Raw genomic sequence first — 72,089 nt, 5'->3', positions numbered from 1 at the left:
AGTAGTACCTCCCTGAGTCACACATGAGCAGGTCACTACTCCAACCTACATTCCAGGAAACACCTTCTTCCCACAACTGCCACTGGCAATGCCTTGGGAGCATGTCTCTCCATGGTCTTGGCTGCTGTCCCCTTCACCTAGCAGGGGCAAAGCACTCATAATGGCACTAAACCCCATTATCTCACTTCTTTACACAGTTCAAGACCTCTGAAAGGAATGTTAGCAGAAACAAACATCCCATTCTGCTTCTACCCCCACAAAAATCCCATTCTGCTTCTACCCTTCATGTTAGTATTTCCCTTAAGTTGATAAATTTTTATGTATCAATTTTTCACCTCCTGGGTCTAATCTTTAAAAAAAAGAGGAAGAGGGGGAGAAGGAGAGAAAGAAGAGAGATAAAAAGCTAAGTTTCAGGGGCTGGGATTGTGGCTCAGTGGTACAGAGCTTGCTTAGCACATGTAAGGCCCTGGGTTTGATCCTCAGCACCACATAAAAATAAATAAATAAAGGAACTGTATCCAATTACAACTAAAAATAAATATTAAAAAAAAACAAGTTTCAGTTTGTGCAGGACAAAACAGTGTGGGTGTGGAGGCAGAAGGGTTTGCCTCCAGACTGGCAGGGTGCAGGCAGAGTAGGTATTGGCCTCTGAAGGCAAGCTTTCTGGAGAGGGACCATCCTCAGTGGTGCAGCCCCACCTGTGAGCCAGGATAGGAAGTCAGGCTGAGAAGTCCAGGCCCCTTCCTGAGCTTGTGCCCCAAGGACTGCAGTGTGAGAGGCCTGCAGGGAGGCAGGCACCTCCTGTTGACTTATAGAGTCTGAAGACCAAAGACAGGTCTTGTGCTGAGCCTCCAGGCCTCTGCCTGCACAGTGGTCTCCACCCAGAGCTTATGATGGAAACACAGGAGTAGTGTGAACAACAAGCAGGCTCCCCAAGGTTCCCAGCAGACTTCCAATCATGAACAAGAACCTCTCTGGCTGAATGCTGCCCTCAAGAAGTACATGTGAGCAAACTCCGGCCCCAGGCACCATCTGCTGAGATGGCAAAGTAGCTTGCACAGGCTGCCTCCTAGCAGAGCCACCAAATGCACACATGGCACAAGGCACATTCCACCACAGGGCAGACCAGGCTGTTCTGGCAGCTCACATTTCTGCTGGCAAGTGCCCACAGAGGGGTTCTGTCTCAGCCCAAGTAAACACAAAAGTTTGGGGGATGGTTTTGTTTTTTCTTGAAATCTTTTTGTGCCTCCCACTTTCCTTAAAGGACCATTTCCACTGTACTCATATGTGAAGTCTTGAGACAAGAAGCCAGGTTTTCTGTTGGCTCAGTACAGAAAAAGAAAATAAAACCAGTTTTCTGTTGTTTAACCAGAGGGATCCCATCATACCCATGATGATAGTAGAGGTGCTACTCCACAGAATGGGGCATGCTGCACCTACAAAGGAGTGAGAGACATCGAAGATACCCACCGCATGGCAGTGAGTAAGAGCACTTCTGCAGGTTATGGGTTTGTTCAGAAGCAGAATCCTAACTTTTCTCAACAGCAAGGCTTCCCAAAGTGGTATCCCAGCAGGGCAGGACCTCAAGCACAGATGGACTGGTCAGATGACTGCAAAAGGTGGGCAGTGGACTCCTCTGGCCAGAAGCACCTCCATTCATCAGGCTTCAAGACCTGCTCTCAATACCATGAATACAAGCTATAATGGGTTTCTGTCACCTTGGCAGTGGTGAGAATAAGCAGCACTTCATGGAGCCCACAGGAGCAGTCACAGGATGACAAGCACTATTCCAAAGTAGTGAGGATGATAACTAATTTTGGAAAAAACTAGATGGTTATGAATCAAGTCCACAGAAAAAGTTGTTAAATTCCTGAGAAATGGGCTGGGGATGTGGCTCAAGCGGTAGCGCGCTTGCCTGGCATGCATGTGGCCCGGGTTCGATCCCCAGCACCACATATAAACAAAGATGTTGTGTCCACCCATAACTAAAAATTAAATATTAAAAAAATTCTCTCTCTCTCTCTCTCTCTCTCTCTCTCTCTCTCTCTCTCTCTCTCTCCCTCTCCCTTTAAAAAAAAAATACCTAGGACTCTCCTTCCCCCTCCACCAAAAAAAAAAAAAAAAAAAATTCCTGAGAAATGAGCAGTCCATCCTTTGGTTAAAATAGGTGGCAAAGGTGCATAAGACACATTGTGTGTATGTGTTGTCCCTGCAAGTTCCCAGAGAGCATGAGCAAAGACTGTCAGGATGTTCTCCAAACCAAGCCAAAAGTGGCTATGCCAGAATCATTAGCATTTTTATACTAAAATATGATATTAAGAAAAACCATTATAGGGTTGGGGTTGTAGCTCAGTGGCAAAGTACTTGCCTGGCATGTGTGAGGCCCTGGGTTCAATTCTCGGCACCTTATACAAATATATAAAATAAAGGTCCATCAACAACTAAAAAAAATAAAAGAAAAGAAACGCCGTCTCCCTGCTTTCTTCCTAAGGAACGTGGCCAAGTGTAGAGAGAAAGATTAACGACTCTGAGGTAGAATACTTGTGAGACTTTCCTTAATTTAAAAATTTCCCTCTTACAGATTTTGGAGTCAAGTTATAAAAAATATCAGTGTTAGGCCTCTGCAGAAGGCTGATTTAGATACTAAAATAAAATACTGTTCGAAGTATGGCAGCTTAGTGTGCATTTGCAAACCCTCCATAAAATGTCATTATGTTGTAGTAGGATTTAAAATATTGAATCATGCAGTGACCTTTCCTTAGAAGGAAGAGGTTTAACCCTGAAGCAAAATTATTGAGAGTTGCCTATATCAATTTAGAGCTCTTTATACTCTAGCAAATGTAGAATTATTTTTCTCAGATTATGTGGTTCCCAAATTAATAACATCAGGGTAATTTAAAATTGCACATTCTGCCTCCATATTTATTGGTTAAGCCTGGATTTCTGCTTCAGTGTCTTCCTTTCCCACAGAGCCATTCAAGGCTCAGTACCCCCAATACAATTCTATGGCTAGGCTTTGAGCTCAGTGAAGCTAGGTACAGAGGACTCAGAACAAATGGACAAGCAAATTAATATTTAAAATACAGTAAGCTCATCTAACTGCAGGCTCCCTGTTGACTTACAAGTTGATCAGCAAGTCCCAGAAATTAGAGGCTAACTGAGCTCATGCAGAAAGGCTGTGCTTCTTTGCTTTTCTAAGCCTGTGCACAGAGCTGAGATTCAGATGTGGCTGGAGTGAAAACAAATTCAAATTTCCAAAAGGAGAAAGAGAATTAAAAACAGAGACAAGAAAAGCTCCTCAAACAATGACATTGGTGGTGACAGTGACTCTCCCTTAGCAGCCTGGAGTGTTTAATATATTAAAATGGTTCATCTTCTTGCAGTGGACTTTTAATAACTCTACAGGTGAGAATCTGTGCTTCATATTTATTCATGTTGTCACTCCCCCTCAATCTATCTACACATCCTGATGTGCTTGTCTGGTAAACTTTATGGCCTGAGTGCACACAGCCCCAAGAGCCTTGTTATTACCTTCATAAATAACCTGGTGCTCCTGCTCCCGCTAATCCCTCATGCCTTCCTGTGCCCTGCCACAGCTAATAAGTGCTTTGCCATGATCACTGATTCATATGCATGGGCACCTGTTCCCTTCATTCAACTTGCCCTGCTAAAGTAACACGACAGAGACAAATGTGATTTTGACTGGATCTTGTCAAGGAATAAGGAAACCGATCTGGAAAATTCCCCTTAGGGGCCAATTTATACAGACAACCAATTTTAACAACTGGGATTAATCTCTTCTTTCTTCCTTCCTTAGCAATAATACTTGGAAATAAATATAAATCATATTGAGTATTATGTTAACACATTATTGCTTTAAAATGGTCTAATATTCATGCAAATATCTACAATGAGTGAGTTGTGAGAAACTGCCAATATTATATATTTCCAAAAGTTTAAAAATACACATTTATCCCCAATACTAACTTTTATAGTCTAAGTTTGATTATGCAATATTAACCTTTTATATTAGGATAATAGATATTTTAATTCTGCAATTATTTTAATGCTTAGATTTCAAATGTAATTACATCATTGGTGTCATTGTGCGCACCAACATATGTACAAGTTGCATGCCTGTCCCAGAACCTAGACCTGAAGGACTGAAAAACTCTGTTGTCCTAGGTACAGGCATTGAGTGAGCCCATTAGAAACCCTTCAGTCCAAATCTTAACACTGAAAGCATGCTATTTTTAAAGGAAATGCCGTAGTGTAATATATTAGCATTTCTTCATAAAATCATTACATGGAACATGCACAAAGTGGGATGTCAGAATCAAACTTAATAACTTAGTGACTGTAGCAGTTTTAGGTTGGGACTGTATTTCAAAATTCATGAAAAACCTCTAGCAATGCTACTTCAGTACCATGGTCCCATTATCCTGAATTTGGGGCTGTTTGTGCCCATGCAATACAGAGATACCTAGGTTTCACCCTGCCACTGGCATTGTGAAAGTTTGCCCACATTCCAATGTTGAACTATTATTTGTAACTGTTGCAATATAAAATAAATTAATCAAAATGCAGGATGTATAATCTAGATATGACAACATTCCTGGTTATAACTTTTAAAATTATGTACTAAATATTTATTATTTCTCCCAACAAATTACAGCCATCTTTGCAGAAGGCATAGAAAGTAATAATTTTCTAAACTAAGTATTTTTTCTATTAGTTTCCTTTTTTGATGGAGTTTTTAGTAGCATATGGCATTTCTGGCTTTAATGAGGATTCAGCATATTTAAAATCAAATTTTATTTTTAACTATTTTACAAAACTCTCTTTACAGATCACATAGTGTTTGAAGTTTCAAGCATATCCAAATATCTATCATATATAATTTAGGCTGTTAGTTGTGTTTATTATACATGAACTCTGTCTCCAGACTTTGCATTAACTGTACCCCCTGCCTCAAATACTTTTTTTTGGTTTCTGAGACTTTCTTATCTCCTCTCCTCAAGAAACTGGGTTAAATATCCTTTATGAGAATTACACTGCTCTGTAACTATATTTCATGCTTGCTTTCTCACTATATCTAGTCTCTTTGAGGACAAGACATTAGTATGTTCATGATTATTATCTTTGCTACTTGGCGTGAAGCTTGGCACATCATAGGTATTAAATAAGTATTTGTGGAAGAAATGGATAAATTACCAGAAAAAAAATGTTACTTAGTTTCATATTTCTTCCAAATTTAAAAGCCATTATAAATCCCATATGTAAAAATATCCACTTGTTATCTTGATGAACGCTATACTTCTTTATATAAGTGAAAAGTTTCTATTATTTGGTTATATTTTGAATTTGGGACTAGAAAAATTGGTTCTTTAGTGAGAGATCTCTAGTTTCCCTTGAAGAAAAAAATTGTAGATCATCTATTCAGACAACATGTAATTAGCATCCCATGTTATTCATTAATATAAATTTCTGAAATAGCTGGACTTACTTTTTTTAAAGATTCAGAGTTCTGTGTACACTAGTTGTAGAGCTTTGAACGTGAGTGGGAAGTATGGTCCTGTGCTCCCTGCCCATGTAAGTAAACATACAATGAAAAGATTACATTAGTTAAATGTTTCTTCTGTTGTATTGCTATTTACCACCTACCAGAAACTCTGGTTATTTTGGAACCCAATAAGTAGAAGTTCAATAAATTCCTGGGAGAAGCAATACTAGAGTGCAGATCCTTAATCAGCATGTGCCCCGTGAGTGAGTGGTTAAACACATTCACAAACAATTTAATAGATGGAAGATACTATCTACATGTCATATGCTTTCTGAAAATTAGTAAAAATTTCCTAATGGGGGTTAGTTTACATAATGTGTCAATCTTTCAGTTAAAGTATATGTCTAAGATTAATCCACATACATTCAATAAATTTTTCAAATTTAATCTAGCAAAAGGAATTGAGAAAGATAGTGTTTGTGTGGCCTCTAAGAAGATCTTGATTCTAGAAGACATAAAGTAAAACCTCTAAAGGTCAATAATCATGAGGCTTAGTTCAGAGAATTATATTTTAGGATTTTACAGAAGTTCCTCTTCTACCAGACCCCAGCCCCAAACTGAGAGAACAACCTCTTTTGTTCTCTCCACAGTTCCTTCTTTTAATGCCTCTAGCAAAAACATTTTATACTAACACAAAAATATTTTCCTCCTTTAGCAAGGAGCTAAACCAAGGAACCATGTCATCCACTACTGCCACTAGATTGACAGAGTGTCAGATGGTGAGTGCAGTCTTTACCTGGCAACTGAGCTCCCAGTGGCCTTTGCACACTGGTCCTCCGTGCTGCTCCAATATCCTGAGATCATGTGGTCCACCATCTCTTGGTTGTGTTCAGGTAGCCACTGTCCTTAGGTTCTCCAGTCCCTGCTCCAAGCCACACCTCTTTTCATGGCCCATCTTCCCAGGAATGCTGCTACCACCTTTGCAAACCAATGAAGAACTCAGGATCCAGGATGGTACCAACTTGCCCCTAGGTGCACACTCCCAGCTCCCAGAGTTCTCTGACAACAGGCACTTGTGGCCCCATGTCATATGCTGCCTCTGGGCAGTGACTGCAGCATCTGCCCAAATGGAAGCACTCAGGGCTGGGAAGAGCCACTTCCTATGCCCCTGATTTCCCTGCATGCTCTGGCCATTTCTGTTCACACCTTTACCCCACACTCTGCCCTCTGCCTTTTTTTTCCATTTCTCTATTCTGTGTCCTTTATTTCATATTCCCATTTTCTTGGGCTGCCAACTCCCAAGATGCAAACATAGTTGCAACAAGGTGCCAGGCTGAGTGACGGGGTGCAACAAGGGAAGGGTAATATACACACACCACAAAAGCACACAATCATAGCCTTACTCATTCCCACAAACTTATGCATCACACAAATATAGACTCACAAAAACAGTTCATGCACACAGATAAGCAAACACACAATACCTAGGTATACAGTTGGACATCTCCAAACAGATGCACATTCATTCTCATATATGCATACTCCAGGCACATGTCCTCATGCACACACAGCCATATTTGTTTACCCGCACTCACAGTCCAGACATGCAAAGTCTCTTTTTAGTCTCCACAAGTATAAACATTCCCAACCTCTACAGGGACCTGGAACATGGCTACCTATGAATCCAGAGGCAGGCTAAGCTCCAGTCTGGCCCAAGGGAGAGTGAAAAGGCAGTGGGACAACAGAAACCTGTTATCTTCCTGTCATAGAAAGCAAGGTGTGAGGAGAACCTACATGCCAAAGAAGCAGTCCACACACTCTGACCTGGAACCCTCAGTAAGGGGCCTCCTGGCTCCTAGAGTTGTCCCCCAGGAGTAAGAATGTTGGGGTATGGAAGGAAGTCTTTATGGTCACAACTGAACCTCTCCCCTTTGTTGAAGGCTGGGCTACCTTAGGCATCCCCTTTCCATATCAACAACCCCCCACACTAGACCTATCCACAGGATCTTATCTTTCCTTTAAGATCTCCTCACTGATACCTGTACCTTCACAAAATGGGGTTTCACTCAGACACCTCAAGGTAATGTCCCCCTCTGAAGGATCCTCATGCTGCATCCGCCCCTGCAGAAAGCTTAAAGACACCAAAGGTACCCTTACCTCCAGTCCAAGACCCCCAAACTAACAGGCCACACTTCCTGCATTGCAGATGAAGATGCCCATCCTAGGTGAGCCCACCTCTAATGTGGCAACTCCTGTCGCCAAAGAGTACCTCTCCAGAAGCTGCTATCCTCAAACCCAAGGCGCTTGCACCCTCCCCGTGGGGCTCCCAGCACCTACCTCCTTTGGCTTGGGTCCCATAGATGGCGGCTCTCAACTCTGGTGGCAGCAGATCCTGTATCCCAGCTGCAACATCATTGGCTCCTACACTCCAGCAGCTCCGGGGCTCTATCGGCAGTGTTGGTGGCTCCTGAGTTCTGGAGGCCATCACCCCTGTAGCCTTAGATTCCGCGCTCTCTCGTGGCAGTGTCACTGGCTCCTGTACTCCAGCGGCTCCCACTCTCCCTGGGCGGCAGCTGCGTTGGCTCCTGCACTCCAGAGGCTCCCGTGAACCCGATGATTTCATGCTCTGGTGTGGCGTCGGCGGCGGAAGCAGTGGCTCCTCCTCCCATGATTTGGGGGCGGCTTTGGCTCCTGTGCTTTAGCTAAGTCAAGGGCTCCTGCACTCCAGCCACTCCGGTGGTCCGGCAGGGCCAGGGGCTCCCATGCTCTGGCGGCAGCATTGGCTCCCGCACTGCAGCGGTTCCTACACCTCTAGCTGGCTTCAAAGCTCTAGCTGAAGCAGCGGCTTTGTCTCCTGCGCTTTGGAGGCGCCATTAGTTCTTGCGCTCCGCAGCTTCCTGGCAGAGGCGAGGCGGTGGCAGCTCCACCTCCTCCTCTCAAGTTCTGGAGGTCTCCTGGTCTGGTGGACTTGCTAATGGACAAGTGCAAGTGCTCTGCCCTCACACAGGGGGCTGGTGGCAGGAGCAATTCCTAAATTTGGACCAATAGGGTCTCTACTTTTTCCAAATCCTTAGTAGCATAAATGTGAACCAAAGGGGTTGACCCAAGAGGTATATAAACACCTAGCTGAGCGCCCTCCCTTGGAGAGTTATGTGGGCTGCTGGGATTAGGTTGCATTGTCTGAATTCAGAAGCCCGGAACCCTGTGATAAGTGTCTGTGGTTGGCTGCAACATCGGTGTGCAGAGTCTCCCATCAAGCTACTTGGCCCAGAGGCCTGCCACTTACTAGAAACCCACCCACCAAGACAAGCAGAAAACTCAACTTTCACTACTGGGAGCTCTTAGCGAAGTATGGGTGCTTATCCATATAAATCAATATAAATGAGGATATAGTTTATTTTCGTATAATTTCACATGTTAATTTTTCAAAATAAAAAAAATGGTTTAAAAATTAGACATATTTAACTAATTCAAACAAATTTAAATTAAAAAAATAGACACAGGCAATATATGGGGACACATATCTATAATCCCAGTTATTAGGAGGCTGAGGAAGGAGTATTGCAAGTTCAAGTTCAAGGTCAGGGAATTTTAGGTAGACCCTACTTCAAAAAAAATTTTTTAGAACTTTATTTTGTTATTTATTTTTATGTGGTACTGAGCTAGTGGCTCACATGTGCAAAGCAAGAGCTTTATCTATCTAGCTGAGTCACAACCCCAGGCTGGATGTGAAGCTCAGTGGTAGAAGGCTTGCCCAGCATGTGTGAGACCCTGGATTCAATTCCCAGCCCTGGGAAAGTGAGAGGTGTGCAGGCACATGCACACACACGTATGCACAGGAATAGAAATGCAAGAAATAAATGTATGGTATGATCATAGATGTGGAAGAGTTTACGGTTTTATAAATTTGTAACCTTTAATAAGAGTAAAACTAAAAGAAAGTTATGGTCAGCATTAAAAATTGTATGGAATGACAAAACTTTTGAATCAATTCAGAAACATTGGCATTCTTGCCAACATAAAATGCCAGTTATATGGCTTTCCACATAGGGTCACACTACCCTGCTTATCTTGACATTGATATATCTCATTTTCTGTGGCTCTCCACCAATAGCCCAGCAACATTGAGAGTTCTAATATGAATATAACACAAGTTCTTATATATTTCATTTGCTTTGTGTTATATGCCAGTATAGAAACCAATTCCCAGCTCTATGTACATTACACAATATATGAGTTGTGCCCTCAGAGAATAACAGAGTCCTTGCAGAAACTAGTACCAATGCACCTAATGTCACCAATAGGAACCATGTTTTGTGGCTTTTCACATAGGTCCAAGCAATCCTGTAAATCCTGACATTGTATAATTTCAGTTTCATGTGAATTCCATGTAAACCACAAATATTTTCCCTTATCCTGTAGGAACACTCCATTCTCATCATATAATCACCCTGCTTCAACGACTTGATCAATGCATCCTGACTGGAATGCCTACTATATTCTTCATCCTCCTCAATGCCACAGTTTCCGACAGCTCTTGATTACAGGTATGCTGACTTTAATCCCTGTCACCTATCCTTATTCATCCTCTCCAGAGGCCTTTATGGTTGCTTTTCCCTTTCAGTGGAATGTCTTTCCTGACCCTCTTTTCCAAAACTTCTTCCTCATCTATGAAATCTTAATTTGATTGTGATATTTCTGATAAGTTTTTTGACTCTCTTGACATAATTTATACTTATTCTGTAATTGACACTGAGTCTTATTATAAGTATAACTTGACCATTATTTGTGTCTTTTACAATTAACATCTGTTTCCTACATTAGAATAAAACTTCACTAAGGGACTCTTTGTCTAGGCTTTAACTGTGGGTGTCAGACATTAACATCAATTTTAATATGTGGCATCATATCCAAAGCATCTGGCAGTGTCGGCCATGTACTAATAACATTCTTTATAGTCATCTGGCCAATTAAATTAATTATTATATGATTTAGGATAATAAAATATGAAGTGTGATATAGTAATTTGGGGTTATTTAAATACTATATTTATGAAGAAACTTATAACATTTAATGTCATAATTAGAATACTATATGATGTTTGAAGTACAGTCAGTCCTGAATACCTGTGTGATATGTAGGAGTAGATTCAATCAATTATGAGTTTTAAGACATCTGGAAATAAATGGAATCTTAACTATACATGTACACACATTTATTCTTGACACTAGTTCCTAAACAATATTGAAAAAATATATTTTGTTGAGATATTATGTGTGAAAATGACTGAAAGTATACAGGAAGATATGCAATAAATAATACAAACATATAACACTACTGTATATAATAGATTTGAAACCCAGCAGATTTTAGTGTGTGTGTGTGTTTGGGGTGGGGCTTAGAATCACTCTCCCATGAATACAGAGGGACAACTGTAAACTACAAGACAAGGAAAGGTGGCTGTTTTTCCATCATAAATACCATTGTTTGCATTAATTGAAAATAGAATAAACAGAATTGTATATCATTTACTTATTTAGGATGCTTATGCTAAAAGAGGGCTTTTTCAACCATGATCCTCAAATATTAATTAAGGTCACGATTTGACCCAGCAACAACTTAATTGAAAAAATGTACCATAAATGTATTCATATCTATAATCTGTTCAATACCCTGACTTTCATAATTTATGTCTTTTTGTACCTCTTTACATTTTTGCTTAAAAGCTTATTTTCTAAAATCCCTATTAGTAAACTTTATTTATATTAATATCCAAAATTTCAACAAAAATGTCTTCTCTTTGTCAATTTTCTCTTTGAATCTAGTTCCAAAATTTTAGAAGTCCACTCTCCTGCCTCTCCTCCCCCTCCTACTCCTCTTCATTTTTTTGAAATTATTGTGCTGTACTCTCTTGGTGAAGATAAATACTTAGTAAAAGATGAGGCTTTAAAAATATTTTGAACAACTAATAATAATAATAATAATAATAAAATGTAAAAAAAATAAAAATAAAATGAAAACATGACTAAAGATTTTTTAAATCATTTCAAGAACACTGAATAGTGGTAGTAGCTCTGAATACATATTTTATGCATTTTCACATATTTTAGGCTTTCACAAATATTCATGAGTTAGGATCACAATCAGAAATCAGATATTGAAGACTAGTACTGTCTTTGAAAGGAATTTGTGCAGAAACATGAATGAAGAAGAAGCTTGTCTTTGCTGGATAACAAAAAAAGCCATACTCTAGCTTTATTCCCATCTCTTGTTATTTAATATAAAGTGATTGTTTAAAAACTTCTAGGTAATATGCTTGAATGATTAGATTTAGATGTAATTCTAATTAGATTGAATTCCTTATGAAAAATAAAGAAAACTGCCATGATTCTAGAGATTGAGTTAAAGGAAAGCACAATTGGAAATTAATTAAATACTTTTTCTAATTTTTATCATTCAGTAAGGGCATCCAAAGGGATAGCTTTCAAACACTATTACAGCTCTGGATCCAATAGTCAACACATCCCTGTTATTGTTTCTCAAAAACCTCGATTTACTCATAATAAATTCATTAGTATAATATGGAGAAAACTATCAGGAACTCCAGGAGGCTTCACATCACATGCTTTTGCTTCTGTGGTGAACTCAGATGGTGTCAGCACTCAGAGCACTGTAACCCTGGCTGCATCTTCAAGAAAACCTGATGCCTTAGCCAGGCTGGAGGGAGAGTGTGAAGCTGCTTTGTCACCATTGAGGACAAGCACTCTAACCTCTAAGTCCTGCTTAACTACAGTGATGAATGTTTTTCTTTCTTTTACCAGGCACTCACAAGAATTACAGTTAAGTGTTAAGTAACTTTTATTATTCCAATTTTGTTTTGCTTTTTAAAAGCATCTTGAAATCCTGATAGAGTTGCCATAATTTTGATCCTATAAATTTGTGATTGTGTTGAATTATTTAACTTGAATCATAATTTCTAAATTCAAGCCTTTAATAAAAAAGAAAGATAACCGATAACACAATATTTAATCAATGATTTAATTATCATATTGGAAATTAAAATTACACACAGTTTAAAATACTACAAAACATAAAATTAAAAAAATGACCAAATAACACTTTATATTACTAGGAAAATATTTCACTTTCAAGGTCAACATTTAAAGTTGCCACATTTTTTTCCATTAAAATATTTTTTAAAATTTAATTAATAAGAAATGCATGATATATTTACTGTAATATATAGTATTTCTGCTCTATATATTGTAAATACATGTAATAAAAAGAAAAATAAGTGCAAAGAAAAATTTACGGGTTTAGAAAATCTAAATCGAAAGTCAAAATATTTTTCTTTAAATGGGCATATTGAAAAATACTGGTTTGCCATTGACAAAATTAGATGCTAAAATTGACATTTATCTTTAAGTAAAAGGAAATAGTGGGGATTTGATTGCTCATTGCATTTTATTAAGCAGAAAGAATTTAAGCTCTATTTCACTTTACTATATATCAAGCACTTTGTAAGAGATTATAATTAGAAATTCATTGTATCAATTAATCTTCAAATAACCTTATATTACTATTACTGCATCAATTTACATCTGAGGAAATTGTCAAATTTGCAAAATAATTTTCAAGAGTCTCATGTTAAGATATACAAATAAAAATTGAAGCAATGTTGCAATTTTAAATTAAATTCAACTACTGATTGTCAGAAGTACATTTTACCCTAATCATTGCAAAGGTGTGAGACATTTCTATAGAATTGTGACATCATTTTAATATTTCTATCATGATGCATTACACACATGAGATATCTCATCATCCATCATTATGTTCATTTAATTTGAATTATATTTTGTTTTACCCACAAATAGCTCTCTGCTCTCTCATGTCAGGGTTAGACTGTTTGGGAGACACGGAGATGGAGTGACAGAAAATAGCACCTGGAGCTTCCCCCAGCAAAGGTGGAAGAAAAGCTTTTCACATGAGACCTTCAGGCCCAGGCCCTGAAAGTAAGGAGAAAAAGCTTCACTTAGAGGTAGCCTTGGGAGGGTTTAGGCAGGAGGGGTGGAAAATACCATCTTAGTGGAAAATAAGATAGTAGGCAGGGTGTGGTCTTGAGCCAGGAAGTAGAGGGGGTGATCTAATAAGGCAGGCCTGCCATGAGGAATAAAAGGGAATGGACAGGGAGAAGGTCAGACTTTGTACAATGAATCTGTCTTTGGGGATTAGTGGAGTGGGCAGGCCAAGATTGTGGGGTTGGATGTCCAATACAAAGGATATGATATCACATAGACAGAATTAGGGGGTCCTGGATGCCCAGTGGAGTGCAGCTGTGTACAGGAGTGATGTGGAGCTGCTAGCAGGAAGTAGCCCAGGGAGTTGAAGACCCTCTTCTTGGCTGTATAGGTCCCACATATGGCAGGGAGTTGGTCAGCATTCACTGAGGTATTGACTGAAGAGCCAGAGAGCACCCCTGGGAATGAGGTAGGCTATATGAATGAGACTAAATCAACTGTTAACACCCCTGTATCCCAGATCAGCCCAGGTCCATGTATCAGAATGCTGAATGGGACTCACTGTGTGCCAGGCCCAACTGGGCTGACCTGGGAACTCTGGTTTCCATCCACTCAGCAGTTCCCCAAGGCTACTTAGGAAGGTCTACCAATAGCGCCTGCCTCCTGGCCCCACTACCTGTGTATGGCTACCCTAAGGAGGGTCATCAGGGGCCATGGGAAGCCTCCATCAGAACAAGGCATCAGACTGCCATCAAACAAGGCAGGTCAGTGCCACCATCATTTCAGTCTCTATCCTCCCACACCAGGGCAAGGATATGGACTCCACCCAGAGATAGGGAAGACTATTAGACTTAGCTGGTAAGGCTGGAAGCTATGTGGAAAGGGTAGGCAAGAAGTGGCCCTGAAACAACCTCTGCAGAGATGGCCATCCTTAGAGCTGAGAACTTGCTGGGGTATGCATATGAGAGGGGAGACACATCTCTAGAGTCCAGCTGCCTGCCTGTGGCCAGTATAAGAGGCCAATGCAGGTTTGAATAAATAAATTATAGTGCATTTTCTGGAAGGGATTCCACACACACTAGTAAAGCATGATGAATAAGAATAGTTTCAAATGTGCAAATTTTTAAAATATAGTCACAAAAGAAGAAACTTCAGCACAAAACACACAGTGTAGTGGGACCCAGCCAGACCCACATACTCCAGAGATGGTGTAGAGAGACGCAGAGGTGTGGGACTGTGTGCCCACCCTGCTGGCTGGGCTTCCAGTGCTGGCTCTGTGACTGCCTGTCCTTTAAAGCACTTAACCCAAGGTGAGGATCACTTTCCTTCATTTGTCTGGTTCAGAGTTGGTCTGAAGGCCAGAAATGAATGGAAAAATGAGTAGATGGTGGTGAGTAAATGCAAACATCTAGAATTTGGTCACAAAGAGGATGCTAGTGACCTTTATCAGGGTGTAGGTGCAGCTAGCTACAGGGCAAGGACACTAAAAGGTGCAGAGACTGGCCCCTGAGAGAATTCTCATGGGGCTGGAGAGGAGATACAATGCACAGTTCTTAGGACTTATACCATGGGTGGCTACAAAAGGTTGGGCAGACTTGCTTGAGGGTCAGAGGTCAGGGCCCACCAGGCTATGTACCTAAAAGCATGAACTTCACTGACCAGGCACAACCAAATAGCTAGGGCCCTCAGTAACCCTATGACAGGGTTGGAGTAGGTATCAATTGCTCATATACTCCCTCCACTACACACACACACACACACACACACACACACACACACACACACACTCATATTATTTCTCTCTCTCTCTCTCTCTCTCTCTCTCTCTCTCTCTCTCTCTCTCTCTCTCTCTCAGTGTCTTCCTCCTCCTGACCCTTCTTCCAGATGCACAGACTGAGAACCCCTGAGGAGAAATTCTAGACCACAGGCCCAGGACTGCACAAGGGCTCATTCTGCCTCTCTACTATTCTGGCTTTGCCCGCTGGACCCCTCTTGGTGCTGTAGTGGCTGCCATAGGCATCCATGCCACAAAACCAGACTTTCAAGCCAGGGCAGGAGCAAGGGGTGGGGGAGATTCTCAGGATTGGGAAGCAGAGGGAGGGTGAGTCCAGGGCCTGAACAGTTTGGGAAGGCTTGGTTCCACAAGCCCTGACCCTCACAGACAGTTTATCACTTGCATCAAACAAGGGCAATAAACTGTGCCCCTCTCTTCTGGGTGGACTCCTGGAATCCCCTCATCCTCTTTGCCCAACTCATCTTCTACCCACACATATTCACAACCCCTATTCCTGATAACAAGTCTGTCCACAGAATTTAGGGCACACCAATGCCATTGGCTTCCCAAACTCTTAAATTCAGAGCCCACTTCAATTCCTTATCCAAGGGTAGGTGTGGGTACAAAAGAGAAATAGGAGCAAGATAAAGAGAAAACTGCTACACAAAAGGTCTGCGAAGAACTTCAGACAGTTGCCAACAATGAGCTCCTAACTCCTAGGGAACCAGTGTGTACAGGAAATAGGTGCTCATAATTTCTAAGACATTGCTTGAGGGAAATGAGACAGAGCATCTTGTACCACAGTTAGAGGTGGAAAAATGTTTTATCAAGGCTTCAGCACTGAGGGGACTTGGGTTCTGATGTACACATAGGTGACCAATTTGTGGCCCAAGAACATAGTGATTCTTTAAAGTGTGTGGCACAGAAGGTCACCTGCCATCTTCCTTTGGTGACAGGGAAGTCATTATTTATTGGGAGTATTTCATTCAATTGTGGATATTAGCAGTAAAACTAGGTCCTGTATTGAGACTTTCTCTGTGAGGCAGTGACTAGCAGGGTTAGAGATCCAGCCACTCTGTAACCATGAATGAATGGTGAGTCTGTGGCCCAGCCCCACCCTATCGGCTCAGGCAGTCCCTGAGCTCCAGTATCTCTAATCTACCATGGAAGTTAGCAGGGTTGGGGCTCAGGGCCTATGGTCATGCCTGTGTCACCATGGGCAGGGGCTGTGGAGGGGTCTCAATGAGTGCCTCGCTCCTGTGGGAGTTTTCTGTGGCTGCTGAAATAGATGACTGCACTACAGTGGCTCAAAAAAAAAACATGCATTTATTCTGTCACAGGCCTGGAGGTCAGAAGTCCAGAATGCATCCTGGGGATCTAGAACCAAGGTGTTGGGAGGCCAGGCTCCTTCTAGGGACTCAGGAAGAGACCATTGCCTGACCTTTTCCAGCTCCCAGAGGATACCACATCCCTGGACTCCTGATCCATTCCTCTAATTTCAAAGCCAGCTGTGCAGCATCTACAAATCTATTTTTCTGGCTTTCTCTGCCCCACCCCCTCTCTCCTCTTCTCTTTCCCTCTCCCTCTCCCATCTTCTCTTCTTTCTCTTTCCCTACTCTCTCTCTCCCTCATCTCCTTCCATTCTCACATTCCTTCTCTTATACTGACCTCCCACCTCCCTCTTTCCCCTACCTTGGACCATCCAGATAATTTGGGATAATCCTCCATCTCAGGCCCTTAACATCATCCCCTGGGAAAAGTCCCTGTGATTACAAACCATAATACACTCACAGGCTCCAGGATTAGGAAGTACTATTCTTAGGGGCCCTCATTCAGTTGAGCTCAGCTTTGATCCTAATTCCCTAGGGATTAGGGCAGACTTCTCCTCAATTCCTCTCCCTTTCTATTTCTGTCCATCCCCAATCTGGTTATTTCTGGGGCTAGCCCAGGCTTATCCCTGCCCACATCCCTGGTCTTCCACAGTCCCTACTTGGTCTAGGATCACAGGTAAGGAACTATAATTTTAGTCATATCTCTGAGACATTTTGTTCCCAATTTTCCCTGGGTCTACTTCTTGTCACCAAACTGCCCTTGGAGGAAGATCTTATGAGGATCTTCAGTCTATGATGGAGACGCCATGGCCCAGAGTCTCTGGGTGATTTGTCTATCAGAATTAGATCACTGGGCTGTCATCTCCCTACTCATACCAGTATCAGCACATCTCCAAGGACTCCTGGACTCCGTGCCCTCCCTTCCCCCCTCAAGCCCAGAATCTCTGGTCACGTCCTCTCTCTACACTTCCCATGGCTCTGATGGCCTTCAAGTGGCTTCATCCAAGGATCCTCTCACTTTCCTCCTCTGTTGATCTTGGCCCTGAACACTCCATGCCACTCTCACCATCTTGAAACTCTTCACCCTCCTGGGCCCCTCTCTTTGGTCCTCTATGCTGGTGCTGCCCTGTCACAACTATTGGGAACTGGCTCCTTGTGTACTCTGGGCCTGTTGCTTCTTTGCCTGCTCAATCTCTTAGCCTTGCTGGGGATTGATGGCTGCTGGAAACTGGTAATTTGGCTCTCCTTGTGGCAGCCCTGTGCCAGGATGGGCTTACCATTCTGAATCCCCACTGGAGGCAGGCACCCAGTGACAAGGGCTGTGTCTCCAGCAGCCTGTCCTCAGAGGTTCAGTTGGGTTCTGGACTGGACCTTACTGAGCCCTCCATGTTTGCTGTTTCACTGTAAAGTTGCTCCCAGTTCTGCTGCAGGTATGATCTCACCAGCCATGACCTGTCAACATAGTGACCTTGGCTGAGGGTTGCTTTCAGGGAAACTCTGAGCTGGTATCTGACATGTTTTATATCATGTGATCCAGACCACTTGGAGGCAGATGTCATATGTCATGCAGTCAGGGAACAGACTCTGGCCACAGAGATATTTGCTCAGGACTGCAGCAGGCAGGAGAGCTGGGTTTCAAACCCAGGTTTGTGGTTTCAGAGCTTCCAAGGCTCTGCCTGGACCACTATGTGCACTTGAGCACCAGTGCTGCTCTGAGGGGGAAGGTTAGTGTCAGGTTAGGCCTTAGCCCACAGGATGTTCAAAGACTCGCTGTCTCCAGGTCACAAGGAAAGGGAACCCATGCCTGTTCCCATTCCCTTCCACTGAGGCAGGTTGCTGTTTGTGCTTTGTGAAGCTGTTGTGGAAGCCACATCTGTTTCCCTGTGACAGCCAGGTGTTATTCCTAACTGCCCCTGCTGTGGCCTCTCTACCTTGGCACCCCACTGAGGGCCTCCTACCCTGCCAACCGGCTCTAGGTGTCTCCCCAGTTTCTTCCACTGCTGTGGCATGGTTTCTTTTTCTCCTTCATCCTGGACAGTGATAGCTAGAACACTGACCCTGCCTTGGTTTATTGTAGCTGCACCTTGTGGGGCCTCCCATGCCCAGTTGTAGGTTGAGAAGGCAGATCACAGAGGCTGAAGTGAGCAGGGCATCTGGGCCTACTATTCCCTGATGTGAGGGCAGGAAGGGATATTGAGAGCAGTTCCCTTTGGGAGTCAGGCCTCCCCCCAGAAGGAACCACTTTATTGTTTATTGCTGGGATCAATCTTTATCTGGAGCCCAGCTCAGCTGCCCAGCATCCTGACCTAGGGTCTCTCTATGGCTTCCATTCTGTGCCCCTTTCCCCCTCCAGGCTCCTGCATGTACCCTGGGCTCCACTGCCTTGGGTGTGAGTCTCTTAGGAATTGAGGAGGAATATCAAGGCCAAGAGGCCAGGCTCAGTGCCCACTCCCTCCCCTTTTGGGGAAGGCTTGGGTGCACAGCCTGTAGTGTATGGAGGGTGTGGTAAGCTGCCAGACCCTCCCAAGACTCCCATCTTCTTGTGCTCTGTCCTTCTGTTGTTGCTTTGGCCTTGTAACACTGGTTGAAGCTCTGCCAGGCCCAGGCCTCAGTGCTGCATGTTGGGAAGGGTAGGTTAAGTGGCAGGGCTCTTTATAGAGGGCACCTTCTTGGCCTTCTGAAACTGGTCTTTATGGCCTCCCCGACTTTGAGGGAGGGCCAGTGCTCCTGGTCCTGCCCTATCCACTGAAGAGGCAAAGGGGGCTAGATCTCTGGAAAGCAAACAGAGTTTGGAGGGGTCTGCAGGCTTTGGGGTGTGCTGCTTTCTGGCTGTTCACCCCTTATCTTCATGGGCTTATGAGCTAAGATCTGAGCACTGGGATTGGCTGGGGTAGGTTTTCCAGCAGGTGGACTTCAACAAACGACCCAGCCGCATGAGCTCCAGGCCCATCAGCTTCTCTGTAGTCCTGAAACTATCGAATGTCAACTTGCAGGAAAAAGCATACCTGGTGAGTTGCCCTCTAAGTCTCTGTAGATGGGCCTAGGGCTGTGCTGCATTGAGGTCACAGCAGGACCTCAGAGAGCATTGAGGTGGATGGGAGGGTCCTGCCATCCTATGATGTTTGGGTGTGGACCTTCCTGGTTCCCTGGGTTGGAGACCAGTGGATTCATAGTTCCAGCCCCCATGAGCCTGAGTGTGGCTGGGAGGTGTGGACACTTCCTTGTGGCCCCCACCCTGGACCTGGAGCAGACTCATCAGCCTGAGTTGGAGGACTCTGAGCATCTGGGCCCCATCCCCTGATGAGCTTGGTCCTTCCCTGCTGCCTCAGGATGGCCTAGTGGAGCAGCTGTATGACCTCATGCTGGAGTACCTGCAGGGCCAGGCCCACAGTATTGCCTTCCCTGAATTGGCACTGCCTGCTGTCTTACAGGTGTGTACCCAATGGTTGGCTCCCTCCCCAAATCCCCGGGGCCTGCTTTATGATGGACTTCGATTATCTTTTAATGGACTCAGTGACCTTTGTACACAGGGACTGAAAGGAGGTGTCTTTGTCCCAGCTTCACAGGGCTAGTAGCAGAGCCTGATCCTTTATGGTCTCCACACAGGCACCGCCTTGTAGCTGGACCCCTTGGACCACAATGTGTGGTACTGGTCTTGGGGGTGTAGGAGATTATCAGTCACTCAGCAGGTTGGGACAGGTCTGGATGGCTCACCAAGGATCCTAGCATCATGTTGGTCCATTGAAAGGCTGTCTAAGCCTTCCAGGGACCAGATCAGCCGCCTGCAGAAGTCTTTACACTGGGGTGGGCTGGTCCCTGACTGATTTCCTATGTGGTCCTGGGGCTGGGGTGGGGGTTTCTCTCTGCTTCTCCCGTGAGAGTATGGCTCTCTGTCTGCTGTTCCCTGTCTCTGGCCTGTACCAGGGAGGGTCACTGCTGCTGCTCACAACTGAGCTGCATCTGAGGCCCATCCATACAGGTTGTGTGTGTGTGTGTGTGTGTGTGTGTGCGTGCGTGCAAGGCTGCAGTCATATAGTTGTGCACACATGCATAGTCACTTGCTGTTCTTTGGCACTTTGCAGTGGCCTGGGTCCCAGATAGGAGTGCCTGGCAGTCAGGAAGCTTCTGCTGCTGGATTCAAAGGTCTCAGGGATAGGGGACTAGAGTAGGGGTAAACAGGTATTTTCAATAAGTGTTCTTGGATTTATGGTTGCATGGTTTCTCAGTCTGGTTACTGGCCTTTGGCCACAGTACAAAAGCAGCCACAGAAAGCTCATTGCATGTGAGGGAATGAGTGCAGCTGTTGCCAGAAGAGGTTTATTTACAGAGATGGGCAGGCTGGAGAGCAGCCTGATTTCATCTGTGGCCCACTGCCCACTTGTGTGCACTTGGGCTCTGGACCTCCCTGGAGTTGCCATGAGGTTTTGATGGGCCCTGGACTTCCTGTCTGCCTGCTGGGTTGATTGCCCCCCACTTCTGCAGTTCAAGTCCTTCCTCCGGGAGTGCAAGGTGGCCAACTACTGCCAGCAGATGCGCCACTTGTTGGAAAAGGTGCAGGAGAATGCAGAGCACATCCACAGTCACCGCCAGAGGGTCTCTTTTGGTGTCTCTGACCAGCTTGCAGTGGTCAGTAGGGAACTGGTATCTGAAGTGGGGGTGGTGCTGCTTGAGGGCACTTGTCAGGGAATGGCTGGGTTTGAGGTTTTCCCATAGTGGGACATGACTCTGAACTGCCCCACCCCTAGGATGCTTGGGAGAAGCAGGCCCGAGAAGAGGGGACCCCACTCACCAGGTACTATAGCCACTGGCGGAAGCTGAGGGACCGCGAGATACAGCTGGAGATCAGTGGCAAAGAGCGGGTACATCTGGGGTGCCAAGGGAGCGGGTGGGTCAGCTAGATTCAGATCTTGCACATTGGCATGACTTTTAGGACCAGGCAGAGATTTGATGGGGTCTTGGTGGTGGTGTGGGTGGGGCATCGGAGGACTATGGCTGTTTGAGGAGGTGGTGATCCTATGGGGTGGTGTCAGGAGTTGTCACAGCCAGGCATCTCCCAAGGGTAGGGGTCTTGGAGGGAATGGAGTGGCTACACATACTTGTCACACAGGCCAGCCTGTGGACCCCAGGAAGGCAGGTAGAAGAGGCAAGAAGGGCTTTAGCTTTTGACCCTGGGCATGGCTGTGGCTATGAGTTGGGGTGACTTGAGAGACTACTACTTGGAGTAGCATGCCACCAAGGTGCTGGCTGTCCTGGGAGGGATGATACGGATGTGGGAGCAGAAAGGTTGTCAAGTAGCAAGTGGCCAAGCAGGGTGCTCCTGAGGGATGCTGGAGGCTTCTGAGGGAAATAGTGTTGGCCTCTCTGAACCCGCTGCCCATGCCTACCTACTCCTCTGGTTCTGATTATTCCAGCTAGAAAATCTGAACTTCCCAGAGATCAAACGGCAGAAGATAGAGGACAGGTAGGATGAGGACAGGAAGGAATTTAAAGACCTCTTTGACCTGGACAGTACTGAGGATGAGGAGACCACAGACTTTTGGAAGAGAGGTGGGGGCTGCCCCTGCTGAAGCATGTGCTCCTGGAGATGGGGAGGGTGTGGATGGATGTGGGACCTCACAGCCAGAGGGGTCCCCACCTCAGTGTTTTCTGTGCTGATTGCTAAGCATGCCTACTTCTAACTATTCTGTTTGGTCTTCCACCTGCAAGTGGAGAGAAGGGTGGTCCTCTAGCTTGTGGCTTACCCTCCTGTGAACCTCTGCTGGTGGTCGCTGGGTGGGGGGGCTCATCATGGACTCTTCTGGGTTCACAGAAACACATGGGTCCCTGAGAACTCGGCAGGGTCTCAGGGCGGAAGAAGATGATAAGGACCACCAGGATGAGGAGGATAGCAGACTCAGAAGGTGAGTGGTTCTTGGGGCAAGGGATCTGGTCCTTAATCCCATCTGGCAACAGAGCCATGGGAGGGCAGCCCCAAGCCTGGCCGACTCCTTCCTGGGGTGCCCAGCCAGCTGCTCTGTTCTCATGGGCTCTAGCAGCCAGCTTATAGTGCAGCAATAAATTAATTAATGCTGTGATTAATTAGTGATGATTAACCTCCAAGACTGGCTTCCTCCCGATAAGCAGAATTTATGTAGCCTTTTCTCTCCCTGCAGATGAAGGCACAGTCACAGAGGCGGAGCTGGACCCTGGTGAGCTGTGGCAGCTGGCCCAGGGGCCCCAGGATGAGCTAGAGGATCTGCAGCTCTCGGAGGAGGACTAAGGGTCTCCTGCAGTACCCCAAAGGCCCTGAGGCCAGTGTCTGTGCAGCAGGAGGGCAGTAGACAGTGGACAGGGCTTTATTGTCACAGCACGACAGACCAGATGAACCAAGAGCTGTGCTGACCTGGGCAGCAAGAGCCAGCCCTATGCAGGAGGCTGGTTCTGCTGCCAGGTCACAGCAGCCTGCTCCACAGAGGTGGCTCCCTGGTTCCTCTACTCCTTTGTCTTTGGTTTGTCTGTGGACCTCTGCATTCACCCCCAGAAAGTTTTTGAAAACTCATTCAGTCCTTTTAAGTCACATTTTTTCCTTTTAAAAATTCTTGGTGTTTCTGCATCCAAAACTGAAAGGGAGAAAGCTGTGGGGGAGGTACCACTGCATCCTGTGCTGGGACTGTGGGCAGCCTGCTGGCCAACTCAACACAGAGACTGGGTGGCATCTGGGGCCCCTGGGAGTATTGCTGCTGTTCCATTCTCTGGCTTGGGTGAGGCTTGGCTAGTGGGTGGGTGGCTCCCCCCATAGGGGGAGTTGGCTGTTGGTGGGGACAGGGGCTGCTCTCTGGAGGTAAGCTCCTATTCAGGAGCCTGCAGGGTTGGCGGCTGCAGAGGCAGAGCCACAGGGAAGCTGGCCATGTAGAAAACTCGGCCCAGGCGCTTGGCCACCTATAAAGAAAAGCCTGGATGGGTGCCTGCCAAGGACATTGGGTGATTTCAAAGAGCCTTTATGCCCTCTGCCCACTGTCCATGCTTACCTGGGCCCGGATCTTGAGGGCGGGCCCCAGCTTCAGCCCCATAGTCGTCAGCAGGTGCTCCTCTGTCAGCAGGGGCAAGGTCTCCCCATCAATTTCTTGTTCTCTGAATACCTAGAACAGGGATAGGGTCAGGCTTATCAGTCCCACACAGCAAAGGCCCAGAGAGCAGCCAGGGAGAGTAAGCAGGCTGTGTAGCTTTCAGGGAGTGGTCAAATGAAGGAATCCCCTTTTGCTTTGGGCAGGGGCTAGCATGAGGCAGGAGCAGGTGGGGCTGAGGGGTGTAGGGAAGGGAGAGGAGGGCAAGTGACAGGCCCGCTGCACACCCAGGTCAGCTCTGCCTCACCAGAGCATACTCCCCACAGCCAGACAAGCCCCCAATGAAGCTGCAGACATCATCCACAGTCCACTTGCTGACGTCCTCAGGGGATGTGGCCACCTCCCCATCAGCGAAGAGTCACCCCATGGTGCCTAGGTGTGAGTGGGTGTCACTAGGGCTTTGTTCCTCCCATCCCATACCCCACCGGTCTGCTGACCTTTGCTTGCCTTAGTTGCTTAGAGACATGCAATCCATGACTTAAGATTTTTCGACTGTGGAAGCCTTGCACCCCCTCCCTGTGCAAGACCTCCAAGGGTGGCTGGCCTGGGTCTCCACACCCACCTGTGTGGAAGTATGGGCTGACGGAGTAGGGGAAGCCCAGGGACAGAGGAGGGGGCAGGGTGGAACCTGAAAGAAGCCCCTTTCCCTCAGTGCTGGTTCCTCCTAGGGCTTGACCTGGGGTGGAGCCCCGGCCCCCTGTGGGTGCTATCTCCAGGTCCTCTCCATCTGAGTCCTTGGGGGCTCTTCTGAGACATCTTGAGCCCAGAGCCCAGATGCTGTTGTCTCCTTGGATTCGCTGGGCCGAACTGAGGCAGAACTAGGGCCCCCCCTTCCGCGGTGCTCTGCCAGCAGGCTCCCGGGGTGAGGTTGGAGGCTTCGGACCAGAGACACCCTGTGAAGGCGAAGCGGCGCGGAGCTATGTTTCAGTACCAGCATGGCCCCGAGCCTCTGCAGCTCCTCTGTACTGTCTGGGACACGCAGGGCCGCTTCAGGTGCCAGCAGCTGTGGCCGGTGTGTGTTCTCCAGCTCTTTCTGGCGAAGCAGCTCCGCGGATATCTCTAGCCTAGGCCAGGAGTAGTAGGATCAGCTTGAGGGCTAGTGCCACCCACCTCCCCTCCCGGCTTTGGCCGCACCTACCGGGCCAAGTTCTGTTTACGCAGGAGCTCCTGCTGCCGGGCGAGCATCTCCGCCTGGGCGGGGGGCAGGAAGCTGTACCCTGGGGAAAAGGGACAGACCAGGGCCAAGTGGTCAAATGGTGCTGGCCTGATGAATTGGCCCTCTGCACCACCTTGGTCCATCCTCGACATTAATGGGCGACCTTACAGGACCAGTTTCAAGGAGCGTGCCCATAGGACATAAAAGACGTGCACACCTGCCGATTCCTTACCTGGAGTCTGGCACAGAGCCTATGGAACCCCCAAGAAAGGGGGGCTGAAATGGGAGCCCAGGGCGATGTGGGGGGCATTCTGGGGCGACAGCAAAGGGGGCGGCTGCGACAGCTCCCTGCGAAAGGCAGGACTGAGGGGCGTGCGTGGCTTGCCCGGCCCCCTCCGCGCCCCGGATTCCCCTAACCGCCTCCAAGCGCATCCTGGTCGCCGCTAATTGCTGGCCCTGCGGGCGGTCGATGTGCCGCTCCTTATGGCTCTAGGTCGAGCGCTGCCCCCGCTATTGCCCCCTGGCGGCGCCAATTAATCTCGGAGGAGGCGCTAACCCGGAGGGCCATGGTGACTGCAGCGGTAATTACCGCGGGGGCCCTCCTCCCCACCCCCTCCCCGTAGCGGGCCCAGCGCTGCCGGGGGCACGAAACGTAATTAGCCGCAATCCTAAGGCAGCGGCAGCTGCAGACGCCGAGCTCCGCGGTGGAGGGCAGGGGGTGCGCCCGACTGGAGACGGCCGCTGCGGGGGGGGGGGGCATCCCTGAGAGCCTCCCTGCTCTCTACAGGTCTCCCCCTGTCCCCGCCCGCCCGGGAGGCCGTCTCCCCAGACCGCTAGTGTGTCTGAACTGGCGAAGCGGGCTTCCCTCCTCCCCCAGTTCTAGTCCTCTGGCCGACCCCTCCCGACTTACTTTGGGCTGGGTTTCCAGACTTCCAGCCGCTCTGCCTTCTGCTTCCCCAACCTCATCCCCCCTCAGTGTCCCAGGGGCACCTGGATTTTGCTGGATCCCAGTTGCTCAACAAAGAAACAAGAGTGACCCTTCACATTCCTGCCCAGGGTTCTTGGCACCCAGGTACATACTGCCCCGGAAATGTTTTCCTGGGCCTCTACCCAGCTCAGCCAGCTGCAGGAACTTTTTGCCCAACAGACCCTAAACCCAAAGCAGGCAATACCCACATGACTGTGCAGCTGCAATCAGGGAGGAGTAAGTGGGTGGAAGGTGCAGGCTATGGGGCCTGCAGAAGTCAGATACCAAGCCCCAGTACCTCTCTGAGAAGGACCGGGCAACAGCTGGAGCTGGAGCAGTGTTCTCCCGGTGCTGAGCCAGACCCTGCTTCTGGTGCTGACCTGCTGTGGATGAGGGCAGGTGAACTTCCAGGCCACTGGGACTCCTCGAAGCTGCAGCTGCTACCTCCTGCCGGACCCTCAGGAGATCTGGGGGTGGGGGGGTAGGGGATGGGCAACAGCAGCGACCCTGAGGCCCAGCCTTCCCTGGACTTCTCCCCTCATCCTAGTGAGCACAGGACACTGGCCCAGGGGAGCCCAGGAGAAAGGGAACCAGGGGCCCACTTCCACACCATCCCTGCTGTGTGTCAGGCCTGATGTCAGTCACTGGGGCCAGAGGAGCAGCCCCAGGGCAGGGGAGACAGGTTTGCAGGAGGACCTGAAAGGAATGTGAGGTGGGAGGAAAGCCCAGTGCTGGTACGCAAGGCTGTGGAACCTGAGGCTGGAGCCTTGAGGGGAGGGACTGTGCACAGATCCATGAGAGCATAGACCAGTTCCTGGAGGTCACTGTGACAAGTCTAGGAGTGGGTCTCCAGACTCCACCAGGTGACCGTCTCCTAGATGGGAGGCAGGAAACTGAACCTGTACACGTGGCCACACCGCCACACCAGCATACACCAACATCCATTCACATCGGTCATCCAGCAGTGGTTGCATACAGTCAGCATCCAGCAAGACCACACCAGGCCCATGCATACGCATCCTTGCAGGCACACCGGCCACAATCTCTGGACGGGGCGACGTGCAGTGGTTTGATGCACTGTGCTCCTGCCCAGGGCCGGGCCTTCGAGTCCCCACCACCCCCCTTTGCATACCTTTGCCACTGAGCCGCGGCCTCTGTTTATAAATTAATTACCCGAAAAGCGGAGGTGGGTCTGCCCTGGGCTGGGTGCCAGCCCGCAGAGCCTAGCCGGCTCAGCTGCCCGCGTCGATCCCAGCGGGGCCTGCACCCCCGCCCTCCAGCCCGCGGTCACAGCTATTTGCAGCCCGCTCCTAGGCTGGCGCACCGTGATTAACAGCAGCTCCCTGGCGGCCGCAACCACGCTCCCTCCCCCACATAGGCCTGCAGAGCGGGCCCCAGGCAGAGCAGGCAAAGCAATTAAAAGGGAAGATTTTTAAATTATTAACATTTGGTGAATTATTCAGACTCTTGGTGCCTTGTGCAAGGAGAGAAAATCCTGCCCCTTCACGGCACCCCATCCACCTCCTACCATAAAAGCCAAGTTCACCTAGCAGGAGACTAGCCTGTGAGGCTAGAGTGCAGCTGGACAGGTATCTGACTGCTCCCTGGGCTATGACCACAAGGGACAGAGCAGACCCAGTGAGTGGAGAGGGGCAAGAGCCTCATCCCAACCTCTAGCTGGGCCTCTCTTGGCATCCAGGAGGCCATGGTGGCCAAACACAGCTGCCTCTTAGTCCTGTCTTTCTGGAAGGCTTGCCCCCCATGCAGGACAAAGATCTGGCACTATTTGAATGTGACCACAGGTCAGCGTCCACTGACTTAAATTTGTGCACCAACTGCTGTGGGAGTCAGGAGAATGGGTACAGACCACAGGGTCTCCTGGATAGGGGGCAGGTAGGCTTACTCAAGCCCCTACCCCTTCCTCTCACCTGGGCTCACCCCTGAGTAACCTGTGTGCATGCCTGGAGGGGATCCTGAGAATGTGATGAAAAGTGGGGACTTGGAACAAGACCTGGGGCAGCCAGGCCTCATCGCCTACCCACAAAGGGCTGGGGGTCACTGACAGATCCAATCCTGGTCTTGATGTCAGCAGCCAACACCCTCTTCTGGGGTGGAGGGGCAACTGAGAGTGTACACAGGTATGGGGGCAGGTGGGGAGGTCACATACCATGGCTGGGGAGGCCCAGGTGGTAGAGACGCTGTGGTTCCTCGAAGCTGCCAGCCTCACTGAGAGCGGAAACCAGCCGGTGGTAGTGGTCCTCAGGCGCCATGCTGGGTTGCAGCTCTGGCAGCAGCAGAGTCTCTGCGTTGGGGTAGCACATAGGGAGGGGATTTTCCTTGAAATACTACCCAGGCGGAGAGGCAAGTAGGGAAGGCACACCTCACCCTAAGCCTAAGACCTTCCACCCCTGCTACGAAACCCAAGTCCCTCCTCTGTGCACACCTGCCCTTTTTGGAAGGTCTAACAACACTTCCAAGCACTCAGTTACTGCTTCCTCCTCCAGTGACCTGTCCCTCCTCCCTGGGTTGGGCTCCCACCTCGAGGGTACTCAGACTCACACTCGATTCGCTTCGGGCCTTCTTCTCTGAAGAGCAGTCACTGGTGAAGTGCGGGGAGCAGCCCAGTCTCTTGCCTTGCAAGCCACCTGCAGAGGGTGGAGTGAGCCACACCCAGTCTCAGGGACTGGAGGAGGAGGCAGGGAAGACCAGGTGGGGAAGACCCACCCCTGCCCCAGCTCAGTCTAGTGAGCCCCAGTCCCCTCCACTCAGGAGCATCCTTGGTGCTGGTGGGCAAGGCCTTGCCAGCCCTGGGTCCCAGGCTTCCACCTGGTGAGCCCAGCTGGCTGGAGGATATCATGACAGGTATGGAGCAAGGCAAGGAAACAGGGCAGCCCTGACCCTGGGCCCCAGGCTGCATTTGAATAGAAGTGATGGGTGTGACACGTGACTGTGACTGTGTCCCCACGGGCCTCTGGCTGCCCCTGACCAGCCAGTCCATTCCCATGTGTGCTCATGAGCCCACCTCAGCTTCTCCTGGAGAACAGAACTACCTTCCCTTTCTGAGCAGGGCTGGGGTGGGCTGTGCAGATGCTGGGGAAGAGAGTCAGTCAGGAAGGCACATGTCACTCCCCACACCAGGGGTGTGCTCAGGGGAGCCCTCCTCTCTGCACCAAAAGCCCAGACCCTCCTCTTTCCTGCACTCAGCCTTGGCAAGCACATACCTGCCCAGCCAGGCTCTGCGCTCCAAGGGTCACCCCTGGACAGCTGACCTGCCCTACACAGACCCTAGGTGCCTGGCTCCTGGTCTGCCTATTCCTATACTATCCCCTCTAGAGATCACATCTCCACATCAAAAGCTGCACACAGGGCTGGGGATGTAGCTCAGTTGGTAGAGTGCTTGCCTCACATGTAAGAAGCCCTGGGTTCCATCCCCAGTACCATAAAAATGAAATGAAAATAAAAGCCACACACATCTATAGGTCTGTCTCCTAACCTGTCCCTGCACCCCCAAGCTCTGCTTCCTCCTGAGGACCCTGACATCAGGGGGCCCTGCTGATAGCAGGTCATCATCCTGGCCTCCAGGTCAGACCCTATTGCCTCTGAAGACCCAGGGTGGCGGGGATGAGGGCTGCTCCTTGTGTAACTCAAGCCTTTCATGACACCTTGGTACTTGGGGGTCCCCAACCTGTGCCCCCAGGAAGCCCTGCTGTCAGCTCAGGAGCCTAATTCCTTTTTCTTATTCCTTTAATCTGTCATTTTTATCAGGCTAGGGAAGTGCGGCGGCAGCCAGAGCACTGATCAATCTCCACATTACAGCTGACAGAATGGTGCTAATAACTTATTGATCTCAGCCACCTCACTGCCACTGGTCTAGCTGGCTGGCCCCAGGCCCTGCCCCAAAGACAGGGGGCAGTCCCCACTGCCTGCATGAGGGGTCAGGTTAGACAGACCCTGTAGGACAGATGGAGGGCACTCAGGTGCACATGGGCATCACAAGCTGCGTGTCAGAGTCCAGCAAGCAGGAGGGCACCCCGAGCGCACCAGGCAGGGAGTGGGTCTTGCAGCCTCTCTCTACACCTGCTGCCCATCTCCTGCTCCCTGTACATGCTCAGGGGTCAGCAAGGGTAACCTCTGCAGTCTGTTCCCTGTTTCAACAGTGGCAACTCCCGCCTCCTTGCTGGGCTTCTCTGCTCCTGGGGAGCTTGAGAGTCACAGCTTGGGGGAGGTGATACTGGGGTTGGAGTGCCCCGCAGTGAGACCCAGTCTTGTAGCTGCCTTGAGGAGATGCATAAGCTCAGAGTCACACCTGATGTAGGCAGTGACAGGAGGCAGACACACGTACCAGGGGTGGACCTTAAAGTCACAAGACCTGCGCTGAGCTCCTCAGTCCTCTGGGATCCTTCCTGTCCAGAGCCCAGGAAGCTGTGGCTCGAAGGACACCCCCTTGGGCCACAGGAATGAAGTAGACATGGTGACAGGTAAAGACCACTTCAGGGCCCAGAGGAATCCCATGGGGAGCTGCAGACCTGGCAGGTGCACGCGCGTGCACGCGCGCACGCGCACACACACACACACACACACACAGCATCCTGGCTGCTATGCACAGCATGTGACCTGCACTCACTGTAGAGTGCGGAGGGCTACCTGGCAGGGTGAGCAAGCCCTGAAGGAGACACACAGGGCACATGCAGGTCTGTGTACCTGAGGAGGTTGTACATAGGCAGGAGAGGGCCTTCTGCCTCAGAACATCTCAATCACTGAGGGGCTCCCTCTGCTCCACCCGATCGATGGGGCAATTAGATTTTATCAGCCACCTCCAAAGCAGCTCCAGAAGCAACCCCCACCCCTATCCACAAGGGCCTTCTGGGATCATGGGGGCTCTGTTGGGAGTGTCCAGGGTGGTGGGTGATGCCCACCCTGCTTTCCCAGAGCAGTAGCCATTGTCAGAAACAACCCTGTCCAGGGTCCATGTGACAAGGCCCCTGAGGTCAAGTTGTGCCCACTCTCAGCGGTGGCATCTTGCAACCCCTCATGAACTGCTCCGTGGGAGACTGCCTGGGTCCCCAAGATGTTCTCTCCCTCTGAGTTCCTGTTGCCTCCAGGAACCAGATCTCCTTGGTGGCCCTGGAAGCTCCTGGGCCAGCACCCTCTTGGCCTACCTGAAGCGGTCCAGGCTGCAGGGGATGGGCCCTTTCCCTCCCAGGACCCCTGAGAAGCAGGACCAGGCCGACATGCCCTGTGAGTTTGGTGGGAGGTGGGCATTGGTGGGAGGTGAGCTCTGGAAGGTCTTTGCCTGTGCCTGTCTTGTGAGGAGGGGGTGGTCGGCCTCGAAACTCCAAGCCCACCCCAGCAGCAGCCACACTGGAGCCGCCCTGGGCCGCCAGTCTGCCTAACTGGCTGGGATTAACACAATTACCATCACATGGAGCCCCAGGGGACAGCTGGCCTCACACCTCCCGCCTCCTCTGCTGGCCTCCCTGGCTGCCCGCCAAGGCATCCAGAGCTGCTGAACAGACACAGGGAGGGTGGCTGTCCCTAAGCAGAGGTGCTGTGGCCCTGGCAGCCCCATCATCGCCCTCAGGACCCAGGGGCCTCCTCACCTGTGGGTCCCAAGCCAACCTCCACACTGCCTCTCTGGAATTCACAGCGGCTCTGGTGCTCGGGCATAACGAGGTGGCGGCTTCGGTGCACACTGGATATGAGTGTGGGAAGGTCACTGTCCTGGCTGCAGCAGAGCAAGACAGAGGATGGAGCCATGAGCCTTGGCAGTGCCACCTGATGAGCATGAGTACAAGGGTGCTTGGGGCTGAGGACAGCTTGCACTGAGCGTGGTGATGTGTGCGCTTACCTCTGTGGGCTTGGGATGCCACAACTACGCACACTCAGCAGGCAGGCCAAGAGAAAGCAGAGACGTGGCACCTGGACCCCACTCCATCACCCAGCTGGTCTGTGCAGAGCCAGAGCAGCCCCTCCCACCTTCCTCTCTCCAGAGAGGCAGTGCTGTGCTCAGCTCCCTGCCTCAGAGGGAGGACAGGATGGCCTGCTGTCTCACAGGACAGACATATAGAGGGCACACTGTCACCCATGTGCTGCCAGCTCTGAAGCAAGCACCTGGCACATGCCACTTTGGTTAAAACTTGCAACACCCTCTTGGGGCCCTCATTTCTCCAAATCAGGAAACTGAGGTTCAGACCAAAGTCCCGTAGATAAAAAGATCTGCCCTGGCAGGCTCAGGACACCTGTGATCCCCAGGGTGCACCCAGGGTGCACCCAGGCCTGGCCTTGGAATCACCCTGCATGTGATTCTTTGTCCCTTCTCCCTCCTGCTGAGCCCTCACCCACAGCCCCAGAGAGAAGAGGGAGGAGAAAGTGGGGCACCCTGGGGTTATGTGAGCAACCCCATCATCAACAGAGAAGGAGGGGACAGGAAGTCAAGGCCAGCCAGAGCAGGGGCAGGGAAGCCCAGTGCCCCCAGCAGTGCCCTCCCGGCCCACCTGTGGTGGAGCAGCCTCTTCAGCAGCACTGACACTAGCAGAGCCTCCTCACAGTGACCTAGGAACCGATCCTGAACCTTATTAAATAGCCCCCAGCCCCCAGCCTGGGCTGGCAGGAGCCAGGCTAATCCAGGCCAGGCCCTAAGCAGATCAGTTTCAGCACCAGATACCCCGGGGCGGCCCCAGAGCCCCTAAGAGACCCAGATGTAGGTTCTCCCCCATCCCATGAAGGCGGGAGGCAGGTGGGGAGTAAGTACTTTATGGGATTATTCTCACGAGGCTCATCCCCCATCATCCTCACTGATGTGGGATGTTGGACAGAACTGCTGTCCTCAGCATGGGGAAGGGGCCTGGGCTGGCCGGGTACAGGGCTGCAGCTGCCATGGAGCTGCTCCCCACAGTGCACCGGACACTTCCTGCTTCCAGGGACTGGAGAGGTGAGCACAGTAATTTCCTGTGAGCCCTGGCCTGGACCCCCAGCAGCACCTGCATCTGGGACCAGCCTCAATGACAGCGATCGGCTCAGTCTCACTTGGGGGTTACCCGGGCTCTCAAGGTGCAGGCCGATGGGGGCCACCCTTGGCTAGACAGGACCTGCCCTTGCATTCCACACCCAAGTCCCTGCCTTGGGGGTTCATTCCTTAGGTCCCAAGATGGGCCAGTCCTGAAAACCTGTTCTGGTCACTCAGTTATTCACTGAACAAATTATGCTGGGTTCATTTAAAAAAAAATGCCAAGAGACTCACACACAGGCTGGAGAGTTGAGAGCTCTGCACCTGTCTTCACAGTGTGGGGCCACTACACACAGGCAAGGCCTCAGCAGGCTGCTGTGGCACGTGGGGAGGAGACTGGGGCAGGGTCAGGAAGGCTGCAGGGAGGGTTGTGAGGAGGCCAGGAGAAGGGTGAGACCCGACTCCCCCCTGAGGGCCTCCCCACCCCAACTCTCTCACGTAGCCTTCACCAGCTGGGGGCCCTAGAGGGTCAGGGACCTAGAAGGCCCTTCTTGCCAGCCAGGCTGCAGGGGCATCACAGGGCAGAGGGGCTCTGGGCCTTTTCTTGCAGCCAGCAGCAGGCATCCCCAGCAGGACTGGTCAGAAGGACGAAGAGGACAGACAGATGCAAGAGGCAGACAGACCAGTGAAGAGTGACAGACAATGGGGATGGACAGACAGTCGGGATGGGACAAACACAGTTGGTGACCCAGTGTGAGGCAGCTGGCGGTCCACAGCCCTCCTTGTCCAGACACTGGGGGCTGTTAGCAGACGGGATATGATGGGCTGTTAGTCCTCTGGGGTGTGCTCTTCTCCAGAACTGTAACCTTCCCTTTAATGAAATCCAGAAAGTCATCCTTGCCCCTCTGGATCCTCTGTGGGACCAGGGTCTCCACTAATGCAGGCCTGCTTCTTCCCAGGCACAGCCAGGCTGCAGCAGCCAGTACTGGTAAGAATTCAGCATGGGACTCCTGGGGCCTCCCTGCACCCCAAGGCCAGGTGTACTGCAAGGAGGTGCAGGTCCGGAGGGGAGGCACAGCCATTGGGTTTCCCTGCAGGCCTTGCTGGCAAATTTATCCTGTAGCGTCCAGAGTAAAAGGCTCATAAAATGTCATCAATGTTCATGACGGTTCATAAAAATGATCCGTTGAGCTGGCAACTCCAAAATGAGGTGGAAATAAGTTTAAAGCTGTTTTTATTGTAATTTGGCTCCAGGATCCAGACGTTCTTGAAGACATAAATAATGACACCTCTGGCAGAGATCCAGGACAAGCTGCCTTCCTGCAGCTGGGCCTGGGAGGCCAGGCACCCACAGCTTGAGTCCCAAGAGGCTTTCCCTGCCCTTGGTGCCCACTGCTCCCCATCAGGCCTTCCTGTGGTGCTCCCCTCGAAGCCCTGGGGAAAAACTTGGCCCCAATAACCAGAAACCAGCCCCTGCCCCTTGGGAGCAGGAACTAGGTCCCTGACACCTGACCTCCTCCTGGGGGCTTCTTTTTTATCCTCTATGTCTTGGATCCACAGGCCCCAGCCTGTTTCCATAACCCAAATCCATGTGAGGAAACCCCAACCTTCCAGGGTCCCCAGAAGGATCTTTCCAAAACACAGATCTGGTCACTCCCTGCTCAGGAACTTTCTGTGGCTGGCTCAGCTTGGAGAACAAAGCCCAACTGGTCCAGCGGCTAAGGTGCAGACCTTTTAGCATCCCACTGAGCCAGACCTGCCATGTTCCCATTCTCCTCCCTTCCATCCCATCCTTCATCCCTCCACAGCTTTGCAGACCACCTTTTCCCAGTGAACTCCTATGCATCCTTCAAGAACCTGCTCACACATCACCATTCTCCCTCCTGGTGGGTCTCTGGGAGGGTGAGAGGTGAAAATCACAGCCTCATCTTAGAGCTGTTGGGCTCCAATGGACAGTCCAGTGGTGAGGGTCATAGCATGCTTTGTCTCCACGGGTGGGCTGTCTAGGACCCTGCCCATGCTGTTGAGGCCTGGCACAAGTCTGCACTTGGCTGAGATGGGCCTCCTGATCTCAGTTGGGCACCATGCCACCTACCTTCCAGGCCAGGTAAGGACACACATCCAAACCAGCCTGGCAACCGCATGGGCCCACACTGGCTCACACTGACTGGGACAGAGGACAAGACAAAAGACCATGGGTAGAGGAGGGAAGCAGGGTGGGTGGGACCCAGGAGAAATGGCAACAGCTGCCCCTGCCCAAGCCAGGCTCCTACCTGCAAGATGTCTCTCGGAAGGAGATGTTCACATCCCAGTGGGTGTGGACTCTACTGGGAGAGAAAAGAGGGTCAGTGGCTCCATTACTGGCACAGAGACAGCAGCGGGGTGTGGGCCTGACTCTTAACATCCCACCAGCCAGAAGCCAGGGCAGTCATGAGGGTGGCACCTCATGCCCAGTTCAACCTGGTGGCAGCTTCCACTGAACAAACCCAGGGCTTGAGATGCTCTGGCCTCCCAGAGATGAGGACGAGGAGCAGGCTGAACAGCCCCGGGGAACACCAGGCACCACAGCCCCCACCATCCTTACTCACAGACACCCCACCCCTAGGTGCTGGCAGGACGAGGCCCATATCAGGAAACAAATTTCTGGGAGGTTGTGGGTGTCAGCCCAGGTGGGTACCGGACCTTGGGTCTCTTTGCTGGCCAACCTCTACCCAGAAGTGACCATGGCATGGCTGAGGCAGAACAAGGTGCCAGGGCACCAGTTCAGGAGAGAGGACAGCCTCTGCCTGCACCCCCGCCCCACAGCAGCATTCCAGAAGACCCCTGGTCTTCGTGTCCCCTTCCATAGGAGCCTGAGCCTCCCGGCCCAGATCTGGAATAAGTACCTTCTCTTCATGATTCGGACATGCAGATCATCCTCCTGCTTCAAGCCTGGCTGCCGTCCACAGGCTGGGCCACCTCCATCACTGTCACCATCACTGGCAGAAAAGCTGGGGTTCTGTTCCTTTTTCAGGGAGCGTGCAGGGGGCAGGGCCACTGTCCTTTTGTCCGCCAGCCGCCCCCGGTTCTGGGCAGGAGGAGGAGAACGTTAAGGCTGAGCTAGACATCAGCCTCCTGGGCCTGGGCCAAGGCCCAGGGGCCTCATTGCTGTAGGCACAGCCTGTGAGGACAGCAGAGTGTGGGCTGTTCTGCCTGCCCAGCCTGAGTGTGGGTGCCCACCCTGTGGCAGGGAGCCCTGGGGATGCCTAAGCTATGACCCTCAGCTCCTTCCCTGTGTCCCCAGAGTCTTCTGGGATTGTGCATACAGCCTGGGGCAGGGATCATGGGGCTGGTCCTGGTGGGTGTGCAGTCAGGGAGCAGGTCCCTCTCAACGTGTCTGGCTGACATCCCATCTCCTCTGTCAGTCCTGAAAACTTACAGCAATATCAACAAGCAAAGTCACTTTTCTTTTTCTTTTGCAGTGCTGGTGAAACTAGGGCCTCACAAAACACTCTGCCACTGAGCGGCAGCCCCAGCCCCTCTTTGCTATTTTGTTAGCACCATGAAGAGCCCAGCTCAGGGGAAGTCTGTCTGAGACTGCTGGTCCCTTGCAATCTGCAGGCCTGGGAGCCACAGGCTGCCCGAGAGCACTGACAGCCCTGACCCTTTGTTCCCCAGCCCTGATGGTTCATTTCTCTCCTCAGTGTCCCCCCTGCACCATGTGTAAGTGTGTGGTGCTGTGTATGCTCAAGCTTGGAGCTCTGCACCCAGCTCACACATTTCTGCACAGAGCGGTGGACATGAGTGTGTGGCCCCAGTCCTGGCATTTCTCTACCCTTCCTGGCTCCAGGTCCTGATGCCCCAGGGAAAAGAAAAAAAGTCATTGATTATTTTCCAGTGTACAGAGGTTTTTTCTTACTTGGTTAAGAGGCTGCTGGCTCAGAGGCTACATGGGCTTTCAGAGTATCTACTTTCCTCTCCTGTTCAGTCCTCCCATTGCCAGAAAGAGTTGATCCTCACCACACCCATGAGCTTAGTGAGGAAGGGGTCAAGGAGGGTCCCTGCCCCAGGTCATCCAGGATCTTGAGGTGGGCTGCTGCATGGAGTCCTGTCCTTGCAAGGACGCTTCTCTTCAGATTCAGCACCACATCATCTCCGGACGCCTGGCTCTGCCCAGCTCAGTGCTCCCTCCCCCAGCTCTGGGAGCCACAGTATCCCCCACACCTGCCCTCACACATCTGCTGGGGTCTGCCCAGGATACCCTGATTCCCTCTGTAACATGGTGAGTGAAATAGACCCAGCAATATAAGGGCACATGGCATGGGGCCAATGGGTTTTCAGGGCCAGCCCACAGGATGACAGGGTCCAGTGACAGCAGAGCGCAGGGAGACGGCAGTGGTGAGTGCCCACCTATGTCTCGGCCTCTGTCAATCCATAGGTTTGGTATCATTTTCAACACCCCTTGGCCCATGGCTCTGCCTTGTCCAGCCTGCCAAAGCCCAGTGCCAGGCATCTGGAGATAAGCTCTGCCCTTCTCCTCAGTCACCTTTCAGCCTTAGGTGAAATACTCTCATGAAAAGAAAAGGGGTATTTTCTCAAAGCCACCTGCTTCCCCTCTTTTGTGGCAGAAATACTCCCATCCAAACAGAAAGTAGAACCCAGACTAGGAGTAAACATCTCTCTGCCTCTCACCTGTGGGAAGAGAAGAGGGGGACACAGAGTCTATAAGACTGCTACTTGGAAGGGGGCCAGGACCGGCTGGCTGGGAAGGAGCCCAGGCTATATGCCAGTCTTAGCCACATGAGGCACAGAGCTGGGCACAGGATCTTCCAGTCCCTGGTATGCGCTGAAAGCACCCTGGAAGGTTAGGTCTGGGGTGGCTCTTGGGGGTAACTCTATGGGGGAGCATGCTGAGAACCCAGATGGCCACTCTAACCCTGCCCAAGGATGGGGAACACATGCCCCCCCATACATCAGAGACTTAGCTCCCCACTGCTCAACTGATTTGAGAAGCTGGCTCCTAACCAATAATTGACCCCTTCTGAAATGGTGAGAGTGGGTTCCAGCATGCACAGTCACATGCACACCATGTTCTACCCCTGGAGTATCTGTGACCATGAAGTGCACACACCTTTGAAACTGGCCACAAGGGTGGGTAGAGACAGCCTCTGTGCACCAATAGGTTGGGGCTAGAAAGGAGATCCATGGAGATACCTCCAAGGAAGCGGCCAGGCACAGAGAGGCCGGCAGGCCCAGGTCTGAAGTGCCCTTCACTCAGGGCAGGAACCAGGGAGCTTCAGAAAGGCAGCAGCTCCATCCCTCTCTGAGCTTCAGATTGCCACTTGAGGTGATGGCAGATGTTGAGCTCAGGTCACCCTCTGCCCCTCTCTTGTGGCAGGCCTCAGGGGTGGCAGGTTGGAAACTGTGGGGCACTCCCATCCAAACAGAAAAGAGAACCCAGACTAGTCTGAGGTGGGCACCCAGAGGATCCCGTCCAGTTCCAGCTGCCTGAAGGGGTGCCACGATGGAGAGGGACTTCAATCTTTTGCCCAGTAGGTATGTGACAGCAAGCAAAAGGTGTTTCTGCACACCTGCTTGGGGAGCTCTTGTACAGGTACCCTGTGCTCCTGTAGACTCAAGTGTGTAGGGCGGGCGGCTTGAGGCTGTGACTGTGACAGACCAGGTGTGGGCTGGGCCTGTGGCTCTCCTTCCCCTGCCAGCATCCATGTGTCCAAGATTTCCCAGCCTGCTCAGCGTGCATCCTGCAGAGCCCACGGGGAAGCCAGGATACCCCACCACCCGGTCAAAGGGAATAAACCCAAGGTGGCAGCCTGGGCCCTCCAGGACCACTGGTACCTCCACCCCTCCTGCTCCTTCCTGTAAGAGGGGACTGCTGGGTGGACCTAGGAACAGCAGCCTCCACCCCCCATGTCCCTAGAGGTACCCCACTAGGGGAGCTTCCTCTCTAGAGGCAATTTCCTTTTCAGATCAACCCTCTACTCCTCACTGCCTGGAGTCTCATACCTGCTCCCCAGGCCAGTGGGGAGGCCAGAGATTGTCTATCCTAGGTGGGGTTCTTGCTCTCTGGACACCTACAGGCAAAGACCCTGCCCCAGCCAGGCTCCATGTCATGGACCCTCCGAGGTCCATACCCTTGCAGGGCAGCACTTCAACATTAGGAGCACCAAGACACACACCACTCAGGCTCAAGCCTGGGGATAACCCAGATGTGCAACCTGGCCAGCTAACACTGTTACACCTCAAAAGAGTCCTGCCCCAGCACCCAGCACCTCTCTCTGCTGAGCCAGATGACTTGGTGATCTCCAGACCTGGGACAGGGAAGTCCCCAGGCCCAATGAATGACAATAACAGTGGGAAAACCCTGGAACCTGGAAGGCTGGAGAAGTAGCTCCAAGACACCCATGAGGGAGGCTGCTCAAGAACAGGCAGGACCCGCCCTTCATCCAAACAGGAGAGGATCCTGTGACCCAGGATTCCCACCCATTCCCAGGGATGGTCTGGAACAGCACAAAGCAACCCCACCCACCCCATCTGCCCTGGGAGGATTCCCTCCAGCCTGCCCAGAGTGCTGAAGTTAGGACTCCCAATCTTAGAGATCACCAGGCTCTCAGGGGAGTCCAGACACCCCAACCCAGATTATTCCCAGGTCTCACCACAGGCGAGGATATTCGACAGCCCAGGAAGTCGAAGATTGGAGGATGCACCTGCAGAATTCCCTTGGACATAAGCGTCTTCAGACTTTTTCCTGTGAGGAGAGCCGAGCACAGCTGGTGAGGGGCAGTCAGGGCATAGATGGAGCCTCTGGGGCGCCGTCACCCACAAAGCCAGTCCCCACTCCCGGAAGGTGTATGCAAGGCACACCAACCTTCCAAACCCACTGTTGTCCAACTTCGGAGCCTGCTGCCCGCCCCACCCTCTCAGAGGAGAAGGGGATCTGCTGGGCTCTGAAACTCAAATCCTGGGCGAGGCCCTCCCCTGGTGGAGGGCGGCTTCCTCTCAGCCCTGGCGCCCCTCCTCCTGCCCCACCCTCTCTTAGCCAGTCTAGCCCGAACTGTGGCTGGGCAGTGGAAGGCTGAGCTGGGGAATTGGTGAGTGGAGGCGCAGTTGCGACCCAGGCCTGCGTCAGTCCCCAACGCAGGAAAGGGCAGCCACTGCGCAGCCTGAACTCCTAAACCAAACGCTACCGGGTCCCAAACTTCCCAAGACCCTCGCCAGAGGGTCACCGCGCTTATCAGGTGCCCCCGATCCGGCCTCCAAAGGTGTATTGTCGCACCTTTGGAGTCACCATCCAAACGGGCTGCTCCAGGTCTCGCTGACACTGTTCCAGCTCCGCGCGCCCACGCCCCGCCCCACTCCCGCGGCCCCACGTACCTGTTCAGCCCCAACCAGTGTGCACTCACACCCCGGCAGCACGTGCTCTGGAGCTGCAGCGCACTCTCTGGGCCAAAACCAAGTCTCCCCAGTGGCAGAGCGAAGGGCTCGGACCCGCGGGTCCCCAGTAGCGAAGGAGAGGGACAGCGGCTTGCGCCCCCTAGTCGGCCGCACCTGTGTGGCGGATGCTGCGCTTCCAGTCCTTGGCCGTCTGGCGGCCGCTGACGAACTGGAACTCCTTGGGCATGAGCCACTCGCTGCGGTGGCGGATGGACGGGCCTTTGCTGCCCTGGCAGAGTTTCCGTACGTTGAGCAGAGCACGGTTGGCGCCACACTCCACCTCGATGCAGGGCTCACCGTTGTCCAGCAGCGGCTGGAAGTCCGCGGCCGCTGCGGCCAAGAGGAGCTCAAGGGCCAGTGGGTCTCTGGGCAGGTGGAGGTTCGGCGTGGCCTCGTGCAGGCTAAGGTAGGCGCGCGAGGGCCGGAGTGGTGGAGCCAACAGTGCTTCATAGCCTGCAGCAGAGGCCGGCAGCGAGGCGGCCGGGGGGGGGGGGGGGGGCAGAGCTGCTGCGGCGGGCAGCGGGGCCAAGTAGCCCGGCAGCGGAGGCAGAGGCAGCGCGGCCAGGGTCAGGTGGAAGGTGGCCAGGGCCAGGGCCAGGTCCTCGCGGCCCGGGAGCTCCTTTTTGACCGCCGGCATGTCGCGCGGGTGGCCCAGCAGCCGGCTCTCGGTCGCCGGCGCAACTTATTTTGGCCCTGGCTGGAGTTGCGTCTCCGCCGGCCCTGAAGGCGCCTGGCCGCGCTTCCACCCCGCCCGCTACTGCGCCCTTGCACCCGAAGCCGCCACTGCTGCAGCAGGGCCGCCCCTTCCTGCTACCCGGCCTACTGCAGGGGTCTCGGCGAACCCAGACATGGTGTGGCCTGAGCTGCTACTGATCACAGACCGACGGGTAAGAAGGCTGCAAAAGCCAAAGCCCCACCTCCAAACCCGCGAGGCCCCGCCCGCCCTCCACTAGGCGCCACACCGTCGCTGCTCCAGGTTCCCCCGCGCTGGGCCCTCCGCCGCTGGGATGAGGCCGGAGCCGCCTCTTCCGCCGCCGGCAGGGGGAGGAGGGTCATAAATAACCCGCGGGCAGCAGTGCAGACGGTGACCTGAGACGTCCTGGGGGAGTGAAGGGACGGCCGTCAGCACTTCTGCCCCCAACCCCACTGCGCCAGACTTGACCCATCCTGGAGTGCCTGCCTCTTAAAGCCCCCTTTTTATCCATTCTTTCATCAGTCAATCAACCATTTATTGAGCGCCAGATGTGGTGTAACCCCAGGAAGAGCCTACCCAGAGAAGGGGTTGTGGGAAGAGAGATGCAGAGGAAGAGTGAGAGCACAGGTGTAGAGTCCAAGGAAGTGCGGGTTCCCAGAGTCCTGGCCTGGCTCCCGGCTTCTCTGCCTGAGCTCACCAACTTCTTCAATGAGGCGGGTGCTGCATGGGAGCGCACCCAGACCCACCAAGAACAGGGGGACATGCAGGGACTGAGCTTATGGGCCACAGGTGTGGCTGACACTGAGCTATGAGGAAGCACACCTGTGTACACAGCTGCCCAGCCACCCACAAATGCATGCATGCTCAAAGACATACAAAGAGCAACCACAGGTGTGTCACACCCATGACTTTTTGTGTGCCAGCACAGTAGTTGCTGAGCCTGAATGCATCGGACAGGTTCATGGAGCACACAAATCCTCAAATACTTCCCACAAGCACCAACACAGACAGGATGTGTGCTAAGAGATACAGATCACAGATATCCTGAGACTGGGACTTGAAACACAGGCACAGATGGAGCCAGCTCCACATGTTCACCTGCCAAGGCAGGGTGTCAGGCACAGGTAACACCCAGTTGGTTGCACTATTGGTCTAGAAAGAGTTAACCTGGAAGGTCAGGGGTTAGAGGTTAGCCAGATGAGGCTCCCTCAGACATTCCTGCAAAGTAGCTAGAAACTTCAGGAATGTAGCCTTTTCAGACCTAGGGAGAGCTGCCCTGCTGGGACACCTGGGCAGCTAGCTGTGAGCTGAAAAGAAGCCATGCCTTGTCTCTCAGCATGCAGGATGGTGTTTTGGGGCTGTCCACTACCTTAGTCTCTGCCACTTAAAGGAACAAAGAGAGAGGGCCTGAGCTCAGCCTCACCCCACTCCTGTGGCCATGCAGTTGGTGTCCAGATGCACACATGCAGGAATTCTAGCAGGCACCCACAGCGCCCTGTACTGCTGGAGTGACGTTACCTGTGCAGTGACAGTCATATGTCATGTTCAAGGGTGTCAACACAGGCAGTGACCAGACACAGGCACAGTGATGCACAGGTGCTCAGCACTCCTGAATTCACCCTCAAGGCATCACAGAGGCCTCTCCTCCTGGCCTGGCAGCATGGGCCTGATCCTCTGTCACCAGTGGATCTGTACACTCGGCCCTTCTGCAGAAGGGACAGAGATGCCTGTTTCTGACCACATGGGGGCAGAAGCAGCCCCCATCTTAGGGCAGTCTTCCTGGTGCTGTGGTCCCACCGAAAGGTAGACTCTGTTGGGGAGGCTGAAGCAGGTGTGCAGAGCCTCAGACCCTCCTGCAGCAGCTGCATGACCCAGTCTTCTCTGCCCTTCTTGGGACCTTACTTTCCCATCTGAAAATGAGAGGTGGTCTCAAAACCCATCTTCTAAAGCCTTCTTTAAAGAGGTGGGCTCAAAACCCACCTTCTAAAGCCGCCTTTAGCTTGAAGTAAAACAGTCAGCAGAGCAGCTATGGGAGGTGGGAGCACCAAACCCCTGCACACCCTAGACACTTTCCTCTGTAAATGGATCTGGAGTGCAGAAACTGAGGGGCTCCCATCAACTCTGAGCCAAGCAAAGGGAAAGAAATGAGTTATCTAGTGCCCCCTGAGGCCCCCAAATCTATCTCATCTGTCTCTCACTGAGATAGATGTGAGGGTGGTTTATATTCTCCTCCCTGCAGACAGTATGGCCACACTTGGGCCCAGTCTGGATACTAGAGCATACACAGGGGTGCATGGGAGCAGCTGCTGTCCTGCAGAGTGGATGCAGGGGCAGGGTGCAGTTCTCTCCCTCATGGCTCAAATTATTGTAGAAATGTTGTGCACCCTCAGGGCCACCAGAGCTAAGTAGCACACAGGCCTTAAGTGTAGTCTCACCCACTCCACGTCCCAAGGGTGTGTCAGCAGGGGTGGAGTGAGGGGCCCCATGTGCTCATGTGTGTCAATGCTGCGTGAGGGGTGTTCCTGTGCTTATGTGTGCCTGCCCTGTCCTCCTGCCATTCATTTTAGCTGACACTCAGCACAAATACGGTGTGAAGGCCTCAGGGACCCGTGTTCCTTACTCTGGGAATCTGGGCCTTCATTGGTCCAGCCCAGCAGTGCTGGTTAGAGTTCACTCTGTGTACAATTCACAGGCCCTGTGAGCCCTAGGGCCAGAGCCCACCAGGAAGTCCTGATAGGGGCACTAGGCTATGCTGTCTGCAGAGCTTTGGGGCAGAGGTCATCCCCAAGTGGGGAGAGGAGTGGGTACAGGTGGGGTCTCTGCCAGACTGCCAGGTGGAAACAAGAGGATATCTGGGCAGTTCCTTCACAAAGAAAACCTTGGGCGGGATGTGCTGAATCATCATGGATGGTGCTGGAGGGAAAAGGAAAGGGCTAGAAGGGGTCAGGTGGTCAGCTGCTGCTCTGCCTCACCTGAGAGCCCCCTCAGCTGTTCAGGCTGCAGGGTGGATTCTCAGTGCTGGGGTAGTGGCTTTCCTGACACACCCTGGCACATGGCAGCTACCAGTGTCTTAAGGACTGTCCATGGGGCAACCCAATGTGGCCATGGGTGGATCCAGCTCATACCCTGATCTGGTACCTGCTGGGCTCTTTGCTCTCTGAGCCATTCCTAACTTGACATGGCTACCCTGTCCCTGGGCAGCACCATTGCCTGACTGCTCCCCTCTGCTACCACCTGCCCTGGAATCTCTACATACCTTCCTGTCCCCAGAAGCTTATTAAGAGTTGGACTACAGATCTGGGAGGCTGAGGCAGGAGGATCACAAGTTCCAGGCCAGCCTTAGCAACATAGCCGGCAATGTAAGCAACTTACAAGACCCTCTCTCTAAATAAAAAAAAAAATAAAAGGATTGGGGATGTAGCTCATTGGTAAAGTACCTCTGGGTTCAATCCTCATTACTGAAAAAAAGAGGGTACTGCCAGAGGTACCCTCTTCATCAGAGAGAGATACCTGAAAGTCTTCTGCTGAAGAAGCCTAGGTAGACATCCTTGGTCTTCAGCAAGCACTGCCCAAGCTGGAAGATAAGGTTAGATCTAAGGGTGCATAAGTGGGATGTGGTGCTGTTCTGAGGACCCTGCCACTGACACAAGGGTGAGGCAGAGTGCCCACGGACACACAGCGACAGGCAGTGGTCACACCATAGAGGGTCTGAGATCCTGCAGACCAAGTGCTGGCTGCCTGAGATCTCCTGATGCTTATCCATGTTTCTCCTGTGATGTGCCTTCTCTGTCCACCAGCGAGGGTTTGTGGGGAATTTTTGCTGTCTGGGGCCCCACAGGGCAGGATTCAGGCCTAGGAAAAGCAGATATGGAAGCTCAAAATAGAGAAAACTAGTCAGACTCAGAAAAGTCTAAAGGATTCACCATCTTCCATGTTCAAGTAATCCTCTCCAGGAGCAAAGTCCTATTAATGACTGACTGTACACACCTTTAGTCATCACCTTGGAGGTCCCTGTAGTAAAAGCTGAAGAGCAGTCAGACTCTTTTCTCTTCCTCTTCTCCAGTTCCCTCCTCTGCTTCCTTTCCATGCTGCAGGGCAAATATTAATTTGTTCTTAATTCCGGCAGAAAACTAAGGTAATAATGTTTTGATTTCTAATATTCTCAAACTGATATTTCAAGTAAATAAAAAAATATATAAATTCCCTAAGCATGAATGATGAGTTAATTCCCGAAGAAGTCATTCTAACATTTTGACTTATAACAAAAACCCACAAAAGCCCTGATTTATTATCCAGTACATTTTTCTCTACTAAAAACCTAATACATGGTATAAAACTAAACACAAAGGTCTTAAAAGACGTTAAACAATACATTGTGGGATTTTCTTTAAAAATGATTTCATGCCCTACTTTAGAAAATAGAAAGACAGTTTTTTTTGCAACTACTGGAGGAGGGGAGAAGGTATTAAAATACCATGTCTCTCATCAAATCGAAAAGAACTTTTTTTTTTCCGAATTTTGTGATACATGGTAGTAATTCACACCTTTTTCTCTCCTACCTTAAAACCCACAGCCCACATCTCCCAAAATATAACAAGTAGGGCAGTTTCTGTGAAATCTTTAATAAATTTTCTATACCTATATAAGATTACCCTTCAGGTTTTCATTTTTAGGGGAGAAGAGTTATCATGGTTTTCACATAAATGAGAGATAATGCACTCAGTGTTCTACACCATGCTGTTTTCATTTAATAGTATGCCTCGGAGATAAATATGTACTTATTATGGAATTTTTACTAATTTTACTCCCCCCCTGCCCAGGAACAAATTGTATTATTCTGTGTTTTTGTCTTTTATCAATATTCAAACTCTTTGGTTGGTTGCTATATCTTAATTAAAGTCAGTCCTCTATAACTATGGGTTTAGCATTCAAGGATTTAACCAATGTGAGATAAAAAATATTCAAAAAAATTAATTATGTCTATACTGAACATGTAGAGATATTTTCTTGTTATTATTCTCTAACCAGCACAGTATAGAGCTATTTAAATAATATTTACACTGCATTAAGTATTATAAGTATTATGGAGATGATTTAAAGACTATAGGTATATACACATAGGTTGTATGCAAGTATTCTTCCATTTAATATAAGTAATGTGAGCATCAGCAGAGATTTTAATATCTTCAGAAGTCCTGGACCTAATCCTCCTTGGGATTTGGAGGAAAGACTGAACTTACCAGGCATATCAGAAAGGAGTTTCAGAGCTTCATCTGTGCCAAAGAGGAGGAAATTGAAAAGGTGTCATGGTAATAAAAGCTTATTTTATTGGTTTCTTATCTGAATTGATTCTGCATACTTTCAACAGTTCTAGATATTTTATACTTTCACTCAAAAGCCTCCATTGTTCCCAAATATTTATTTAATCATATATAATTATCTTAACTGATCACCTAGGACCATGCAATATCTGCAAAACTTTATGTCCTAGTATTCCTCTACACATATCCCATGCTGTGTCTAAAGTGGCCTTACTAAGAGGCCCCCACATTACTACCTCCATGTTTTTGCTTAGTTTTACTCTGTTAGGAAGCCTTCTCCTTCCTCTAGTAGTAAAAATGTCACAGAACCTCTTTTCCCAAAACAGGGCACGAAATCATTTTAAAATAAAATCCTGTAACACATTGTTTACATGCCTTTTAAGACCTGAGTATTTCTCCTGTATTAGACATATCTGCATACCTAGTATCCCTTCTAGGGTGACTATTAATTACTAAAGAGCAGTGGCAATGTCTTTCTCTTCTGTGTGTATCATGCAGTACTCAGCACAATATCTGAGGTACGTTCTCAATAAATATTTGCTGATTTGAACTCAATTGAATTTGGTACATTTCTACCCCTGCATAGAAATAAGTTTCTGATTTATAATGAGGATTTGTGGTAAATATTTCAGCTAGACTTACTAGAATTTATCTATTCCATTAAATTAAAGGCAACTGTGCAGTCGCCAAATAGGTACTTAATATTTTTCTATAAAGTAAACAGGTTTAAGTTTTCATTTAGTGATAAAGATAAAAAATAAAAAGGAAACTATCAGCAGTAATAGTTCCCATTACAGGGAATGAAAATATTTGGCTTTTAATAAGGTACAGACCAGAATGCAATGATTAAAAAAAAGTAATGAAAAATAGTAATCATTTTTCCCTAGATCTGATTGAAGTCATAAAAAAAGAAAAGGCTCTTGGGTGGCCATGTTGTCAAATAAGAGGAGACTAACAAAGCAAGTTAATCAAAAGAAATAAATTCAAATTTTATCTTCAAAAAAACAACATAAGTTAAATTTCACACCTGACGGAAAAAAAAAAAGGCTATTTCTTAGGGCTGGGTTCTGAGCTTTTCAATGCCTTTGGTTTTCTTCCATCCAAAATAAAGTCGATGGATGAGTTCTTACTTGATATAATATCTCATTTTGGTCAAGATTATTTAACAAATTTCATCACTCTCATTGAAGTCCTGGAACTTGGCACATGGCTTTGACAAATTATCATTAGGAAGAACAGGGAATTTCTAATAGTTATTGGAGAATCACATCATAGGGAGAAGATGGTGAAAATGACCTTCACAATGCACTCATTTTTCATTTCCTCAGTATCACAACTTTCCATCTGAGTTTCCAATATTTCCATTGTAAATGTATCAGATATCACATTTGTATAGTATGTATCAGATGATTTTCTTGTACTTACCAGAAGAAGGGTACAGAAATCAGAATATGAAAAATATGATTTTCAATTGGAAATGAAATTCAAATGGAAAAAGTATTTTTAATTATTAAGGAATTTTTGAAATCCTATCTAACTTGAAAATGGAAGCTACATTTTATCTAATGGTAATATAAGGAAGAAAAAAAGTAAAATATTGTATCCCCAAAATATAAATAGACAATTTAGGAGGAAAGAATATTAAAGCAGGAAAGTTAAAAGAAGCCAATGGATCAATCATATGTTGAGAAAATAAATGTATTTTATGACATTTTTTCAATTTCTGAATTTAGATTCCAAGTTTGTTTGGCTTTTTGTTTGAGTTATAGCAAGCTAATTAAAGAGGAAAATAGAGCTATTTATTTACAAAAATGATTATAGCCATAAGATTATTAAAAAAATAGGAGATGAAGTTTTGACATTACATTTGATGAAAAAAATCTGGTAGATTTGGATATGTTGATACAATAGTTTCCTGAACATTTTTCTTATCGTCAATTTTATAGAACATTTCATGGGTGTCCTATGAAATCCTAAGAAATTGTTATAAGAAACAACCCTTCCAAAACATTTTCAATATAATAGTTAATAACTATTGAGTGTTTATTATAAGCCACATTCAGTGCTAGGTACTAGGCATTTACTGTCTCATTTAATGTTCATTAGAAAATTGTTGGTGAAATCTACAGACGAAGACTCTCAAGTGAATTTTTCAAGGTCACACAAGTGCTAAAAGACACACTTAGAATTCAAACCTAAGAGTAGCAGACTGGAAGATGCATTCACCCATACATCTCAGAAACAAAATGAGTAGGGCTATTAAGCTATGTAACATATATTAAGTGCTCACATGCTAGATACTTTCCTTATCACTCTAGGTGTAACAATTCGTCAGATGTCATATCAATCCATGAGTAAGTAGCATTATCATCCTGCTCTAAAGAGGACTGTAACAAGGCATGAAGAGTTTAAACATTTTCTCAGTATCACACAGCTCATGAGTTCAGAGCAAGGGTTCAAGTCCTAAACTGCCTAGTCCACATACAATGCTACTTTTTGTATGAAAGTTTTAGATAGCTGGGCAGCAAGAAGCTTCAGCATGCATTTCTTTGTACTGTATTGGAGATTACTTGTCCTATTGAGGTTTGGTTGAAATAGAAAGTTCAAATGAAAATAGGTAAGAGGCTTTGGGAGTTATCCAACCATGAGATTATAACTAGTTTCATAATTGTAGAAATTGAAAGGAAAAGAATGGATTTAAATCACAATTTGCTGACGGGGGTTTTGAAGAATGAAAATGGCCACAAGTCTCTGAGTCATGCAAAATGCTTGTGCTGTTGGCAGTGGAAACTGGGAAGTGGAAAGATTCTGAGAAAGTAAATGAGATGGTGATTAATGTTTATATTTATTAGCTATTGTTTTGTTGCTTTATCATCATTTGAATTGATGGGAGGTTTTTTGCAGTATTATATTCATTTATAAAAAGAATACAAGTTGTGGAAGGAGCATTAGTAGTTCATTCTGATTCCATATCCTGGCATTTAGTAAACTTTTGATATTGGAATTCACTTTACATCCCTGTATCAGTCTTTTTAGTTACAGAAGGGCTATAAAGATCAAAATAGGTCATATATCGAATATTACTTTGTAACATATATAGGGATGAAAACTAAAATGATTATCATTATTTCTCTGTCTGGGGCTCTACTCATGGAACAAAAACATCCCAGTTTTGTTATGCAAAAATCTTATTCTTAAACAAATCAATCAAACTCTCTGCCTGTTCTGTAAAATGAACTGCTAGTAGTAACCAACTCAGGAGAGTATATTGAAGATCATTACATGATGGATTCAAGATGCTCATGAAAGTATATAGCACTTAGTAAGTCAAGAAATGAACCACAGAGTAAGTTGACACATGCCATTGCTATTATTAATACTAACATTATTTCTAACTTTATAACTTTTATTATTTGGCCATCTAATGTTGATGCTATGGTCTATTAGGCCATATAAAATTTTTAACTTAATATGTACAGAAAGTAGTACCTCAGTTTTCACAAGTATCCTAATATTTATAGATATTGATGATAATCTCCTAAATAGAAAAGTTTATCAGATAATTAATACTCTTGGCTTATTTTCTAGTTGTGTAAATACAAAAAAAGGATGCTTTGACTTATATGTGTAAATAAAATATACTGTACTTATTTTTTATTGAACAATCATAATTATTTATCATCCAGTTGTTTAAAGTATTTCTCTTACTATATAGTAAAAGAAGAGTAGTTCTGCTGTGTCACAAATTTGATTTAAAAACACAATGACCTTTAGTATTTTTTTCCTTCATTTTCAATGAGTATGTTGAATAATCCAATAGGGAAGGCATTTTCCTTGACAGAAATTTATTATAGTAAAAAAAAAAAAAAAACAAGTGCTGAGATTACAAAATGTTTTAAAATGTTAACATGTGAATATTATTTTAGTGCATATATTTCTACTGTAATGGCATTTGCCATCTGGCATTCTTGCAAATAAGTCTTCTTTCCTCACACACTGTACATCTTTCTACCTGTCTTTCTCAGTTTGTGTCTATTCATAATTAATCTCTGGGTTCATGTAATAGGCCTCTCCTGCATGTTCTCTTAGCTAAAGAAACAAGTACTCAAGAGTGTAACATCATAGGCAGGAAACAAAGGATTCACATTCCACACTCTGTGTTAGAGAGCACTGATATGATTCTCAGGAGCCAAGCTTCTTAGCAACGAAAGGAAGGATTTACAGCCCTCCAGCTTTCTCAGCTACCAAAGCTCTTGAAGGCTTTCAAGAGCTGACCTTCTTAGCAAAGAGCTAGATTCTTTTAATGCACTCACTTTCAAAAGGTAGCATACCTGTTTTTCCAGTGTGATGTGGATGCTATTAAAAGGGAGTTTCCATGGATACGGACCTCAGTGGAAATGAAATAGGATTGTCTTCTTTTCAGATTCATTGTTGCTCTAAATATTCCTAAAACCTAGATCATGCCATCCTTTTATGCACCTTTCTTATGGCTAACATCTTATTTATAAAGCATTGTCAATGATAAGAAATCAATGCCTTTCAAAAGTGTAGGTTCAAACAAAGGTATTTGTGTGAGAGGCTGTAAGATGAACTTGGAGAAATGGTCAGTTAATTAGAGTTCATTGAGTGTGAGCTTTATTAGGGCTCATTCATGTATGGGTTTAGAGAACACACATTAATAAGAGAAACCATCCATTTCTTTGAAATAACACAGAATTTGTCAAATTTAGATCCTTCTTTAAATAATGTGAAATTTAGTTTATATGACAATAACACCACAGGGGCTGGTGTTGTGACTCAGAGGTTCAATCCTCAGAACCACATAAAAATAAAGATATTGTATTCACCTATAACTAAAAAATACATATTTAAAAAAATAATACTATAAAGTCTCCCCTTCATTTTCTCTCTTGTATTTTTAGTCAGTTAATTCTAAGAATATATATGCCCTATAATTACATATTTCTGGAATATTATCATCAAAATACATTAAATTTTCTTTGCCAAGACCTACCTGAATGTCAAATGTAAAAGAATCAGCTCATTTGTTGAGTCTATTATCTGCCCAGCGATAGGCTTGTCTCTGGAACTGCTATATGAAGGGGACATCTATGTTCTGGAAAGCTGATGAGACAGTCACACCACCCACTCTTCATTGAGATATAAGACCTTGCCAGGAAATTTTTCAAGCCTTGAGAAAATAGTTACCGAATATCTGAGATATTTGCCATAAATCAGTGGTGCAAGAACCCCTCACCTGGTAGAAGAGAAAGAAGTATACAAAATAAAGTTAGAATTTTCAAAGTGAGCAACTGATCTAACTTTTTGGTATCAGAATAACTCTTCACCTTGACAAATTTTACGAATTCAGCTCAGCAGCATCAGTGATTTAACAACCCATCGAAGCATAAGAGGAAAATCAGTGTTGTCTCAAAGACACAGCTGATCAAATTGATTGAAAATTCAGCTAACTTTACTGGATATTAAGGAATTTTTAATACAGTTAATGAGTTCTTGATCCCCTTACATTGATTCCTGGTCAGATAAATACAGAAAAAAAACACATTGTTTCATGATAATTATGTTATTTTAGCTATTAATAAGCAGAAATAAATCACTCATGGAAAATTCAAAATCAATTTGTGGAATAAAAAACTTTACTTTTTAATGGCTAAAAAGCTAATCTTTTTCATGTATCAGATCACTTTATTTCACTTGGTGTTCAATTCTCAGCACCACATAAAAATAAAAAAATTAAAATATCACTAATTTTTGTAAGAAAAATCAAGGAATTAAAATATCACTAATTTTCTGTATTAATGTCTATATGTGAAATCATGTCCCTAGAAATGCATGTCTACCTTCTAAGGAGTGACCTAACAACTCTGTGGCATCTCATTAATTTGGGAATTGCAATCTATCAGTCTAACAAACATCAATAATTTCCACAAGAAATTTATCTGTGTTTCTGTTTGTTTTGTTATGTTTTTGTTTTTGTTCTTGTTTTGTTTTTTGTCTTGGTAATGTTAAGATGAGAAATAAAAGTGAAGACCTATTGTTATTCTGAAAATCCAAAGTTTAATATTAACTCTCAAATCATAACTTAAAACAATGAACAAATTAAGAGAAGAAAATGACTTGCTTTAAAGGGCACTATTTATCAGATATTCAGATGTCCTTTGAACAGTGCTTTTTCATGAAAAGTTGCACTTGAATAACCTCACTTAAACTTTAAATTGTTTCCCATTTAATTATGAAAAACCACCAACAAATAATGATTTTTGTCAAAAAAATAAAACTGGAGGAAAGTTATTTCAGGTTCTAGCCTTTATTTCATTAAATTATTATTAAGAAGTCAATTTCCAAATAACTTTAAAAGAAACACATTTAACATATGCTTTATTAACTGCTATTTGTGCTTCTTTAGAAAAGAAATTCTAAAAGATTAATTATTCTCTTAACTCTCTATGGACATTTCAGCTAAAAACTTTGAAGGTTGGGAATGGTAGAAAAAAAAAAAACTTTCACAGAAATTCATAAACCCTTCAAGTACCACAAATAGGTTTTAGGGAGAATGAACAATTTATTAGATTTATTGCTTGTACTTGATCACATAACAGAAGTTATAAGGTATTCTACAAAAGAAGATAAAATTGAAGGTTGTTGGTTATTGTAAAATAGCCAAACGAGAGATGTGACCCAGGACTAAAGAAGATGTTATTTTATCTTTTCTGTCACCTGTATATGCCTCTCCCTTGAGTCATTGCTGAGTGTTTTCCATTGTTTTATTTTTTATCCTTTTTGTGAAAAAAGTCTTCTTGTTTAGTAAGCAGAATTAAAGTAGTTGAAGTTTATAGAGTCAATGACTGACAAACAGTAAGGTCAATGTCCATCCCATCCTGGAAAAATTGAGGTTAGAGCAGGTGAAATTATCATTCTGTTTTGTTTTTATGGCTCTAATGGAATGCCAGAGAGTCCCTGACCTCTGCTGCCACCCATGTCTTACTCTAATAGCAACGAGTAACCGTTGACACTCATTTAAAACATGAAATAAGGCAAAGAATGGGCCAATATGCATGTTTGGCCAAAGAAAGTCTTTGAAATAAATTTCAGAGGGCTTTCAAGAAAATCATAACCCTTATTCATTTGGCACATAAGCATTAAAGTTATGGTCAGTAAACACATACACACACACACACACACACACACACACACACACACACAAAATAACCTGTACCATTTATTTTCTTTTGGACCTGAAGACCTATATACTAAGTTATCCTACAAGATAACCATCCACACGTACACATTGTGATTACTGAGAGTATGGACATTGCTGCTAACTGGCTGGAAAATACAGGAGAGATGCTTTGGGCATAGAAGGTTGTTGAGCTGTACACCCAAATCTTTTTTTTTTTAATTTAATGTGAGTTTATTTATTTTCAAAGAATTAGAGAGGGTTTTGTTTTGTTTTCCCCTTTTTTATATGGAGCAATAGCACAGTTTTTGAGAAGAGTTCAACATGTGAATGGAGAATGCAAGTTCTGGTGGTCGACTGGATACTTGATCACAATAGTGACAACAATTGCACCACAAATGGGAAATGTTCCTCACGTATATTCAAAGAAAATATCAGGTTTCATCCAGAAAATGATGAAAAAATGTGTAGAAATTTTCCATGAGGAAGAAAGCTATAGCAGAAATACAACTCAGGCTTAGTTATGACTAGCTGCAAATCTTAATTCTCTTACTAGAATGATGTACAAGAGGAGATTAATGATTTTGATTCATTATTTTCAATGAATTTGGATAATGCTATATATCTTTTGGTATTTTTCTTTTTATATTACTTTTGATTAAATGATATAGTTGTCATTTAATTATTGAACAACTAGCATAGAGCAGACACTAACTAAATAATTATTCCCTTCTCATTAACTGATTATATATCTTTATTGGAAAAAATTAATTTCATTTAATGTGGTGTTATTTGTTGGAGTTCCAGAAATAGAACCATCAAGTAGGGTATTATATAAAGTAGTACTATGTTTTAATTTGGAATAAAAAGTTTAGACTGATTCTGGCATATACAGAACACATAGACACATACAACACACATACTAAAACACACCTGCACTTTAGAAGATATCTGTAAAAATAAATGTAAACTACGTAGGACAGAAGTCTTATAAATAGGTAGTGAGCACATGATATCCTTTTATTATTTTTAACTTTTTAAATTATGCATTTACTGATGTTGTAATAATAACATATTAATGTTTATAAACTGCCTACTTTGTTCTTTAAAATTCTTACATTATTGATAATCATTCTTATATAACTTCTTCATTAAAAATATTATAATAAACTATGATATCATATTATTACCATTTCTTGTCTCTCACACTCATAGATACATTAATTCCTGTAATGTATATTAATTGATGGCAAATGCTTCTGGTCTGCATGCCGGATGATACTAGTTTCACTTCTTATATTAAAATAAAACTTAACTGTTATTTATTGCTTTAAAACAAAGAATAAGATATTGAACTCTACTAGTATTTTACTTATACTTTGCAGTGATCTGTGGGAAAATAAGATTGTATTTAATTTTCTTTTTAGTGTATTGTTTATGAAGATTTATTATAAATGCTCCACTTTGTTTGTATGGAGGATAAAGATGCTTTGAAACACTGTAAGTAACATAGTAATTACTTATTTTTCAGAGTTTTGTAGCATTCACTGTGGATACATGTTGAATCCTGGGAGGACTGCTCTTTGGTAATTAGCTTCATTGTGTCAATAAAATGAAACTTCCCATTTATTCTGTGATGAGTTTTGGTAAAGTATGTTTTACTGAAAAAAAAATCATGCAATTGACTGCATAGAGTTTTGCAAAACACCTCATGTTTTGACTGTTATGTCCTGCCTGCTCCTGATTATTGTTATTTATTTCTTCTCCATTATTTGCTTAAGTTATTCTTTTTTAATTTATATGTGATAGCAGAATGCACTAAAATTCTTACTACACATATAGAGCATATTTTTTCATATCTCTGGTTCTATACAAAGTATATTCACACCAACTCATGTCTTAGTCATTCTATTTGTCTCTTTGTCAACAAAATTACTCTTACTAGTTTTAGTGTTTTCTACCTTGAATTCTACTTTAATATTTTTAATAATTTACTAATTATTTTCAGTTTTTAGATCACAAAGTTCATTGTACATACAAAAGCTGCTCTACTTTATTACATACCTTGTTGAGGTCTTGAATATTCTTGCTTTTCTGACTATTTGATCTGGCTTTGGCAGAGACAGTATACTAAAGTCTCCTATTATTTTTGTGTATCTGACCATTTTGCCTCAAATCTCTTATACTTTCTGCTTTATGACAGCTTCTGCTTTGCTGTTTAGTAGATAAATATTCATAACTGTCATGTCATCATTGTAAGGCACACACTTCAGATTTATAAACTTCTTTCCTTTGCTTGTTTAACACTTCTGTGGCTGCACTCTACCCTGTTGTAACCAATTTTATATCCTTCCTGCTTTTTGGCATGTCTGTTATATTTTTGACCTTGAGGTTTTTTGAATGCCTTTGCTTACACTTGTCTCTTGTATAAAACAAGAGACCAAGATTTTGCTTTGTGAGCAACCTGAAGGTTTTTTGTCTTTTAATAAGCAACTTAATTTCATTTCCATTTTTTGATATGACAATTTTTGTCAGTTCTGACATGTTACTGTATTATGTGTTTACTGCTTTAGATATCTTTCATTATGAGATAGTTTTCAATACTCTCATTTTTCCTTTGATTTTCTAATACTTAGGATATTCTTTTAGTGTATCAAATTGTTAATCTTTATATTACTACCATCCCATGATACTCTCAGTTCTTTATTTTTGATTGCATATTTTTCCCCAAACTGATAAACAATAAAATTAGAATGTATCATTTTCCTCTCCCTCTTGCAAACCTCTCCTTATCAACTATAAAGTTACAATGAGATTATCTTTTGGGATCCTTTGTTACTGTAGTTAAACAGCACATCCTGAACAAATGTCTTTGGCTTGCCACTGACAGTATTCTCTCTTTCCTTATATATACAATAATTTCATCAGAAACTACCTTGATATTGATGATTCTGGATCAATTCTCTTTTGTGCAGAATGTGCCCTTTAATTATTTAGATGCATGTTTTATTTTATTTCAAGATCATTTTCCTAATTGTAACTTAAAATATTTGCTTTGTTCCATTGTTCTGCTATTTCTTTTTGGATTCCAGTTGTATATTTATTGGATCACCTTTGTATGTCTTTAGTATTTCTCCCTTTGTTTTATACTCCACTTATACCCTCCTTTATTGCATTTTATTTTCTTACCTGTTGGCATTTTGATCTGACATTTTGCTATTTAGTGATTATTTCACAATGACTGATTTTTTTCTATATGATTATTAATTCATATCCATTTTTGTTTAGAGTTAATTATCTTAACCATTTTTTTCTTAGAGTTTTCAGTTTCTTAATGTTATTTTATGGTTATAAATATAACATGAGAATTTTTTCTTTTTATTCATAATTTTTATTTTTACATTTTGAGACACGGTCTTGCTAAGTTTCCCGGGCTAGCCTCAAATTTCTTATCCTCATGCCTCAGCTATCACAGTTGCTGGCATTAGAGGCATGTGCCACAGTACATGGCATGAGAATGTCATTTAAATTCACATTGGAATGATGTTTCATAGTATTATCAGATCCATTAAGTATTTTTTTCTCATGAATTTGCTTCTTGTTACTGAGATTTTCTGACCTTTACCCCTTTGGGGGAAGGGGGCAGTACCAGGGATTGAACTCAGGGGGCAATCAACCACTGAGCCACATCTCCAGCCTTGTTTTGTAATTTTTCAAATTTAGAGAAAGGGTCTCACTGAGTTGCTTAACACCTTGCCATTACTGAGGTTGGCTTTGAACTCATGATCCTCCTGTCTCAGCCTCCTGACCTGCTGGGATTATAGGAGTGCACTACCATGCCCAGCCTTTACACTCTATTTTAATGTAATTATTTTACTCTGTTGTTGCATTATCATTATAATTATTAATGCATTTATTATTGCTAATTAAATGAACTTGGTTTTCTTGGTCAAATTATTAGCAGGAAGGTCCTATGAAGAGTTAAATTTGGGTAAGATAGATTTTCTCTTTTCCCAACTTTGTAATGTTTCACTGATTGAAAATTCCTCTTACATGTGACAATATTACCTTGAATATACAGTTCCTTTTCCTTTATCTTTCTCTCTGTTTTAACTATTCCTAGATCACTTCAGAAACTTGATTCCAATAAAATATGGAACACATGGCTGAAATGTTTATTTCTCCAAGAACAAAAATAATAAAAATATGTCTTTAAAATTATAAGGATTATAAATGAAGCCATAGAAAACTTGTTATCAAAGGTGATCTCATCACCTCTTCACTAAATTTGTAATTAATAAGGCAGTACCCCTCCTCGCTACGAACTGATGAATATAATATGGAGGAGACTCCATATTGCATAACTATAGGAAGTGATACAGCACAGAATCCATGAACAACTGAGGATGGGAATGAGGGTGTTAGTCACAGAAAGTGAAGTACCCTTTGATAGAATGGGAGCTTTGACTCATTAAGAGTGGGCATAGCCACAACTCTTAGCATTGTATGTGTCTGCAAATCCTCCCTCTCCATTTATTTTATGCTCTTCATTGAGTCAGAGGGTTCAAAGGTAATGGAAAATGTTCTTGAATGTTCTTGGACCTCTCCTGTATAGATTCTGCATACTTTCTTCCTTTTTACAGAACATAAAAAATTTTGCCACTATTTGCCATATCCACTATTTTTATTAGTGGGTGATGTACATGCTTAATTCAGGTCAAAGTCTCACTTATTTCTAGAATCTTAAAACTAAACAAAACATATAAACACCAAATTATACTCTATTAGTTTACAAATGGAAAAATTAAACTCACAAAGTTGAAGTAAAATGCTCACTGCACACAAGGAGCTGGTAACCGATCTATCTATACCTGAAATTCAGTTCTGAGGCTTTTTCTATAAAATTGTAAACTTGTGCACCTCTCCATTACTTTATAGGTTTCAAAAATTCTACCATATAATCTACTCTGAAGTGAAACAATTCAAAATCTTGAGGCTGGCAAAGAACCTATAAGAACATTTAATCCCATCTAATCACTGTACACTATGTGAATGATAACTCCCACTTTCAACAAAATTTGCTTATATAGTAATCAAAAATCATTTCTACAGATGCATTTGTTATTGAAATGTAAATATTATACATAAGTATTGTAAAGACACACTTAAGATGGAAGAAGAAACTTCAAAAGTCATTATATAGCATGAAATAATTTAATAATAAACATACATTAAATGATGTTTCAAAAACCAGAAGCAATACTCACTGTCACAACCATTGTAAAGAAATTTTCATTATACCCATACTTAATTTATATATATTTAGTTGCACACAGTCAGAAATAAAAGTGTAATCTTCTTACCTACTAAGTTAAACTGTATGAAACTGGCATTTTTATAATTGAAAAGCTACCAAACATATGAGCAACTTTATATCATTGATCCCACATGCTTCTGAGTGATTACAGAATGGGAGATACTAATCCTGATCTCCTCTCCTGCATGCATTTTGTAACATGAGTATTTTACTAGGTAGAATGTGACTCTATTTAAATTTATTTTTCATTTTTTACCAGGGAAGTCTTTAAATACAATGCAATGGCATTGGACATAACATAAATTCATGTACAATACCTTTTTGAGAAGGAGCATTTTAAAAGCATTATTCAGGCCAATTTTGATTATACATGTTTATTACATTAAAATTTATGACTTAAATATATAAATTTGAATAAGGTACACATTGATTTATCTGTGAGTAAATTGAAGCTATATCTAATATTTGCCATTAACTTTTCATATGATTTACATTTTTTTTTCTTTTTTAGCATCTACAGGACATTGATACACTAGTAACCTGAAAACTATCTGGACTACCTCCATGTTACACCAAGAATCTTGGAGAACATATTTTTTTAAAAAAATCACAGCTATTGATTGAATATTATACGACTTCCAATAATGATATTGCTATTGGAAGTCATCTCTTGAATTTCATCCTCCTGCAATTTCTTCCCCTTGTCACTAGAGTACACTTTCACTTCCAATAAATGGTTTCTTTGTTCTTCTCTGATCTTTAGTTTTATCTTGTATTAAGACCATCCTTCAGCCTGAGAAGTGCCTGTCAATAGCTATAGGTAAGGAAAAAATAGAAGTTGAGGTGAGCCCCTGTAGTGGCAGGTACAAAAGATGGTGATGGATGAAGTGGGGGTTGCTCCTGCAGCCATTTTGAGGACAGCGCTATCATGACAGCTTCTCTGTTCTAAGGGCTGGCACCACTTGTGGGGAAAATGGAGCAAAAAAAAATTAACCATCCATAGTCAAGGTCAAGAATGCTAAGAGGAGATTTTAATGGATTGGGTGTCAAAACATCATAGTGGGTATCTTTCCAAGTATTTAACAGAGGAAGCAAACTACAAGCAGAACAACCTGATTTCAAAATTCTGGCAGTTTCTTCTTTCATTCGGAATCCTGACTGTTCAAAATTAAATTGCAATAAAGATAAATGCAATGTGTTAAGTTGTCCCTGAGCTATCGGAATCAGATAAGAGGTGTGCAGCATTGTGGGGAGATCACATAAGATTGCGATAACTCAAATGCTCAATTTGTCAAATGGCTCTTTCTGTGCAGAGAGCTGAAGTATCGTTGTGAGTGTGAGATCAAGATCCTGAACAAGTGCTAGAAATAACTATTTTTCTTTGTGGATGAACAAAGATAAATGCATTCTGAAGGAGGAAAAACTAAGAGTGCTCAAGCTTACATATTTCCAAATATGTTTCTTCGGAAATAAAACTAACATAAATGGTTCATTTCCTCCCATCCTCAATCCTTTGTACAGTATTTTCAGTTTCTGTAAAAGAAACTATAATAGCATTTTGCATTTGCATAGTATTAGTTGTCTAAAAATTCAATAATATTATGGATATAAATGGTGTAATTTATCCTTGCAATGCACCATTTGTGTAATTAAAAGTTTTTTTCCTTGCATTTTTTTTGTTTTCAACATAGAAAAAGTTAAGATCAGGTTGGAATAATCATACAGATAATATAAGTGTGATAATTGAAAATTGCCATATTCATCATTACATTTCCATCAAGACTAGGATTTTGCCACTGTTAGGTTGAAATACCACAATATCAGTTAAAGAATACTCTGCCTATCTGCATTTCAGCAAGTAGCTTACATACAGGTTTTCTTTCTATATTACTGTATCTCCTGCAACACTGTTTTGGCTTGAGGAAATGCAAATCTCTGTTGACAATTAATTATATTGAGTTTTTAAGAGTGTAAGACACGATTGAATCAAAATAAACCTTTATTCTCAAACTGGAAAAGTGCACACTGATTACTAAATCATATGCTGTATCATAGTAGACTTTTTCGGATGAGTAATGGGCTTTCAAATAATACCAAAGTATAATAAAGCCATTTAAAATAAATGTTTTCATAAATATTTAGTACATTGCTCAGATATATTATGGTCTAAATGGAACCTGAGTATATTAACTAGCTTGAGAACTCAGGTCTCTGCCCAGAATAGCTTTTTAGGAAAAAATAGGTAAAGAATTCAGAAAATATATCAAGAATATTAGGTTCATAATTAAGAACTCAGAATAATTGGGCTTCTAAGAGTCAGAATCTTGGACAGATCAACAAGTCCAGGAAATTTTCTTTAAACAGAATTTTTCCCTATCACTGAATTTTATTGTCATCAGAAATAACCAGATTCCCTTCCTCAAAAAAATCTTCAGAAAATCCTTTCCCTTTCAGGGACAGTGGTGGATGGCATGTGGGCCAGAACTTTTGTGCAAATACACATATTTTCTGAATCAGGTGCCTGTATTGAGGCAGACCAGCCATCTCTTAATTTTCCTCCTTTTCCATCTGTGGTATTTATGATTTTGGGTACCTACATTTCCAGTGTGAGGGATGACCTAATAGGAATTCTGAATGATGCAGTTTTATAAAACATAAAGATCTTTAGCCCAACTTCCAGATTTCATGTAGCACTAAAAATGTTCTTCATCAAAAACTGAATTATAAGCATGTTTAAGAATCAGAATCACAGGGGAAATGCTAAAAACAAAATTACTACTATTGGCTATCACAGTAACCTTTATTCGGGTACCATAACAAGTATAAAATGAGTAGCAGTAAATGATGTCTATGAGCCTTCAAAATATTGATAAAAATGAGTGAAAAGAAGAATGATACCGTGTGTATGTCTTTGTCTATGAATAGTACTATCATGTTTTGCCACTGAATTCAGAATACCTTTCAAATGTCAGGATTTGAAGAGACTAAGAAAGTTATTCTAAATCAATATCTATTCTAACAGCTATGATTCTTAACCTAAATTTTTAGGGCTCTACAACATATCATTATCCATGTATTCATAAAACACAAGTAGTTAAGCAGTTAGGTAAAACAATGATGGTCCCTAATATTTTATGGATAGTTCTGGAAGACACATTCAAAATGAAGGACCATTGTAACTTATATTTTCAGTTAAAGAAATAGTATTCATTTATTTGACAACTCACCCATTTTGTCAATAGCTAAAAGTACATATTGAGTGCTCACTGTATGAGAGGCACTTTTCTAGGTATTGGGGATATACATCAGTAAATAAAAAAGAAATTCCATGTCTTCACAGAGATTCTGTGTGAAAGACAATGTAAAACTTGTTTAGTCTACAGAGTAGGTTAGAAGATGAAAAGTGGTACTGAGAAAATAAAGTAGGAAAGGAAGCCTAGGGCACACTTGAAGAGTGGGGTATAATTTAAATAGGATAGTTACTGTAAAGAAGATGAAAGCTAAGCAAAGACTGTAAGGGAGGTTAGGAAGCTTACCATGTAGGTATCTTGGGAGATAGCATCATAGGTATTGGGCATAAACAAGTGTAAAATGCAGAGACAGTAGTCTGCCTAACATATTTGAAGATGGGCATAACTGAAGAAGAATGAGAGGGACAGGAAGTAGTGGCAAAGGAAATCATAGTGGTAGTAAAGAGTGAAGAGACAAATCATATAGGTGATTTTTAAGCGATTTTAAAGACAGTGGCTTTCATTCAAAGGAAAATCTGAAGATAGAAGGAGGGTTTTGAGCAGAAGAGTGACCTGCTGTGTATGCATAAGTAGATCTACCCAGAATGCTTTGCTGAGAATTCAATTTATGGAATAGACAGATAAGATAAAAGCTACAAGACCAGTTAAGAAGAAGCTATTTCAAAATTCAGTGCAAGGAGTATATGGAGATAGACCTATGGTGATTGTAGGAGCAGTGATGAAAAATGGGAAGACTCCAGATATATTTTGAAGAGATAACCAACTGAATTTTCTGATGAAAGGTGTGAGACCCCAAACAAAAACAAACAATCCCCTTGGGTGACTACAGAATATTTTAGCCACAGTGTTTGGAAATATGAAATTACTACTAAAAGACATGTGAACAATTGAAGCAGGACCTTATTTGTGTGAGTGGAAAATGGGAATGATTGCAGCAAAGAGAAGTTTGTGGGAGATCAAAACTAGTGTGCCTTAGAGAATAAAGGTGAGAAATGGCCTAGAAGAAAGAATGAAGAATTATGATACCTGTGCAAACTCTAAGGTCCAAAGTAAGGAGAATGGGAGCAAAAAATAATGCTACTTAATAAGACTACAAGGAAGGCCAGTGTCCTGGCAGGAGTTGGATGATTATAGTGATGAGGTGAGGAAATATTCTTTCAGAGATCACATTGGTACATAGAGGAATTTATTAGTGATCAAGAGACGACAGGAGCAGTTTTAAAATTCTAGATTTTATATTGCTTTTTCAAATCAGAGTCCAGTTTATATTTTCCAAATTTGCTCTCTATGCTTTTGCTTTGGTATAAAATTAAGTTTGTTTAGGGAAAAATGGTTTCTTCTGAAATCTTTTTTAAAAAATAGTTCTTATAAATAGACCTTTATTAATTTATTTATATGAAGTGCTGAGAATCGAGCCCAGTACCTCCCACATGCCAGGCAAGTGCACTACTGCTGAGCCACAACCCCAGCCCCTCTTCTGAAATCTTAACAGCATTGCCCAAAAAGACGTTTCCTCAAAAGTTTGATGTTACCCAATAATTTTTTTTAAAAAATCTTTTATCTATGACCCCAAAAGGAAAATCAAAGTCTCTGATACACTAAAAAGTGTCTCAAGGCACTTTCTAATGAAATTATAATGGCAAACATTACATATATGTAGAAAGAGAACCAAATAATGAGGCTAGAAATGGGAGGCAAAAAACTGGAGACACAGTATTTTTAAGACCCTTTTCTCTATTTCGTTCTTCCTTACACTCTAAGCTCCTTTACTTTAGTTAATTTATACTCCTTTGCATTTAGCCTACTTTTTCTTTTAATTCCTGATTCTCCTTTTCCTCCTCAACCTCTAAACATTCCCCCTCTATCTTTTTTTTTCATCTGTTTTTCTCCTTTCCATGAATTCTTTCAAATGTACATAAGTGGTGAGTTCTTTTTCCACCACAGTCCTTATTTTTATCCTTCCTATCAGCACTGTAGGACATTTGTGATCTTATATGAGATTCCAGCAATGTGCATTCATTTGTACTTATGGAAAGGTATTGCTCACTATCCCTTGCCTTTGTTGGCAAAGGTCTCTCATTAATAATTCTGACTTCACTTGCTACCACCAAGTTAGTAAGCAGTGTGCAGTGACATTTCAAACATATTTAGAATGTCTAGTGAGTGTAAAAATGAAAACAATTCTGTTTTCTTAAGAATTAGTTCTGTTTCTTAAGACAAAAATAAAACCGAAACAGAGAAGAGAAGCCACTGAAAAGATTTTTAATTCTTTTAATGGGCAGAAATACTTAACACAACTTAAATATATTTTTATAAGTATTTGGGTTATTTGATATATTTTAATCTTCTATTTTTCCAACATCCGGTTTTTGAAAAAATGAAAATTCATGGATAGTATTAAATAAAGCTTTCCATAACACTTCCAAATATTTTCTGTAATATATTTGACATATGATGATACTAAGATGGTAAATTTTGGTGGCTAATTGCCACACTTCATAAGACAGATTATGTCATTATGAATCATGACATTGTCAATTACAAGATAAATAACTTTGGATGAAGTATTAACTTTTCTTATGTAAAATTATGGGCAATAGTACTACCTCCATAGTCTTATTGTCAAGATTACACATAGAAAATACTGAAAAATGTATCTGGTAAGTAAATAGTAATGATGCTAACAAAGTTAGCCATTACTGCTGTCTAACGCTTTGGTATTTCTAATGTCCATACACAAATGTAAGTATGTTCATAGAAGGAAAGGAGAAAGTTTGGAGATACATCTGTAGTTTTCCTCCAGTTTTTATAAGCAAGCTTCAATAAAGGCAAACTTACGTATGGGCAAAGTTAATTAAATGATTTAAGTCAATTTATATGGCTAGTTAAATTATAACAGTCATATTTTATTTTATTTATTTTATTTTATTTTTTATTGGTTGTCCACAACATTACAAAGCTCTTGACATATCATATTTCATACATTAGATTGAAGTGGGTTATGAACTCCCAATTTTTACCCCAAATGCAGATTGCAGAATCACATCGGTTACACATCCACATTTTTACCTAATGCCCTATTAGTAACTGTTGTATTCTGCTACCTTTCCTATCCCCTACTATCCCCCCTCCCCTCCCCTCCCATCTTCTCTCTCTACCCCATCTACTGTAATTCATTTCACAAATAACCCAATCAACAAATGGGCCAAGGACCTGAACAGACACTTCTCAGAGGAGGATATACAATCAATCAACAAGTACATGAAAAAATGCTCACCATCCCTAGCAGTCAGAGAAATGCAAATCAAAACCACCCTAAGATACCATCTCACTCCAGTAAGATTGGCAGCCACTATGAAGTAAAACAACAAGTGCGGGCTAGGATGTGGAGAAAAGGGTACACTTGTACATTGCTGGTGGGACTGCAAATTGGTGCGGCCAATTTGGAAAGCAGTTTGGAGATTCCTGGGAAAGCTGGAAATGGAACCACCATTTGACCCTGCTATTGCCCTTCTCGGACTATTCCCTGAAGACCTTAAAAGAGCATGCTGCAGGGATACTGCCACATCGATGTTCATAGCAGCACAATTCACAATAGCTAGACTGTGGAACCAACCCAGATACCCTTCAATAGATGAATGGATAAAAAAATTGTGGCATTTATACACCATGGAATATTACGCAGCACTAAAAAATGACAAAATCATGGAATTTGCAGGGAAATGGATGGCACTAGAGCAGATTATGCTTAGTGAAGCTAGCCAACCCCTAAAAAACAAATACCAAATGAATTCTTTGATATAATGAGGGAGACCCTCATTGCTATACAAAATTACATATAAGAGGTTGTGAGGAGAATGGGAAAATAAACAGTCATATTTTAAAGGTATAAAAACATTAACACTTAGAATAATAAAAGCAAAAAATGAAGTGAATAAAACAAACAATAAAAATATTTCTGCCTCTAAAATGACAATTTGTATTTGTATTAAGGCTTACTAATATTTTCTTATATTCAATCAAAATAAAAAAATAGTGCTTAAATTTATTCATTACAAATAGATATGATTTTCTTTTTAATCATGTTAAGAAATGTGTAAGGTATACTATCTTATTAAATTTTCAGATTTTATAAGAAATAATTTCAATGCCTAAATTCAAACTATGGCTGAATTAAACATGTAATTATTTTATAAATTTCAACATATAACTACATATGAATAATGTCATATTCAATGATCAGAGAATGACTTTATGACATTATTTGCTCTTATGTTAGTTCATAAATTATATACAAGATTATTTCTGCACTAACTCATTTTTATGGCTATTTTAAAAACAAAAATCAAGATATATTATTCTATAAATCTGACTATACTTTTTACAAGTAATTGAAGTTTGGAGTGTAGGATGAAGGTAAGTATATACAGTAACTTGATACAAGTGTTTCCTTTAAAGTCATTTGACAATATATCTGAGTACAATTTTTTTCCAATAAACCCTTGTGAATAATCAGAAACACTATAGGCAGGTGTATTCAGCAAAAAAAACACATTTCTGTCAAATGTGGTTTAATACTTTCTTCCTTTCTATGTAGTATTGCCTTCTAGTACTTTATGAACTGAATTCAAAAGGAAATAGTCTATACAGTTGTCATCCTCCTACCTAGCCAATTATTGATTTCTGAAGTACAAAAATAAGTTCAAGATTTATTAACAAATTAAGTGAATTTCAAAAATCTTAGCTTTTAATTCAGGTAATACTCGGCTTAATCCTAAAACAAACAAACAAACAAAAAACTTAGAAATTGGAGTGAGAATTAAATAAGAAAATTGAGATCCCTTGAATTACTAAATCGGCCAAAGGTTTTAAATGTTGGTATTGGGGAAGGAACCTCAGACCTTGGATTATTTTCTACTACTCCTGCTTGGCTATGAATCATGCAACTTATGAAACCAGCAGAGATGGGAAGATGTAGTCTCTAAGGTCTTACAAATTCAGTCTTTAAGGATTACCTCATTATGTTAAAAAAGAATGGATCTTAGCATCTTAAAATGGCCATTAATTCTGCTAATGAAAAATGTTTATTTTCCAAGGTAATGCTGTCTGGATGGGACTTAATGCATACTTTTAATCTTAAATTTATTCCACTTCATAACCAGAAAAAAAATTCAAAGAGATAGAACTCTAAAAACATTGATTTCTAAGTTAGATTTTAAGTTAGTTAACATTAGCTTTATTTAATAAAAGTTATTGAACAATGAGGAGTACACACTGCCATCAAAATGGTCAGTTTCCTCTATTTCTGGCTCTTTGTCATTATTACCCCTCCATCTCTTTCTCAGGGAGCTCTGTCATACCCTATTTTCTATACTCCCCAACCCTTGTTAACAACTTCTACTCTCAAGAGTGCCTTGAGATGAATATGTCCTTAGATAAAATGTTTTCTCTCCCATCCTCTCCAAACTAATTTCTTCCCACCAGCTCTGCAGTTTTTATAGGAAATAAGTATAGTCACATGTACAGGCACATACAATTTCATCCATGTAAATTTCCCAGCAGCATTGCTTGATACATGTCATCTCTTTAAAAGATTTACAAAAAAAAAGAGGGAGAGAGAGAATATCACAGTCATTGAATATCTACAAATTCGTACACCCTTAAAGTGTATTAAAGTGGTTAAACCAAGGAGGTCAGAGAAATAAAACTTGAGTCTGACACATCCACACAAAAAGATACTTAGTTAAACAGTTTTAAAATTGCTTCTCTTTGTGGATTTAGGTTTATAAGTAAATGCTAAAGGAAGTGACTTAGCAAACAATTAAAAATCAAATTTGTAATGGATATATAGAATAACTCTCAGAAACCATCAATGTAAAAATTAAAGGAAGGATTGGTGAAGGGCCAACTTGCCTATTACAATAGTGATAGCCATGATAAAAATACTATGCTTTTCAAGAGAGATTCGTTGTTTTCAAACTACTCTATATATTGTCTTTCATTGTAATTTCTGTCATAGTTTGAAATTTTTAATTAAAAAATTATTTCCAATGAATAAAAAATTTAAATATGATCTATATTTAAAACATCCATAAAACCTTCTATGAGTAAGAGAGCAGAATTGAAAAATAGAGTCGATCCTAGATAGAAATAATTATTATCATAAATTTGTCAAATTTCCTTTAAGTTATCCTGTAAATTTCACATGACCAATTAAAACACAGGTGTATTTTCTCTTGTAACTATACAAGTTTTAAGGTTGACATGGAAAAAAAATATTGAATGAAGTATCACCAGAAAGTTCTGGAAACAAAAGATAATGAAATTAGTAGTTCTTTATGAATTATGAAAACATTTTGAAATCTATAGTAATTTACAATTTATGGTATGGTTTCTAGGGGAAAATATCAAAGAGACATGTAGGAAAAGAGTATAAAATTAAAGAATAACCTCAAATTCATGTGGAAATTTTTTAAAATATAGGTTTTCATAACATTGAGGACAAGATGGATTACACTGGTGAAGAACTCTTGAACCTTGCTGGAGGAGTCCAAACTCCATAAAACACATCAGTTTAATTATGGCAAAAAATATTTTTTAAAAATGTATGCACAAAACATTTACCCCACAAATTCCACATTTTGGAATTTTATATATGCATTCTAATACGCCAGGTTTATGTGAGAATTTTTATTGTAACAATATTCATAGTAGTAGAATACTAGAACCAAAGAAATATTTAAAGTATACAGCATCCATTAAATAGTTTACTATGCTATCTCCAAAAATAATGAGTTGAGTCTATGTGCCTATATGTAGAAATTTCAAATTTACACCACTAACAGGGAAAAACAATTGCAGAGGAGTATGTTATTGATTGCCTTTAAAACGTGAAGCAAAGCCAATATATGAAGAGATGTCTTTACATTTTTCTATTTCCTCCAAAAGAAGTGTTAAGTTTTTCCCTCTGAAGAGAGCTATGGATATCTACCAGTTATGAAGAGAAGGGATATTTAGTAGTTTTTGATTCTTTACACAGTGCACAAATTCCGGTTTTAAAAAAGAAAACCTTAAAAGAAAATATGCAGAGTGATGCAGAGAGGTATCGGCAGACACTTTTATTATTTGGACTTGATGCTAGTTTTATTGTCCATGTAGATTCAGAACAAATTTGAGAGTTTGACAGCTTTCTGGAAGCTTCTTTATGTATTGTAATATTTTTATTTGTTATATATATATATATATATATATATATATATATATATATATACATTTTTTAAAAAATAAAACACTAACACCTCTATGTAATATGTAACCTGAATGAGAAATTGCTTTGATGATGTATTAAGCTATACATCATCAGGGCCAGCTGCCACTCTGATGATGTATTAGTGCAATAAATCTCAAGGTGTGACACATTGGAAAATGTATTACTCAAAAGAGAATGCTTTCTAAGTTAAAAACTGATCCAACATAAAATTCAAAGAGAAAACTATGAAGAAACAATTTATCTATTGCCAAGAAGTGATATGCAAGCAAAGATGTCCTCTCAGAGCACTTTTATTTTAGGCATTAGAACTTCAGCAAGCTCAGGGGAAATGAAAACAATGTTCTCTTTTCTTTAGCATCCAAAATCAATCCTGCAGATAACTGGTTAAAAGCACCCCCAAGATACCATCAGAGTGGAAAGAAGGTACAGCAAAAACTAGAGTTCTAGGAGTGATTGTGGGGGATGCCTGCAGACTGGGGTTATTTTAGAACATATTGCTAATTTATGTGAGGATTAGTTCTGAAGACTGAAGAACTAAAAAGTTGCAATGGAAATGCAGAACTTAAGTCAAGAGCTTGACAAAAGAACATGGTAAAAAGGAATGTAAAGTCAAGTACATATTGCATATCAAGTTCAAAGACAATTTAGGGACTTTCCTGGTCTAGAAACTGATGTCAGAAAAGAAATTTCATGCATTGATTCTGGATATTGTCATATATCAATTATGTAACTTAAGGAATATCAACATAAGATTTTAGCATACAAACTAGAAGGCAAAATGGACTGAGATGAAAAAAATTCTGTTTCATCCATATGAAGCACTGAAGAATGTTCCCATGAAAATCTGTCTCTTTGGTTATTTCCAAGCTTGGGAGTTTTGAAGTGAATATAGAATGTGATCTTTTAGATGTTACACCTCTGGTAAGCAATGGGAGCAGCTAGCTCCTAATTCATTCATTTAAACATTAAGTAGATATTATAAAATTGATAGATGTGTGTCAGATAACGTGGCCAGCTCTGAGGATACCAGAGTGAACAAAACAGACATGGTAACTGTTTCCTTTGCTCATGTTTTGTCTCCTTTTTATCCCCTCATTCTTTCAGTGTTCAGCTCATGTTTCATATGCCTCATGTAATCTTGCATGAGCAAATCATCTCAAAGTATGATCTCCCTCTTCTGAATTCCACTGAATTTCAGAATTGGAAGGAACATTCTAATCTAGTTCCACAATTCACTTTACAAATGAGAAAACTAGGACCTTAGATGACTGATTTATGTGCCCAGGGATCAACTGGCTTATGTGCTATCAATGATAGAAACCAGGTCTTCAAATTTTTTTCAAGAATGTCTCCAATTTTTTATATTTGTGTACTTATAGCTCTGTGACACTCATTTGGCACATGAACTATACTTTTTTTTTATCTTTACCTTTTGGCGCATAATATATACTTTTCTGAATTACACAGAACTTTTTGAGAGTGCATCTAATTTTCTATGTATTTTCCTCCCTCTCAACCCAGGATTTAACAATCTTCCTGACCTAAGAAACTGTCTACATGCTAATTTATTAAACCTCTTAAATCACTAAGTTCTGAGAGAAGAGCCATGTCAAACTGTGTTCTTCATGTAATCTGAATCATGTCACTATTGTTTTTTTAAATGAATTGTGACCCTCTTCTAACATTACACTGAAAAAGGGAATTTCATTTGTATATAAGAATGTGGCAAAAGCACTTGAAGAAATGCCAGTTATTTCCAGGAAAATAACTAACAGATGAAGAGTTAAGCTGCCCAGTCCTATTCAGATTGATATATTTTGTTCTAGGAAGAAAAAAAAATCTCAAGTAAAACTTTTAAACAATTAGACTGAATAAAATGATCCTTGTGTTAGCCAACTAAAGTACCTGACATAAACAACTTAAAGGAAGTAAAATTTATTTTGGCTCATGACTCAAATTTATTTTAGTCCATGGTTGGCAGGCTCTATTGCTTTGGAACCGAGGTGAGGCAGAACATTCTGGCAAAAGGGCATGGAGGAGGAAAGCAGCTCAGCTCATGGCAGCCAAGAGGCAGAGAAAGAAAGAAAGGGGCTAGGAATAAGAAATACCCTTCCAGGGGATGTCTCCAAGGGACCTACTTCCTTCATCTACATCCCACCTCTCACTGCCTGCCCTACCTACCATTATTCCATTCAGGTTGTGAATGGATCAGTGGATTAATCCACTGATGGTGTTAATACCCTCATGATCCTATCACTTCTCCAAAGCCCCACCTCTAAGCATTGCTGCACTGGGATCCAAGCTTCTGATTCAAGTCTTTGGGGGGATACTTTATATCAAACAATAACAGTCCTAAGACCCTCAATGCTGAATCTGAGTGAAATAGTTGAAGTAGGAAAGAAGAGGCAAACCAGTTAGCTAGGCAGTTCACTGGCAACAGACAGGAAGGCTTTTGTTGCAAGCATGATTTCTTTAAGGATTAAAGTGAAGAACTCCTGCAATCAGCTCTGGCTAATGAAATTGAGGATATTGCCACAAATTCCTGTAGGATTATTTTAAAGATATAAACTTAATACAAATATTAATTACTTCTACACATAAGAATCACTTTCCACTCCTCCCCCTTTTTCAGCTTTCATTTGAAAATCCAATTATACAGAAACTCAGTTTTAATTATAATATTGATTTTACTTCTTTGCTAGGAGTGGGACTAATTCAATTAGTTCTAATTATGTGTATAGAGTGGTCAGACTAATCTTTCAGGATGTTGGCCCACTAATTTCATACTACTTTTCTTCACATCCCA

At 44.1% G+C, this 72,089-nt stretch overlaps 1 long non-coding RNA gene and 1 pseudogene across 1 annotated transcript; one reads left to right on the top strand and one right to left on the bottom strand.

Annotated features, from left to right (window-relative positions):
- Positions 1-22,913: 22,913 nt before the first annotated feature.
- LOC144252592 (sterile alpha motif domain-containing protein 11-like) lies at positions 22,914-40,978 on the bottom strand (annotated as a pseudogene).
- On the top strand, positions 40,562-59,364 carry LOC144252593 (uncharacterized). The gene is made up of 3 exons (XR_013343026.1): positions 40,562-40,638; positions 54,977-55,031; positions 59,274-59,364. It is a non-coding gene; the product is annotated as an uncharacterized LOC144252593 (long non-coding RNA).
- Positions 59,365-72,089: the final 12,725 nt, after the last annotated feature.

Source organism: Urocitellus parryii, unplaced genomic scaffold, assembly GCF_045843805.1.
Source record: "Urocitellus parryii isolate mUroPar1 unplaced genomic scaffold, mUroPar1.hap1 Scaffold_48, whole genome shotgun sequence".
NCBI lineage: Eukaryota > Metazoa > Chordata > Mammalia > Rodentia > Sciuridae > Urocitellus > Urocitellus parryii.
The sequence above is the reverse complement of the archived record's forward strand: the minus strand, read 5'-3'. Positions and strand labels throughout refer to the sequence as shown.